General features: G+C 39.6%; 2 protein-coding genes across 2 annotated transcripts; both read right to left on the reverse strand.

The window, feature by feature from the left end:
* Positions 1 to 12,533: 12,533 nt before the first annotated feature.
* LOC145787231 (uncharacterized) lies at positions 12,534 to 13,754 on the reverse strand. The gene has a single exon (XM_082598952.1). It carries the CDS (start codon positions 13,752 to 13,754, stop codon positions 12,534 to 12,536), a length of 1,221 nt encoding a protein of 406 aa, XP_082455078.1.
* A 2,859-nt stretch (positions 13,755 to 16,613) lies between these two features.
* Positions 16,614 to 45,745, reverse strand: LOC145787669 (uncharacterized). The gene is made up of 3 exons (XM_082599464.1): positions 45,320 to 45,745; positions 37,107 to 37,275; positions 16,614 to 18,052 (listed from the first exon to the last, which is right to left on the reverse strand). Exons 1-3 carry the CDS (start codon positions 45,682 to 45,684, stop codon positions 17,030 to 17,032), a joined length of 1,557 nt encoding a protein of 518 aa, XP_082455590.1. The 5' UTR covers positions 45,685 to 45,745; the 3' UTR covers positions 16,614 to 17,029.
* Positions 45,746 to 72,089: the final 26,344 nt, after the last annotated feature.

Raw genomic sequence — 72,089 nt, forward strand, 5'->3', positions numbered from 1 at the left:
CTAGGCCCAAAAACCTTTCACAAATCCAATTGAAAACTTTCTGACAGTCTGCACTAACTTTGCTGTAAATTCTCTTCTGGTGAGCCTAGAATGACCAGTGAAACATCAATGGAATTGGGAGGTAAGACTCTAGCACCATGTGACAAATAAAAGTTCAAAAAAGGAACCGCTAGATGGAGATAGTAAGTTTTGCGGTTGGGGAAATTTTAAGATTGTGCAAGATTTGTTAAACCAGTGATTCTCAACGTGGTCCAGGTGGACTACTTGTGGTCCACCTGGAATTTCGTTTGGTCCACAGAGAGTTCTATAAAGCCTTGATAAAACTTTCTTCAAAATTTTATCATCACTACAGTAAATTATGTAAGCAGTGCTTCTCAACCCCTGGGTCGCGACCCAAAACTGGGTCGCCGTTTCATTTGGCTGGGCCGCTGAAAGATGTGGTGATAAAAGATAATGTCTTTTGAGCAAAGTTAAAACTGCCTACCACTACTTTAGTTTTAGTAAGTTACACTATTCAGACTACGCCACAAGTTTCACCCGACGATTTTGCCGCACGCATTTTGCGGTGAAATGTACACAACAGTAGGCTATACACTAGGCCAGTGGTTCTCAAACTTTTTTTTGTTGCGACGCCTCTGGAAAAATTTTCTGAACTTGCGACGCACCAGCAAATAAAAGTAAATGAAGAAACTTATGATTAAAGTTTTGTTTGTTGATACAGCAACAAAAAGCAATGCATATTATTTAATATGACATGTGCGCTTGTTTGTTTTCACAAAGTTCATTGAATCTTGGGAGAATTTTTGAAATTGCAACCTGCATTTCTCTTTCACTGATTATTCGTGATCGATATTTGCTTTTCATCACCGCCAAGGCAGATAATTTTTCTTCACATAAATACGACGTGGCGGATGGGATAATAATTCGCAGTGCTTTCTTTCACCAAACTTGGATATAATCGTCATTCGTTGAATCCAAAAAATTGCCGGATTTCCTGCCACGAAAGCATCACGCATCCATTTGTAGTTTGAAAATTTTTCAGGAAAGTATTTTGCAAATTTCGACTCGAGCTTGGACAAATGTAAATAAATATGCTTCGCAAATTTGAAGGGAAAAAACCCACTTGCAACCTCAACTCGGCAGCAGTGGCCGGGTGGTTAGCGCGTTGGGCTCGCAGTCGAGAGCCTGCATGTTCGACTCCAGCCACCCGCACTAACTGTTGTTTCTCTGGGCAAGAAACTTTACGATAATTGCCTCTACCCAGTAATCGATTTCGAGTAATGGGTAGTACCAAATTTAAGTCATAAGTAGAGTAGACAACCGGAAACAGACATTGCAGTCGGCTGCAGCGTAGGTCAGGTGTACGTCGGAAGGCGTACACCGATGCATAGCGCTCAAGTCCGCTTTCCCGCTATGCAGGATAAAGATAATAAAACAAAAAAACTCTTCACTGTTTTCAAACTGAAATAACACCAAAAAAATGATTCAAAGTTTCCAAATTTTTAAACATCCAATAGGCTACTACTACGTTAGGGTATCAGCAGTGGCAATTTTTTAGTTAATTGCAGTGTAATCGGCTAAGTGCATGGGACACATGTGTCCCAGCGGTCCTCAAAGGGTTAACTTCATTTTTATAATCTTAAACTGAGCTCAGCCAAGAAACGGAACTATTCTGCGACGCCCTTGGAAAAGTGAAACGACGCACCAGGGCGTCGCGACGCACAGTTTGAGAACTACTGCACTAGGCTATGGAATTATAACAATTAATTGCTTCAAAAACCACCCCAAAACTTGATCTTCGCAAAAGTTATGTGAAGATTTTAATGCAGAATACAGACATTTGTTGTACTTTTCTGATTGATGTGAGATGGTTATCTCGTGGCACAGTACTGGAGAGATACGTAACTCTGCGCAAGGAGGTGAAGGAATTTTTGATAAACAAGAAGCATAGCTTGGCAGAAAAGTTTGCTGATCAAAAGTGGTTTTTGTTTGTGGCGTATTTTTCTGATATATTGTCGCAGCTGAACATCTTGAATAAATCTTTGCAAGGACCAAACATAATGTTGGTCGATGTATCTGAAAAACTGATTGCTTTTACGAAAAGCTGAAGTTGTGGAAGAGGAAGGTCGTTTCCAGAAAAACAGCATCATTTACTGTTTTGAATCAGTTACTGGAAGATACGGAGTTCGCCTTTGACGATGTCCAGCTTGTCATAGAAAGACATTTGGGTTCATTGATACGAGAAGTTGATTTGATTATCCCTAAAAATGCAAAGGATTTAGCATGGGTGCGCAATCCATTTGCTACTCTGCCTGAAAACTACCAAAGCATTTTTGGGTTTCAAGAGGAGTTTATTGACATTCAGTGCGACAGTATATTGAACTGTTTTAAGAAATAAGCCCTTAGTCAGTTTTGGACAAAAGTCATGAATGAAAAGACTGTTGTTAACACGCACGTATTTAAAGCTCTCCTGCCGTTTGTTACTAGGCTACCTGCCTGTGTGAGAGCGGATTTTCTGCGCTTACTCACATCAAAACAAAGGAGAGAAATTGTCTTCAGCCTGAAGATGATATGAGATTGGCACTGAGCAAGATAGCTCCAAATTTTGACAAAGTTGTTGAAACATTACAAAGTCAAGGCTCGCATTAATTAAATTCGATATTTGTTGTTATGTTTAATCGTGTTATATATGAGTGTGGTTCAATTTTTCATGCTTACAAAACGTTGTGAGAAACGAAGTTAAGGAAATAGGGTCGCCAAATCTTCGCTTTTAATTTAACCTTAATATTTGGGTCGCCACAAATAAAGGTTGAGAAGCACTGCTGTAAGGACTGCATACAGGTGTAAGAAAATTATGTAGCATGACATAATAATTATGTTTAACCTACTTCATGATTTTTGATCGATTTTTCTGAAAGTGCTAGATAAGCATAAGCTCAGCAGCTTTTGAACTTATTTTACTAGTTGACAAGTAGGCTATTTAACTGTTCAAGGCATAAGTGAAGTGCTGGCAGACTTAATCAATAAAGCATTATGTTGCTGTAATTGTTGTTAGGGTGGGTCGTTTTTGACTTTTTTTTGAAATTCAAAAACGGCTAGTCATATAAAGGGGCACATGCATAAAAAAATTACGTGTGCAAAATTTCATCAGTTTGGGGGTGCATCTTCTGCCCCCGCAAGGGGGTCAAACTTTCAATTTTTTGAAAAAAAAGGGGAAATTTCAGTTTCCGTTTAAACATAATTTTTTTTTTATAATTTTTCATTTGGCTAGTTATAAATTGTAAGTGGGATGTACCCAGAACTTTCCTATGTAAAGGCATGTTCGAAGCTTAACCCTTTGAAGGTTGGGGGGGGGCTGTCAATTCAACTTTTTTGTATCAACCTTTGTATCTCTAAAACCACTGAGGCTGCGACTATGAGACTTCTTGACTTTTCCTAACTTTTATTCACCTCTATTGAGCTGAAATTTTGAGCGAATAAAGGTTATAAATTGAGAGATATAAGGCATTTCTCAGCACATCCTCTGAAATATTTCATATTCTATTGATCAAAATTTTCCCACCAGCTGGATGAAAGTAATTAATTTGGCCTCGTTAGTCAAATGATTCGTTAATGAAATGATTCAAATTGAGATTATGTAAAAAAAAATTTAATCACAACATTGCAATGCATGTTTTTCATTACTCTACCAAAAAATACCAAATAACCCAAACGTCATAAGTCACCTCAACATTTCAACGTATATGAGCAGTTCTAAAACTCACATAGTTTTAATTTTCGGATATGCTCAGCATGAATAATTTTACAAAGTGAATCCCAAGTTTTGAAACCGTGCTTTAAAAAATAACAGAGATATCACTCCTAAAGCATAAGAAGAATCGACAGCCCCCCCCCAAACTGAGCAAGACTCCAGAGAGCCCAACCTTCTAAGGGTTAAGTCACTTTCATCAAAAATTTGGCCCTATCCCACACGTATGTGATGCAAGAAATAAATCAATGGGGCTGAAACCAGTTGTAAAAGATTTGTGCATCAGTGTGGAAAATCTTGTAAGGCTGCTATTAGTTAATGGCCCCTCTTGTGCGGAAGCAGAAAGAAGCTTCAGCAAATTACGGCGGTTGAAGACATGGATACCAAGCACGATGACTGCTACACGACTAAATTTTATTGCTATTTGTCATAGTCACCAAGACGTTTTGGATGAACTAAATGTGGATCGAATCTGGTCAAGAATTTGGTTTTAATAGTTCTTGTCGTGAAGTTCTGTCCTGTTGCTTAAGACTTTGTGTTGATTGCAGCGGCGCCGCTCACGTGTAAGGTCGCGTCTTCCTTTACACCTTTGTTGAGTTACCATTGACACGTTGCTTGTGTTGAAGTAGGGTGGTGCTAGTATAGTTTTCTGTTGCTGTTGCGTGAAGGTATATTTATGTTCTGGTATGTTTTTCAGACGCAGTGCCTATTTAATTTATTAAAGCCATTAAATGGTGTCATCTACTTTTGTTACTTAATTCTATTCGTTACAATTTAATAAACTAAATAGAAAACGAAGTTAAAAGAGTTGATAGAAAGTGCAAGTCTTGAAAGCAATCGGAGATGGCCAATAATATCTGGAAATGTCTACAACCAGAAAAGCTATCTGTAGATCCAAATTCACCAACAGCAGAAGAGGATTGGAAGTTTTGGTTCAAGACATTTACAAACTTTGTAGAAGCCATGCCTCGTGCTGAAGGAAAGGAACCAGTAAACAAGCTCAACATATTGACAGCTTTTCTTACTGCAAACGCTTACAAAACTGTATCAGAAGCCGACAATTTCAATGATGCAATAACCGCTCTAAAAAACCTGTACGTCAAGCCAAGAAACGAGATCTATTTGCGACATCTGCTTTCGTCCACACTCATAAGAGAGCGCCTTCTAGAAAATCAAACTTTGACTTTCGATCAAGCTTACGCCAAGGCTCGAGCTCTCGAATTGGCTAAAAGCAATTCCGAAACGTATTCTCACCACAACATTTTATGTGCAATGCAAAGTTGTTCAACTGAGCTGCCGACAGTGCGACACGAGTACTCTCAAAGTAAAAGCAAAGGTTCGTCAAGCCATGATCGCACAACCGCAGCAATAAGACAAAATAAAAAGAACATATCGAACAAGTTTACATGTTTTTTTTGTGGTAGTCGTAATTGGCACCGCAGAAATCAATGTCCTGCAAAAGACGAAAAATGTGATTATTGTGGCAAAACTGGCCATTATGCCAAGTGTTGCTTAAGTCGTAAAAGTGTTGTTACAAGCAATTGCATAAAATCACCTCGTCTAGCTTCAATGTCTACACTGCATTTTACATTTTCTAAACATGTTGTAAGTGAAGTGAAAATTAACGATACCTTTGCCAACACTTTAATCGATACCGGAAGTACAAACAGTTATTTAAGCAAGACCTTTGTGGACAAAAACCACATCAAATATACGTCTCTTCGTTTCGTTGCAAACATGGCTAACACTTCATTAAAAACCGAAATTTATGGTATTTGTAATGTTAAACTGAAATTTGCCAATCACTTTTATGAGCAGGCAGAATTTCTTATTGTGCCGGAATTGGTTTCTGACGCAATCATAGGCGATGATTTACTCGAACGCCATAAAAGTGTAACTTTTCAATTTAATGGTAATTTGCCTGAACTTTTTGTGTCATCTGTTATGCCTGCAAGTTTTCAACCTCCACGTGGTGAGCCCTGGATTCGACTGATGACAACAAACCGACAAGTAGTAAAGAGAAGAGAAGAAGAGAAGAGAAGAGAAGAAGATGCCTGCAGCACAAGTCGAATATCCTGAGTTGTTTTCACACTTACTACCTACATGCAAACCAATGGCTGTTAAAACTCGTAAATTCTCATCAGCTGACCAAGAACTAATTCTAATCGAAACGGAACGATTATTACGCGAAGGTCGCATAGAGAAAAGCAATTCCCCACGGCGGCCCAGCCCTTGATCGTCGACAATGGTAATGGAAAGAAAAGGATGTGCATTGATTACAGCCAGACAATCAACTTGTATACCTTGCTGGACGCTTACCCTTTGCCATCCATCGAATCCATAGTAAATGAAGTTGCCAAGTGGAAGTATATATCCACATTAGACTTAAAATCTGCGTACCATCAAATACCAATTTGCCCCAAAGATCGCCATTATACCGCATTTCAGTCGTCGCACGAGCTGTACCAATGGAAATACTTACCATTTGGATTGAAAAACGCGGTACCTGCGTTTAAACGAGTAATTAAAAACTTTATTGCAAAACACAAACTAAAATGCGTGAATGCCTACTTGGATAATATCACCGTGGGAGGAATGACACAACAAGAGTATGATAACAATCTCGCAGCACTACTCAGAGCTGCTAAAGAAGATCACTTTACATTTAATGAAGCAAAAAGTTTGTGCAACCGCACTGAAGTTTGTTTGTTAGGTTACCAAGTTGGAGCTGGAATTATCAAACCAGATCCTCAACGTATCAAAGCATTGCAAGATTTGCCGGTACCAACAACAAAGAAAGAATTGCAGCAAATCATGGGATTGTTCGCCTACTACGCCAAATGGATCTCTAACTTCTCTGCAACAGTTAGGCCACTCGTGCAAACAGAAAAATTGCCTTTAAGTTGTGAGGCTTTGGCTGCCTTGAACAAGCTGAAAACTAAGTTAACCCATGCTTCTTTACAACCAATCGACGAATCCATTCCTTTTATTGTAGAAACAGGTGCTTCAGACTTTGCCATTGCCGCAACATTAAATCAAAACGCCGTCCTGTGGCATTTCACGCGCGAACCCTATCAACTTCGGAGCAAATGCATTCAGCTATTGAAAAGGAAGCCTACGCAATTGTAGAAGCATTGAGAAAGTGGAAGCATTTACTGCTGGAAAGACACTTTAACTTGATTACGGACCAAAGAAGCGTATCCTTTATGTTTGACTTAAAACATCCTTCTAAGGTAAAAAATGATGAAATACAACGTTGGCGTTTGGAACTTTCACCTTATAACTTCTCTACCGTTTACAGACCAGGAAATAAAAACACTGCACCTGACACTTTCTCTAGAGCAACATCTGCATCTGTGACAACAACATTAGAAGCCGCTTTAAAATTGCTACATGAATCACTTTGCCATCCTGGTATTACACGATTGTGGCATTATATAAAAACGAAAAACCTTCCTTATTCTTTGGAAGCCGTGAAAGCCGTCGCAATGCAATGCAAAGACTCCGCCAAAATTAAAGCAGCTTTTTAGAAGCCCAAAGAGCAACAACACCTCATCAAAGCAACCCAACCTTTCGAAAGAATCAATATGGATTTTAAAGGTCCTGTAGCATCTGCCACCAAGAACAGATACTTGTTGGTGATCGTGGACGAATTTTCTAGATTTCCCTTTGTATATCCGTGTGCCGACATGAAGGCATCTACTGTTATCAAAAAATTGTGTGATTTATTTTCCGTGTTTGGATTTCCGTCGTATGTCCACACCGACCAGGGTGCAAATTTTATGTCGAGCGAACTGAAAGAGTGGCTGCATGGAAAGGGTATTCCGACCAGTCGGTCTACTAGATACAACCCTCGAGGCAATAGCCAAGTGGAACGATATAACGGCATAGCGTGGAAAGCTATTCTTTTGGGACTGCGAGTCCAAAAACTACCCGAGACTTTGTGGGAAAACGTGTTATCAGATGTATTACATTCGTTACGTTCACTTTTATGTACTACTACAAACTGCACTCCCCACGAGCGTATGTTTTATCATTCTCGTAAGTGTTCAAATGGCGTATCGATGCCTGCCTGGATAAAACCAGGACCGGTGTATGTAAAACGTCATCTACGTAACAAGAGCGACTTATTTGTTGAAGATGCCGAGCTTATTGAAGCTAACCCCCAATACGCTCACGTACGCCTCAATGATGGACGTGAAACTACTGTATCATTGCGTGACTTAGCACCTAATCTTAAGCAGATTACCACCACTCATGACGACGAAACGCTAACGGAGCCATTAGAAATTGATTTTGGAATGTTGGAATCATCTCAACCTCGCTTGGATCCTGCTCCAATTTTACAAAATATCGAATCGTCAGAAACTGGTCCTACCATTCCTGAACAAAACTCATCCTTAGGTCGCTCCACACAAACACGCCGTCCTGTTGTGCGCTATGGCTTTGATACGTGACTTAGTTTTTGCAATTTATATATTAATTTACTGTGTTTGGCTTGAATCCTTGTACTTGATATAATGCGGTGATGTAATTTATGTAGTGTCGAGTTTTTCATTTAACCGGGGGTGAATGTCGTGAAGTTCTGTTCTGTTGCTTAAGACTTTGTGTTGATTGCAGCGGCGCCGCTCACGTGTAAGGTCGCGTCTTCCTTTACACCTTTGTTGAGTTACCATTGACACGTTGCTTGTGTTGAAGTAGGGTGGTGCTAGTATAGTTTTCTGTTGCTGTTGCGTAAAGATATATTTATGTTCTGGTATGTTTTTCAGACGCAGTGCCTATTTAGTTTATTAAAGCCATTAAACGGTGTCATTTAATTTTGTTACTTAATTCTATTCGTTACAGTTCTCAACGATATAAAATCTTCGGGCGTTTTTCACTGTTGTGAACTTGTGGCAATCATCACTTATTGTACTTCTTGTTATACTACGACATCTACAATACTGTGTATAATGCTTTTTTACTCAGTGTGTTATTGTGTTGTGCATTATTTCTTGTGCAATTGTTAGTGTTCTTTCGTTAAGGTATTTTACAGTCACTACGCAATATGCTGACATCTCGCGTCGCCCTGCTGAGACGTTTGTCAGGCACAACTTGGGGCGCAGGTGCTGACACCTTGCGCACTGCAACCCTGGCTTTGGTTCACTCCACTGCTGAATACTGCGCCCCTGCCTGGTGCCGCAGTGCCCAAACCCGCCTCATCGACAGCCCAATCAACGACGCATTGCGAACTGTGACTGGATGCCTGCGCCCAACTCCAACAGAGTATTTACCAATCCTTGCAGGCATCCAACCTGCTGAGCTTCGCCGAAGGGAAGCCATTATACACCTGGCTCGCCGGGCGGGGATCCTAACCACTTGCTCCATGCAAAACTCAACATCCCACCTCAGGAATCTCCCCGGCAACTGAAGTCAAGACACTCCTTTGTGCCAGCTGCTGTTGAATTACAACAACCATTCAGCGATCATGCCATCAGCGCAGCACACTTCATGGAAGACACTTGGAATGTAGCGTGGTGCGCCACCGACACCAAACTACATGGTTTTATACCCCACCCGGTGGCGCGCCCCCCTGGTATGGACCTGCCTCGGCCGAATTGGGTCAAGCTCAACAGAATCCGAACCGGAGTCGGTCGTTTCCACTCCAACATGCACAAGTGGGGTCTGGTTCCCTCATCGGCCTGCGAATGCGGCGCGGAGGAACAAACTGCTGACCATGTCGTTCTCGAATGTCCCATCTACAAGGCACCAAATGGAACGCATGGTATAGCAACGCTGGACGAAGCTACACTCACCTGGCTCTCCACCACCTGCCCTGAAATTTGATCTAGTCTCAAACGAAAGAAGAAGAAGAAGGTATAGGCCTGCTGTGCAAGTGTAGCCTACTGTGTGTGTTAACCCCTGCTCATGCATTCCATGACTATATTCATTTGCGTGGAAATAGCTCATGTCTTCACTCCACAAAACATTTGTGCTGAATGAGCGATCAAAATGAAGCTGACACTACAATGGGGGGTCTGGTGGGCGTAGCCCCCCAGAAGTTTAAATGACTATGACAATTTTAGCCCTCTGTCCAAAAATCACCCCTCCGAATTCTAAAAGTGGATAGAGCCCCTGTTCACTGCCCATATGTTTTACGATAAAGAGTTACAATTATAAAATGAATAACCTTTTGAAGTCAAAGTTTAGAGGTGAGCCTAAATTTCAGCAAAAATCTGGAGCAAATGAATGAATTTGCAAAGCAAAGATTATTTGGTATCGGTTGTTGTAAGTGTTCCAATTTTCAGCAATGTAGCCTACTTGCCCGCAGGAAAATCGTGTTTCTGTTACAGAACAACAGTTCCTTCTTGATCAAAGAACAACCCGCATAATGGGAATTGATAAACTTGATAAATCGGCCACAAAATCTAATTTTAAACGTTTTCAGAGAAGAGTCGCAAAATCAGAACAATTCCGTTCTTTACCTGAAGACCCAGGAGCAGGCACAAGTAGCGCTTTGGTTAAAACATCTTTAAGTTTTTATTTAAACTCAGAAACTTTGTCATCCAATGAAGAACGCTGCGGAGATTATGATTATCAACCCAGTTTTGCTTCGAAAATCCCCAGAAAAAACAAAGCTACTTCCAGTTTAGTAGTATTTGCTGAATCATGCGACCGTACTAGTATTTCAGATAGGTCTGCAGCACTTATTGCTTCATCCCTTCTACAAGATGCGGGAGTTGTAACGGATAGCCAATCTCAATCTATTATAGATAAAAGCAAATTTAGAAAAGCGACAAAAAAATGAGGTTTACAGCTGAAATGGAAAGTATCATGTGCCTAAATTTGCAAAGCATATATTTTGATGGCCAAAAAGATGAACCATCAAACAAGATGAAATTACTATGACATATAGCAATAAAATTTATTCGTGTAGCAGTCATCGTGCTTCGTATCCATGTCTTCAACCACCGTAAATTGCTGAAGCTTCTTTCTGCTTCCGCAAAAGAGGTACCATTAACTAATAGCAGCCTTACAAGATTTTCCACACTGATGCACAAGTCTTTTACAACTGGTTTCAGCCCCATTGATTTATTTCTTGCATCACATACATGTGTGATAGGGCCAAATTTTTGATGAAAGTGTGACTTAAATCTGGATCCAAAGTTCCGCTATCATCAAAAAAATGGTATCAGCGGAAATATTTTTTTCAAAATTCGATCAATGAAATATCGCAAACCCTTTTCAAAGCCAAATGAGTGGGAGGTGATTTTGCATTGCTCACCCCCCACTTCAATGAGTGGGGAGTGATCACCCTCCTCAACCCCCCCCCCCCCCCCCCCTTGAATAGAGCCCATGGCAGTGAAAGAGTTTAAACAGAAGATAAATGAGCATACTGTGTTAACACCAACTCGCCCTTTTGCGACAAGTTTGTGTAGTGAGCAATGACAAAATTGCATCTCAAATTGATGAAAATTCAACATTTTGGTCGTCAAAGCGGGGGCAGTAAACCTTAAGCTTCGAACATGCCTTTCCATAGGAAAGTTCTGGGTACATCCCACTAACAATTTATAACTAGCCAGAGGAAAAATTATAAAAAAAATTATGTTATAACGGAAAGTGAAACTTCCCCTTTTTTTTCAAAAAATTGAAAGTTTGACCCCCCTGCGGGGCAGAAGATGCACCCCCAAACTGATGAAATTTTACACGCGTAATTTTTTTATGCATGTGCCCCTTTTTATGACTAGCCGTTTTTGAATTTCGAAAAAAATTTATTGTCGGTGCACGAATTAAGATTGCACTTCTTCATGGTAGGCTACAAAGTTTCTTTAGGGAGAGTAGAGCTATTCGCTGCTTCACTGAATGTTAATAAATTATTTGTATGAATGTCACATGTTATATTTTTTCAGACGCTAAATTATGTACTGAATTCCGCAGTGCTTTCAAATTAACAAAATGTCAGAAGCTCCTGTTGCTAAGAAGGCAAAACTGAGACATTACCATTTTAATGAAACAATATGTGAATGACGTTTCGTTAGAATAGAATTTAAACTTAAAATTATGTGTATTCAAGTAGTTAAGCAATTGATTGAGTTTCGCTTTTAGCAGCATGATCGTAGCTTACTTCACAAGGTAGATTTAAACGATCTGTCTTAGCCTGATGCTGCGAGTTTGCTGTGGCAATAGTAAGTTGCGCAAGCTTTCGGAACACAGTTCCCTAGTCATGTGCTATGATGAATGGTGTTGAAGTCAGTGAGTGGTTCTTTAGTGTGGTTCTTTCGTTTAGCTTGAGGCTGCTGGTTGTTGAGTTTCTGTATTGTTAGGCGTTTTATGTTGCAAAATTTGTTTTCAGTTGATTAGTAGATTAGATGACGTAGTTCTTCCCTTTCGGCACGGTTGTTGATTTTAGAATTTTGTCTGCTGATGAATATGGCCTCTTTGAAACGTAATTTTACTGCGTCATTTTCTCGGGCAATTATTGTAAATTCAAAGTCGGTGTGACACTGTTGTTGATGATTAAAGACCGAACTTTTGTCTGAGCTGAGGTGTTCTTTGATGCGGGAGTGGAGTGGTCGAATCGTGCTGCCTATGTAGCTTTCCCTGCATTTCTTGCATGCGATCTTGTAGACACAGTTCTTGGTGGTACATATGTCATCGTTCCGTAGTGGGCAGTTTTGTAGCCGGCAAGGTTCGGGTTTTTTGGGTTTTTGAAGGGCGTTTCTGAGGGTTCGTGAGCGTCGAAAAAGGCGGACTGGCAGATCCAGGTCTTTGAAAACTTTCTTTGCTTTACGGTCCGCGTCGTCGCTCATATATGGAAATTCAAAATGTATTGGGTTATATGGTGTCTGGGGGGTTTGTCTGTTTTGCTGGTGTCGTCGTCGTCTGGGTGGTTGTGAAAGTCTTTGGGGTATCCGTTTTCTTCGATTGTCTTCTCAAATTCCGTCAAGTGTGGTGTTGCTTTATTGGGCAAGGAACATCTATCTTTTCTTCTCTGTGTTGCGTTTAAGAGTATGGTCTTCTTAGTACTTGTGGGTAGGGCCGAATTGAAGTGTGGGAGTAGCTTTGCCTTTGCTTTTTTCTGGTAGAACTCGTGGTGGATTGTACCGTCTTTGTCGATTTTTATGGTGAAGTCCAGTAGTGAGATGGCGTTGTCTGTTGTTGGTAGTTCTATTTCAAAGTTAATAGCTGGGTGCGCTTGGTTGAGAGCATTTTGGATAGCTAGGGCTTCCTTGTTGTTGACTGTCAGCAAGAATGTGTCGTCAACGTATCGTCTGTAGAGGGTGAGGTTTGTCTGGTTCCGTAGTGTCTGTTTTTCTAGGGTGTCCATGAAGAGGATGGCGAGGACTCCAGATACGGCGTTTCCCATTGGTAGACCGCCGACTTGGCTATAGAACTTCTCCTTGAAAGTGAAGACGTTGTTCTGAAGGATAATCTCGAGTAGGGAACCGATCTCTTCAGGGTGGAACGGGCTGCATAGTTGTGTTTTTCTTGTCGACAGTTTTTGGATTACGTTGTTGATCGCTTCCTTAGGAGGGATGGAGGTGTACATTGCTGTCACATCCAGGCTGAAGGGAAAGTTGAATTTTCTCAGGGTATCTCGTGGCATGTCTCTAAGTTGATTGAGTAGTTCTTGACTGTTTGTAAGGTGTGCCGGAACTTCTTTCAATAAGGGGTTGAGTAGGGTGCAGACTAGGTGTGACAGTTTGGCGGCTGGCCTGTTTGTGCTTGAGACGATTGGGCGAATCTTGATGTCAGTTCCTTCTTTGTGAGTCTTGATCAGGTGGTAGAATCGTGGCATACTCGAGTTGTTGGTGATGTAAGATCTGGCCACGTGATGGGGTAGTTGAGCTTTGGTGGCTATAGTCCTCCATGTGCTGTTAAGCTTTCGTTCTATGGTTTGCGCTTTTGTAATCCTTGAAGCTTTGTATACTTTTGGGTTGCTCAGGTGTTGTTGGGCCGCTGCATCGTAGCGTTCTGTTTCGATGATGCAAAATTCACCGCCCTTGTCGCTGGGAAAATAGGTCATGTTCTTGGCTTTTAAGCTTTTGATGGTCGAAAAGTCCTTTTTTGAGAGGTTGCTACGAGTGTTTGTGACGGAAGTTGTTTTCAAAATGTCTTGTATCTTGATTGACGCATTTCGCAGCTTGTGCTCTAGTTCTTCACTCGCTTGCGGTGGTTTGTGAAGGTCATCGTTGCGAGGAAAGCGTGGTACTTTTTATGTCGATGGATTGTCGTCGTTTTTGGTTGATCGGTGCTTATTTTCAGTGTATTCTCTCCACCGGGCTTGGTATGCCAGTTTGCAGAAGGACGATGTGATGTTCAGTATAGTTCGTTCGTCTGGCTGCTTCTTGATGGCAAATTTCGGTCCTTTTATGAGCAGGGTACGTTCTTGGTCGTTGAGGGAATTTGATAGGTCAGTGATGGGAGGAGGTGTCCCTTGATTGTTTGTCGTGGTCATGTTATGCGGCTGGTCCTTCAGTAGTCTCCGGTTTAATCTGTTTTTGTTACGGCTTTTGCTGTCTTTGAATATTGATTTACTGCTTTGAATTATTTGATCCGCGTGGCCGGGTTCTTTGTCCTTGATTGTGTCGTTGGGTGTGTATAACTCCTTTATTTGGTTGGCTGATATGCGGTATAGGTGACGGATCATTTTGGAGATGATAAGGTCTTTTATTTGCCGCCTTGCTGATTGCATCTTGCCGTACGGATGCGCAAACATTTCTGGTAGTTTCAAATTTTCGATTGTCTTTGGATATTGCCTATTGATATTGATATTGATATTGGACTATTGCCACAGCAAACTCGCAGCATCAGGCTAAGACAGATCGTTTAAATCTACCTTGTGAAGCAAGTAGTTAAGGTTGAGTGTGTAAAAGAGGGTTTGCTAAATTTTACGTATTATTTTATCTTCTTCTTTCGTATGAGAGGTTGTTTTTGGACTACATTTCATTGGGGTCAAATGTCAGGGCATTCTTCGAGCAGCCACTTGATTGTAGAGTCCTCCAGCGTTGACGTGTCCAGCGTTGACGTCCAGCGTTGAGTCCTCCAGGTATTATTTTATTAAGGACTAAGATTGAACACGCCCTTGAGTTTACTGACATGTGAATTGTGCAATACAGTTTCGACTAGTGGTGTTCGTGAGGCGTCAACATAGCAAAGTGGTCCATTGGATATTTTTTTTCAAAATATGGTCCATGGGCCAAAAAAGGTTGAAAATCACTGTGTTAAACAACCATGCTTTTGGCATATCGGGTTTGATCAAATAATTTTTTACTTTGAACGGCATGTGTCATTCTCAGTTTAACAGCAACCTTTATATTCATAACATTGTCGATGAAAGGGACCCGAAAATAAATTTGAGCCGGGCCCGTGAAATCTTGTCAACGGCCCTGCAAGCAAGTAGCCTACCGGTATCCTTGAATCAGCATTTTATGCCACTGGAGAGCAACACTTTACAGTAATATTCATACCTAAATTTTTGTTGAACATGCTCTCAGAATGCACCAAATTCAAAGTAATTTTTCAAAATTTTCCGGGAGAGGCCCCCCGCCTCTGGGTGTACTTCGTCCGCCGGCCGTTAAAACCCTCCCCTTTCAAAATACCGAGCTACGCTACTGAACTGGATCATTGTCATTGGGGCCCGCAAAGCATATTTCGCACAAGGCGCAAAATACCCTAAGACCGGAACTGGTCTCATGCAATGTTTTTTTCAAAAAGAAGCCCAATTTGGAAGGAAAACCGCCAATCTGGCAACCCTATAGACTAGCTTGACCATAAAACAATCGGCTGTTGTCAAATATGGATATAAATGATTTATTTAAACAGAACGAAATTACGATATCACTTGACGTTTTTTGTCAACCATCTCTGCAATTCCATATGACCAGATAGAATGGTAAATAAGAGAAGGCCGCCGCCGCCTTTTGACCTGTGTTTACTGCGGCTTCATCGCATCCAATTGCCATTACATTATCGTAGCTAATTGTATTGGATCCAAGATATTCAAGAATCCCGGTAGCTATTGACACACTAGATCCGTTGGCTGCAGTAAAATGACCAATGAAATGAGAACTTGGTTCCTCAAGTAAAGTAATGTGCTCTTCAATTTTCAACGTTTCTTGACGTTGATGAGATAAATTTACGCTGGCGGATAGTAGCCTATTGTTGTTAGGCATCACTGCGTTATCAATTTAACTGAGCGGTAATCTTGTTGCGTTTTTTAACTCTGATTCTTGCTACTATTCATTTCGTCAGTATGTGTTTGTGTTGTGCCATTGTTGCTGAACAGTGAACAGGTTGTGTTTACCTGTTTCAGCCCACTTGATAAAGTCAGTCGTGTTGACTGAAGAAACGTCTGTAATAAAAGCTAGGTATCATCCTTAACATCAAGAGGTAACCTGGTAGCCTTTAGTCACCAGAAGAACGCAAATCACTTTATTTATAAAAGAAGTTCTGGAATAAATATTGTAAATGATCAAAAAAATCTGCTTTTCGTATGATTTATTTCTATGTCACATGGCAATATTAAGCCTAACTAGTCTGCTAGCCTCATAGATTATTATCATAAGTTTACACTGTATTTACAGAACCTGCAGTTCAGCTTTTATTCTGAAGTAAAGTATCTGAACAAACCGACCACTGTATTTTATGAGTTGCGTTTTATAGCTGCAGCTGATCAAACTTACTAGCCTATTGTTGTTCTCTTTTATCTCAGTTTGTAATTACGAATCAATCCAGTCAGCAAAGCTTGTCAGCAAAGCAAAGCAACATGGTCCAACAAGAGTAACGTGGCGACACCAAGTGAACTGATGTACCCATTCGTATCATCCTGCAAAGTTAATTGACAGAACATAAATGAGCGTACCATCTCGCCCTTTTGCGACAAGTTTGTTTATTGAGCAATGACATAATTGCATCTCAAATGTGTGAAAATTCAACATTTTGGCCGTCGAAGCGGGGGCAGTCAACCTTAAGCTTCGAACATGTCTTTCCATAGGAAAGTTCTAGGTACATCCCACTTACAATTTGTAACTAGCCAGAAGAAAAATTATAAAAAAAATTATGTTAAAGCGGAAAGTGAAATTTCCCCTTCTTTTTAGAAAAATTGAAAGTTTGACCCCCCGCAGGGGTGGAAGATGCAACCCCAAACTGATGAAATTTTGCACACGTAACTTTTTTATGCACGTGCCACTTTTTATGACCAGCCGTTTTTGAATTTTGAAAAAAAAGTCAAAAACGACCTACCCTACTAAACAGTTCTGAAAATGTAAAAAAATACTTCAAATTACATATATTTTCATATTAACGATTTGTGGATTTTTTTTCTGGTTTTTCTAACTTTAGTTTAGTTGTTCGCTTCTTCATTGCATCAAATGTAACATCAAAAACAGAAGCAGTGTATTTCATACGAGATAAGCCATTATCAAGTTTTTCGATGCGTTGTGACATTATATTGCTTGACCAAGTTGAAAACCAAGATTGGAAAAACCAAGTACTTTGTATCATTATTTCCATTTCTATCATGGAGAGTATCTCGCTGGGCTGCTTCCAACCTTCTTGTTCCCAACAGGTTTTGTAGTTTTTGTTAATGAAAGATTCTAAACTGTGGGAAGGTTTTTTCAAATGTTCATTAACAGTTTTTAATTCTTTATATGTGCTTTCCTTAAAATCGTTCATTGAAGGTGGCATTGCAATATAAACAACGACGTTTCTTCCAGGTTGTTTTAAAAATTGTTTTTCACTTTTTAAACTATTATTCAATGCATTTGCTAAATCCAAGGGTATAATTTCGATAAAACCTTTGCACATTTTTTCTCTCGCTTTACTCGGGTCTTTATCACAACATTTCCTCCAGTCTGAATCGTATCTCCAGTGCACTCCTATGTATTCTTCATCCTTCAAGATGTGTTTTATGTAAGCTCTTGCAGCTTCAACTATACAAGGAGAATGTTTCACAGCTGCACTTACTGCAGAATAAAGCACATTGTTTGCAATGTTTGAAATGTTGGTTACAGACTTTTCCAAAGGCACTGCTAGCTTGTTATTCAATCCCACTCGAATTGTGCCAAACGTAGAAGCATGAATGGCACAACGAGCGGATGTGCCGTACACTTTTTGAATAATTGAAGTGTCTGATGACAACCACGGCGCATATCCAATCGAATAATTAGCATTAGGAAGGGTTGGAATATTTGATTTTTGCTTGCCGTTTATCTGTAATTCTCGCGCACCTTTGATTTGAGTTAAATTTTTCTTGATATCAAGTATTTCCATTCTAGTATCGCTTTCAAATCTTTGCACATCTGATTCCTTTGACTGCATTGCCTGCAAGTAAAATTTACAAACTTAATAAAACGGCAACATAAAGGGTAACACCAACTAGGGCAACCAAAACTAAATACCTTTTATAATGGCAATACACTATAACTAGAGAACAAAATTTTGTTGCACTTGTACTAATGATTTGACTTGGGGAGCTCGATCAATTCCAATGCGACTTTTGCAAAGTGTGAGAATTTTGCATCATCTGAATATATATAAAAGTAACATAGGCCTAATAATGATTATGGGTAGCGTTTCATTGTCTGCCATTGCGATAACATGTTGCTTATTACACTACAATCACAGATGCATCACACTAGACAACTGGAAGTAGCGAAGGAACATGCAGGGATTGAGACAGTTGCTTCCATTGTTGTGCCATGCCATTAAGTGCTGAGACACAACCGTGTGCTCAGGAATGGTATCAAACCGACGACCTTTTCAGCATCTGGCAGATGTTCTCACCACTCGGCCACTTGTGTTGGACAGTGGACATACTGCGTCAAACGATTATTTTGCTTAACCCATATCATTCTGAAGTCTTATTTTTTTTTCGATATCTTGTTTGCACCTTAGTTTTAGGGTAGCCTAAGTTGAACAGATTCGGCCGAATTTGGGCACACTTTTGTGTTTAACCGGAAATAAGGCCAGTTTTATGTGCGTCAGTTTAAACTGACGCTAGGAAGATATATAGTTGCAAAATTTTACGGATTTTTTTCTGCGTGACACGTTATTCATCAAAATGCAAATGTATTAGAAAGAACATGAAGTCAAAAATTAAATACATTACTGTACACTCGAAGTCAGTGTTAATTTGCAACAAATCTAAGCTATCCAAGCACCAGTTCATGTTCTATGACTATTCAAAATGGTAGGCTTTGAAGCATTGCGGATGAAGAGCAACATTGCAAATTTCACAGTAAAATAAAGATGTTCCAGTGCATCCTCGTTTTGCACAGCGACGCTGTTTCCCCTTCACTATCCAATGGTCACCAGAGCTTTGTTTCACATGCTTTCGAGGAGTTGCTCGTGTTCCAGGACATAGGGTAAGTGGAAGTTCCTTTCTATGAAGATGATAATACGCTTCCACAATTGCTCTTCTAAAGCCAAGTGCATCGATCCGACTCTCTCCACTGTCTAACTTGCGAAGCCGGTATAAGTGAAACGCATTGTTAAGTGCGATATCAACACAAAAACGGAACAGAGGCCACCACCATTTCTTGCTTCGTAAATTAATCATGTAGCATGATATGTTTTGATCCATCCGATCAACTTCACTCATATATCGATTGTAAACCCCAACAACATTTGGCTGGGGAATAGTTATAGTCTTTTTCTCTTTCTGACTGTAGCGTTTTGCTGTATTCAGGAATTCTTTTCCTACAAACTTTGAAAGAACATTCACAACTTTGTTATCTTTCCACCGAACTGCTGCAATATTGGATGACGTTTGAACAGCAACGTCTGATGCACCTCTTTCTAGCTTGTTGATTTCTTGAACAGTTTTTAACGGAGAGTTTCCCATTCGACAGGTTCTTGCAGTCCCTGTTCCAGAAATTGAATTTTCTTTGAGGTGACGTAGTAGTCCTGGAGATGTGAAAAAATTATCCATTACAATATGATAATTTGTTCCAGACTGAGGAGGCAAAGACTGTGATATGTGGGCAACCACTGCAGCACCAAGACCTAAGCCGATGTCTGCATATTCATTCAGCTGCGAATCTTTTCCTGAATGGGTTGAAATTGGATGCAGTAGCCCAAAGGATTGGCAAGGACCCATAGCTTGTATCCAAATTTAATTGGTTTTCCATGAATATACTGCTTGGCTCCATGTCTGCCGAAGTATGGGACCATGGATTCATCCACACTGACATGTTGTGAGGGCTTGTAGTTTGCTTGGCTTTCTTTATTAATCGCATCAAATAATGGCCGGACTGTAATGTGTAGCCTACTGTACTTCACATCTACCAATAGGCCTACCTGTTGAGTTCCAGATGTTTGAGGTTCATCATTCTCTGGTGGTAGTGTTACATCCACAAGCTCCAGCTCAGCATCTGCTAATAGTTGTGTTCTGCTAAGATGATATGAAATGCAAACAATGTCTTCTACACCATCATCTTCATTTGCATCAGAGTCATCATCGGGAGGAAATAACACCAATTTTGCTCCATATAGAGAACCATGATTTTCTGTAGTATCAGGGTTACAAATTTCTTCTAATGCTTCAAACACACTAAATTTCTTCTTCAGACAGACATCAGAATTTTACAGTATAACTGTGTATGCACAACAATGATGATAGGGTATGAGTGATCTTTCCAGGCTAGACTGGAGGGCAGGAAATCTTCAGCCACTCAGCAGTCTCATCGTCCAGGACCCTCAGACCATGCGCACCGTGTGGAGGCCGGTGGGTTAGGCAGTGGTGGATGACATGGTCTGCAGTCTGTTCAGTGGCACCACACTCGCATTCTGATGAAGGAGCCAGGCCCCACTTGTGCATGTCCGAACGAAAGCGACCGACGCCAGTTTGCAGGCGGTTAAGCCTGACCCACGCAAGCCTTGCAAGGGACATCCCTGGTGGACGGGGATCGGCGTCGGGTATGAAGTCACGGAGCGTGGAGGTGTGATTTTGCCACTCCGTGTTCTACATATGGTTCGTCCAGTGTGCCGCACTTAAACCAAGTTCTTCTGCGTTCTTAAGTAGTTGTTGTGCGGCAGGCACAAAGGGGCGTCTTGATTTCAGCCGCTGCTTTATAGGTGGTGGTCTCTTGAATGTTGCATGGAGGAGATGGTCGGGGTCCAAAGCGCGGCGAGCGAGAGAAATCGTGGCTCTTTTACGGCGTAGCTCAGCGGGTTGGATGCCTGCTAGGATGGATAAGCAGTCCGTTGGAGTGGGACGCAGGCATCCAGTCACAGTGCGCAGTGCGTCGTTGATAGCGGTATCAATCTGGTGGGTGTGAGAACTACGACACCAGACCGGCGCGCAGTACTCAGCGGTGGAATGAACAAGGGCTAGGGTGGCTGTACGAAGAGTTTTAGCATCAGCTCCCCAGCCGGAACCCGCCAATCGCCTCAAAAGTGCGACGCGTGTAGATAGTTTTTTGCGCAGTGACTTCAAGTGCCGGCGGTACGTGAGTGACCTGTCCAGGGTTATGCCGAGGTATGTAGGTTCGGCACAGTAGGGCAGGCGTTCCCCATCAATGTTGATGTTTATCTCACGCTGTGCCTCCCGGTTGTTAAGGTGGAAGGCCGCCGACACTGTCTTTGACTTGCTGAGCTGTAACTTCCATTTCTGGAGGTATGCTGATAGTGTTTGCATGTCTTGGCTGAGGTTCCTCTCCACTGACTGCCAGTTTCCTGCTGAGTGCAGGAGTGCCAGATCGTCTGCGTAAGCATATTTCCTGGAGATGTTGAGGGGCAAGTCGTAGGTGTATATGTTGAACAGGAGAGGAGCCAAGACTGAGCCCTGTGGGACGCCGTTTTTAAGTCGACGTAGTCTGCTTTGACGACCGCTACCGGTTGTGAGGGTAAAACTGCGGTTTTGCACAAGTTCCATCATCATATGGACCATATGTCTGTCAGGGAGCAGACGGAGTAACTTGCAGGTAAGGCCGCTATGCCATACGGTATCATAGGCAGACGTGAGATCAACAAACACGGCGCCAGCCTTCTTCTTAGCCGAGAAGCTGACCTCAATGTCTTGGGTCATAAGTGTGACCTGATCTACGGTTCATCGTCCGTGTCGGAAACCAGCTTGTGCACGGGGAGCTGCGGATCTATTATTGGTTCGACACGGGCGTAGATGAGTCTCTCGAGGATCTTGAAGGGGATGCAGAGCAGTGAGATTGGACGGTAGCTCTTCGGGTCCCCTGGGGGCTTATTCGGCTTAGGAACTGCAACCACAAGGGCTCTTCTCCAGATTCTGGGAATTCTCAGGTGGCGCAAACAGCAGGAAAGGAAGTCTTTTAACCAGGACTTTAAGGAGGCAGCAGCATGGAGTATCAGCTCCGGGCAAAGGTGGTCAGGGCCCGGGGCTTTACCTGGCTTTATGTGCTGGAGGGCGGCTGAAAATTCTTCCGGGGTGAACTCACCCGAGATGTTGTCCCCGTCTGGGGTTGTTACCCTCCAGAGGTCCGTCATTTCTTGCAAGACGGATCTATCTGATTCACGGTCTCTCGATTTGTATTTCCCGTTCTCCACAAGTTATGAGGCGATGGAATTTGCTGAAACGGGACATTGTTGACGAGAGGCACGTGATCTGCCAGTTGGGTTGTTCAGTGTACTCCATGCTATGCGGCTGGAGTGCGTGAAGTCGATGGATTCAACGGCTTCTGTCCAGCGCTCCTTCCTCTTTGAGTCCAGCCTTGCCAGCAGAGCTGTGGCTGAGCTGTTGGTTTCATTGCCCTGAGGGGCGTGGAGGAAGTCGGAGTAGAGGCTTTCGCACTCATTATCCCAGCACGGTATGTAGGTCTTTCGTCGGCCGCGGGGGATGGATTGTTTTGCCGCTGATGTTATTGCATCACAAACTGGTAGGCTTTTTCCACGTTGTTGGTGTGAGGGGATGGGAGGTACTGTGTGGCTTCATTTGTGAGAAGGCTATAGTACTCCCAGTTAGCCATTCTGAAGTTCCATCGCTTAACAGGCTTGCTCGGGACAGGCATTATGAGCGTTGGAGCCGTGATAATCGAGGGTCGATGTTGGGACCTGGGGAACTTCTCTAGCACACGTCTGTCCGGTTGGCAATTATCGGGGTCATCACTTGCGAAAGCCAGATCGGGGTTTGTACCAGTGTTCCAGCGTCCGGAGAAGAAGCTCGCTGCACCCTTGGGATCGTGCAGTAGGGTGAGGTTATTATTGGCTGACCATGAGGCCAGGCTTTCTCCGTCGGTGTTGGTGGTGTTGTAGCCCCAGTCAACGTGGTGGAAATTAAAATCGCCAGCATAGAGGCTGGGTTGGGGGAACACTGGGATGGCTGTTGGTGTTAAGCGTGAGGGCGGTGGCTTATAGACATTGATGATGTGATAGCCTGATATGTCTATGCATAACCACTTTATCTCCGATTGGGCACTGGACTGGTCTATTGGTGTCCAGCTCAGTTGCTTATGGACAAACGTGGCGAGGCCGTGTTTCCTGCTGATGGTTGCGCCTGCGAGTGTAAAGTTGGGTAATACCAACTTATCCACAGATGTGCAGTGGGTCTCCTGGAGGAGAATGCCGAGGGCCTGATGTTTTGTGGCCAGATACTCGATGATGCTGAGCTTGCTGGCCGTAATGCCCTCGGTGTTCAGCTGCAGTACGGTGGGTCGTCGGTAATTTTCGACAGAGGAGCTGCCGCGCCCTGAGAAGGGCGTTTCCTTATCCACCCTGCGCTGAACCTGGGCCTGGTTTGCTCGAGTATGACAAGCTTCGCTTCGCATATCTTTTTTTCTTGAAGATATGGTACTGACGGGAGGGACCACGAGAAGGTGCTTGTTTTTCCCCCAACAATGATTTTATGTAATAAAAACCTACAAGCAATACACTGGTAATAAGCATGATAGGCCTATATGCAGTCACTTGTGGGATGAACCAGCAGTTTACAGAACTGCCAGTAGAAGTACCGGTAGGCCTACTGTTCAATTGGTTATAATAATGTTAGCTTGCCAGGCCTATAAACTGGCAAGAACAAATAGCATAGTGGTATTGGAAACCTACACATAGAATAACCAGGGCATGTCTGTCATTATCAGGCCTATCTGACAGCTGATCAGTTTGTTTTGGCACAGGTGTTACTACCAGTATCACATTCAATACCAGCAAGACTAGATCATACCTAGCCTGCTAATTACTTACTGAAGTCATTATAGTTTGTTACTTCATGCTCATAATTAGCTTAAATCTGATACTGAATAGGTGTAGGGTCATTTAAAAACACAACTGAACTAATTTAAAACCGACAGTTTAAAGAACTCCAGGTTTACTTCAACAGCACAAAACTGCTATTTACATTGAAAAAAGCATTCATATCTTCCTAGCGTCAGTTTAAACTGACGGAAGCAGATCGGATGTCAGGAGTCAGTCAAACAACCATTTTCTGCAAATGTAACTTATTTTGACTGCCGAAGAACCAATTTACCGCGGAAACGATTTTGAAAATTTTTGATTGTCAAATGCGTCCACTAGTGGAAAATATATTTAAAAAAAAAGAAAAAAGGATTTTTTAGTTATTTTTATTAATAAAATTATATTATGCAATGTCAAAAACATTTCAAAGCGTTTTTTATGTAGATAGTTCTCTCTTGAGCAGCTGGAAATGGTATTTTGACCTATATGATGTTTTATGTATGAGTGACGTTATTTTTTCTAGCGTCAGTTTAAACTGACGCTAGGAAGATATGGGTTAAGGCTACAGTTCAAAAACCGGCCTCAGACCAAACCTTTAAACTTTTTTGCAATACCAATTCCAATACATATTGAAGACCTGAGTTTAAAAACTCCTCATTTTGTAGGAATTGATTTATCATCAAAAATGTGTTGTATAATTGTCAAAGTAGCCTATGTCCCCGCGCAAAATTTGATTTAAAAACAGCTTAATTTCACTTTAACAAACGCTAGTGTTTGCTTAGAAATAAAAGATTTGGCAAATTATAAAATTTAAATGTGCTTTTTCTCAAAAGGTGTATTTTGTGACTTAAGTAGTTTTTTTTATCAGATCTTTAATTGTGTGTACAATGTACATCTTCATTTGAACGTTTCTTTTTCGCAATTTCAAGGGGCGAGGGGTTCTTTCTTTTATCACCCTTTAGAAGTGGCGGTGCCTCTGGCTATATATTTGGGCAGGTGTCGAGCAACCACTAAATTGATTCGTAATCCAGTTCTCGCAGACCATGCACACCATTTGGGCAAATAGATGGCGCAACTGCAGCCGTTGTGGTCTGCTCCTCCTGCAGCCAACGTATGTTCCTCCTTGCCGCACCCACACATCGCGGTAGGTGTCGTCGCCATTTCTGCATGTTTAAGCGGAATAGTCCAACCCTGGTGCATAAGCAGATGAACTGCAGTCAGGCCTTTCTTAGTAGCAGCATTCCAGTTGAGTGGGGGCTAGTGTCAGAGATGAAGTTTTGTGGAGTTTTTTTCCACTCCAAGCTTCAGTAGTCGCCCAGCTACCAGCATTGATAGATTGGTCTTTAGAGGTTTTCATCAAGAGGGATGTCACAATCAATGTGCAAGGCCTCACGACCGGCTGCTTTGTATCTTGACCGAACGTCCTGTTGTGATTGTGGAATTCTTGTGCAATATGTTATTATCGGTTACTGTCCTGTAGTGACCTCTGATTGCGAAATCTTTATTACGTGACGTATTTCTAGAACATTCTGCCCTGCGTGCAAATCTGGAAGCTTCTTTAACTTTGTTTTTTACGTGTAGTGCAACTTGACAGAACAATGAGTTCTTATGATGTAACATTACGTAACTTTCTCGAAGTTACTTGACCAAACAACCTGTTATAAATAGTGGTGTAATTTGCATGATTATTATGAGAGATTGTTGTTGTTGTAGTAGTAGTTGGTAATGGGTGCAGAGATTATTGTTCATTAAGAGTTGAAGTAATTGAATACGAGTAGATGAGAGTTAGTGCTGATATAAATTGTGATCGAAATTAGAGTTACATGAGGAGCTGTGTTGAGCCGTTCGTTAAAATCCTTCAAGAATTTTCTTTATTATTTCGGTAGTAGAACTATCCGACCATTTAATTGACTGCTTTTCTGTAATATCCCATTAAACTACGTCATTGAACCTTTCCAAGTCTCTTTCCTGGAAAGAGATAGAAAGAAATCGTGACATTTTGGGGGCTCGTCCGGGATAAAAAGAACAATAAATCAACAACAAGCTGTCAAAATGAAGGATACCGTCGGAAATGAAATAATCGAAAACTTACGGAGCGCGGCTGCACGAATGGGGCTGAGTGGCAATGAGAGGTCTCAGTTTGTGACGGAAAAGTATCACAAGATAATGGACCAAAAAGCTCAGCAAGAAGCTGACGAAAGAGAAGAACGAAGAGCTGCTCGTGAAATAAGGAAAGCGGAACTTGAAGCAGAAGCTGAAGAGAAGGGATCAGAACGTGAAGCTGAAGAGAAACGGGCACAAGTTGAAGAGAAGAGAGCAGAACCTGAAGCTGAAAAGAAACGGGCACAACTTGAGGCTGAAGAGAAACGAGCACAACGCGAAGCAGAAGCTGAAGAAAGAAGATCGCAATACGAATTGGAAAAGTTAAGTCTTGATTTAGAAAGACAAAAACTGGACGTTGGTGAGCGATCTAATTCTACTAACGATAATGTTCGAGATGTTATTGTGGCGCAAGTTAGACGTCCAGATTTTCCATCCTTCCTCATTTGAGGAAAAAGGTGAGTTAGATAGTTATTTGTTAAGATTTGAAAGATATGCTGCAATAGCCAAATTGGAGAAGTCGACGTGGGCTACCCAATTAAGCATGTTGTTATCGGGACAAGCTCTTGATGTATATTCAAGACTTTCCCAAAAAGATGTCATGGACTACGACAGATTGAAGTTAGCTTTGTTAAAGCGATACAATTTTACAGAGTATGGATACCGTCAAAGATTCCGTGAGGCAAAGCCTGAACGACACAAAATCCCAGGTCAATTTATTGAACGTTTAAGAAACCTTTTGTTAAAATGGTTTGAATTTTCGGGGGCTGAACAATTATTGGACGGGTTGGCAAACCTTATAGTTAAGGAGCAATTTACAGAATCAAGTTCAAAGGATCTTTTTGTTTATTTAATGGAAAGAAGTCCAAAGACTCTAGAAAATATAGCCAGTGTGGCGGAACAGTATTTACTTGCCCATGATGAAAAGTTGTCGACCGAAGAGACGTTGTCATGCAAAAATGACGAGGAGCAAACAAATAATTTTAAAGGAGGTGCTGTTCCAAAATAAATACGTTGTTTAAATTGTAATGGCTTAGATCATAAGGCTGTTAACTGCCGGAGTAAGACTAACAGAAATCATCAAGATGCAAGGAAGTGGTGCAATCGTTGCAGTAGACAAGGACATGAAGCGAAGGAATGCAAGGACAAGTCGTTTTCCCTATCCAATCAGTCTGGGAAGAACGGGAAAAACACGGACGTTTATTGTGGCGGGTGTGCGATAATGATTCATGAACCACCGCTTGAAGAGGAGAGATCGGATGAAAATGATCAATTGGAGAAGAAAACTGAAAAGAAGCCAAAAAAATATGCTTGCGAAAAAATAATACCTGAAGATTACCTGCCACTAGTGACTGGGACAGTTGGAAACAAAAAGTTAAAAGTTTTACGTGATTCTGGTTCTACCGGTATAATGGTGAGGAGAGATTTGGTTAAAGAAAGTCAGTTAACGGGAGAAAATGCCCATGTGGTGTCGATAAACAATACTTTAATCCAAGGACCGTTAGCGATGATATATATCGAAAATCCGTATCGTAGTGGGACTTTGAAAACCTTATGTTTACAAAACCCTTTAGTTGATCTTATAATCGGAAATGTTACTGAGAGAGATTCTGAAGTTACTTTTTATTCTTGTAGCAAGAATAATTACTTTCCTCGAGATTGTTCTGCATATGATCAGCGACGATCTCACGATTACGGCTACTACGAACGCGAAGAACCGAGGAGAGGAGGTAGGCGACGACCATTTGGAGTTTGCTATAGATGCGGTAGACGCGGACACTTCACTAGGGAGTGCGTTGCTGATGGCGGGCATTCGGAAAACAGGCGTTGGCGTGACAACCATTGATACCGATGTGGAGAGATTTGACACATAGCCAGGAGCTGCGCTTTTGATGAAAAGGTTTGCTACAACTGTCACAAAGAAGTTTAGCTGGCCAAGGATTGTCCGGAGAGGAAGTGTTTCCGATGTAAGAAGATGGGACATCTTGCTCGCCGGTGCACTGAAGACATTGAGGACGGTGGAAACTTTCGCAGTAAACGTGATAATTATTGTTTTGAGAAACGCTGTCGTTGGTAGATCATGCAACGATGGACTAATGAGAACTGTTTGATTGAGTAATTAATTGTTTTTGTAATGTGATTTGTATTGATTGTGTTGTAATATTGTTTGATGCAATATTCTAAGGGGACGTATGTCACAATCAATGTGCAAGGCCTCGCGACGAGCTGAGTTGTATCTTGACCGAACGTGCTGTTTTGATTGTGGAATTCTTGAGAGATATGTTATTATCGGGTACTATCCTGTAGTGACCTCTGATTGCGAAATCTTTATTATGTGACGTATTTCTAGAACATTTTACTTTACGTGCAAATCTGGCTTCTTCTCTTGCTTGTTTACGTGTAGTGCAACTTGACAGAACAATGAGTTCTTATGATGTAACATTACGTGCCTTCTCGAAGTTACTACACCAAACAACCTGTTATAAATAGTGGTGTAATTTGGATGATTATTATGAGATACAAACTCAAGAAAGAATAACCAACAGATGGCAAGAATATGTGTCAGAACTATATGATGATGAACGAGACAATATAGAAATTTTACCAGCAAAATCTGAAGTTACAAAAATAATGGAAAATGAAGTTAGAGATGTCATAGAAAGACTCCCAGATAGAAAATCAAGTGGGAAAGATGAAATTCCTGCGGAACTTCTGAAACAACTAGGAGAAACCGGATTGCAGAAGATGACGAAACTAATAAACAAGATGTACAATAGTGGTGAAATTCCGGATGACTTCACTAAGAGTATCTTGATCCCAATACCAAAAATAACAAAAACAATGAGATGTGAAGAACACAGGACTATAAGTCTGATTTCACACGCCAGCAAAATTCTGCTACACATTATCAAAAAAAGGATAACCCCAATAATACAACAACAAATTGAGGAAAATCAAGTGGGTATAAAAAGGATCCGGAACAAGAAATGCAATTTTCCTTCTAAGAGCAATTGGCGAACGGAGAATAGAAAAAGGACAACACACACATTGCATACATAGATTACAGCAAAGCATTTGACAGGATAAAACATACCAAATTACTGCAATTGCTAGAAAAATTTAATGTCCCGTTCTTAGAAAGAAGACTTATAAAAAACATATATTTTAAACAAACAGCAGCAGTTCGAAGTGGTAGCAGTCTCACAGAATTTTTCCCGATATTCAAAGGAGTTCGGCAGGGATGCATACTCTCACCAATATTATTCAATTTGTACAGCGAAGCAATAATCAAGGAAATATTCACAATACTAAACAAAAACGGAGTAAAATTCAATGGTCAAATAGTAAGCAACATACGATAAGCAGATGACACTGTTATACTCGCCGACACAGAAGAAAAACTACAAGAAAGCATGGACAAAATCAATGAAATCAGTAAAAAATACGGAATGAAACTCAATTTGAAGAAAACAAAGACAATGCTCATCGAAAAAAGCAATGGAAATAATAAAATAAAAATTAAGCTGGAAGGAGAACAATTGGATCAGGTCACCACGCACACATACCTAGGGTCCCTCATTACACAAGATGGAAGATGCACCAATGATGTAAAAAGAAGAATCGGTCAAGCAAAAGCGTCATTTTAGAAATGCAAGAAATTTTTAAGAGGAGAAATAAATTTACAATTAAAACTGAGACTTCTATCTTGTTACATCAAACCAGTCATGTCATATGGAAGTGAAAATTGGACCTACAGCAAAAAAATTCACAAAAAAAATTAATGCTTTTCAACTCTGGTGCTACAGAAGAATATTAAAAATATTATATAAAAAACACATTACAAACGAAGCAATTAGGAAAAGAATTGGAGTGCAAGATAGATGGGCAAGCGACTTGGCAAAACAAAAGATGAAATTCGCGAGACATATTTTGAGAGGATCGGCAGGACAGTTACATCAATTGGTTATTGAAGGTATGGTGGAAGGAAAGAGGTGCAGGGGAAGAAGGAGACGAACATGGGGAGATGACGTGATACAGTGGGCTGATTTGTCAAGCATCGGAGAAACAAAAAGAGTAGCGGAAGAACGTGACTTGTGGAAGAAAGTGACAGCCAACCTCCGGATCGGAGACGGCACGTGATGATGATGATGATTATGAGAAATTGTTGTTGTTGTAGTAGTTGGTAATAAGTGAATAAGTGCAGAGATTATTGTTGATTGAAAGTAATTGAATACGAGTAGTTGAGAGTTAGTGCTGATATAAATTGTGTTCGAAATTAGAGTTACATGAGAAGCTGTGTTGAGCCGTTCGTTAAAGTCTTTCAAGAATTTTCATTCTCATTTTGTTAGTAGAACTATCCGACCATTTAATCGACTTCTTCTTCTTCAATTGCCTTGCCTGAACCAAGCATCGACGGCTTCAGATGAACAATTATACCAAATATTCCTATTGTATGTTGCATGGATGATTGGTTCTGCCATATGAGAAGCTGTGTTGAGCCGTTCGTTAAAGTCCTTCAATAATTTTCATTATCATTTCGTTAGTAGAACTATCCGACCATTTAATTGACTGCTTTTCGGTAATATCCCATTAAACTACGTCATTGAACCTTTCCAAGTCTCTTTCCTGGTAAGAGATAAAAAGAAATCTTGACATTCTGGGGATACTGCCCCTTTTAGTAGTGGGTGTCTCAATGTTAGGCGCCAGGGTTGCTTGCTTGGAGACTTGTAGGGCTTTAAATGGAGTGAGTGATTGAGGTTCAATGCACAACCAAACAAAGACAAGATGGCTTCCTCGAAACGAAGCTCAGCTGGTTGGATGCCTGCAAGGACAGGAAGATTGCACGATGGTGTAGGTCGCAGGCATCCAGTCACGACACGCAAGACGTCGTTTTTGGCAGTGGCAACTTGATAACAGTGAACACTTCTACTCCAGACAGTTGCACAATAGCCTATTCTTTGGAAGCGCAGACTAGCGCAATGGTAGCAATGCGCAATGTGTCATGGCGCCTCAGCCACAATCAACCAATCACCTTTGCAAAGATGTGCTTGAGATCTTTTGACGTAGTGATTTCAAATGCTGTCGATAAATGAGCCACCTGTCCAAAACTACCCGCAGATACTTCGTGTATGGGCAGAAAGAGAAAGTTTTTCTATTGATGCTGATCTTCACTCTTCAACTTTGGAGGTATCCCGAAAGTGTCGACATTTTAACGGGTGTAGAATGGCCAAATCACTGGCATCGGCATACTTTGCAGATACCGTGTTTGGCAGATCGTGTATGTAGATGTTAAACAGGAAGAATTTGGGTAGAGAGGTAACTCTTTTAAACCATAAACAGACATAACTAAGCAACAACACTACATTTAACATTATAAAAACAAAAAACAACAAGCGAACGTTTTCGGCTAGTCATATAGCCCTTTTCAAGCCTATAAGAAAAAATACATTATTAAAAGAAATGCTAAAGAATCATATAGTATCACAGCAAAAATATGGTCAAATCTAAACATTTGAGAAACTGCCTCGCTCAAAAGGACTTGAAAAGGGCTATATGACTAGCCGAAAACGTTCGCTTGTTGTTTTTTGTTTTTATATAATGTTAAATGTAGTGTTGTTGCTTAGTTATGTCTGTTTATGGTTTAAAACAGGAAGAAAGCAAGGACATATTACTAAGAACCGCCATTTGTAAGGATTTGTAACCGTCTTAGAAGACCACTTCTTGGGGGTGAGGGTAAAACTTCTATTGTAAACGAGCTCGATGACCATGCGGATCATGTGCCCATCCGGGAGTAGGAGGAGAAATTTGCAGGTGAGGTCTTGGTGCCATGCAGTGTTGTAGTAGGCGGCTGTGAGATCCAGAAACACAGCACTACCAGCCTTCTTTGCTAGCGATCTTTGATGTCTTGAGCGAAAGGAGTCCCTTGGTCTACATTAGATCTTCCACGTCGAAAGCTAGCCATCTTGCCACTGCATAGGCTGCTGCATATCATTCATCCAAAGGAGGTATCGGAAATAAAGTATAAACGCTAATAAATATTCAAAAAGTATTTGTTTGTTCGTTTGCCATTGAACGTAATTTCGAACACAATTTATATCAGCACCAACTCTCATCTACTTGTATTCAATTACTTCAACTCTCAATCAACAATAATCTCTGCATCTATTACCCACTACCACAACAACAACAATCTGCAACTCATAACACAACTCTCATAATAATACAATTCTCAAATTACATCACTATTTATAGCAGGTTGTTTGGTCTAGTAACTTCGAGAAGGTTACGTAATGTTACACCATAAGAACTCATTGTTTCGTCAGGTTGCACTATATGTAAACAAGCAAGTTAAAGAAGCTTCCAGATTTGCACGTAGCAGTAGAATGATCTAGAAATACGTCACACAATAAATATTTCGCAATCAGAGGTTACTACCGGACAGTAACCGATAATAACACATTGCTCAAGAATTCCACAATCAAAACAGCACGTTCGGTCAAGATACAAAGCAGCTCGTCGTGAGGCCTTCCACTTTGATTGTGACATACGCCCCCTTAGAATGTTGTTGCAAACAATATAACAACACAATCAATACAAAACACACTACAAAACAATTAATTACTCAATCAAACAGTTCTCATAAGTTATCTCCAACGACTCATTTGTCCATCGTTGCATGATCTACCAACGACAGCGTTTCTCAAAACAATAATTATCACGTTTACTGCGAAAGTTTCCACCGTCCTCAACGACTTCAGTGCATCGGCGAGCAAGATGTCCCATCTTCTTACATCGGAAACACTTCCTTTCCGGACAGTCCTTGACCAGATGACCTTTTCTGTGACAGTTGTAGCAAGCCTTTTCATCAAAAGGGCAGCTCCTGGCTATGTGACCAATCTTCCCACATCGATCGCAGTGGTTTTCACGGCAACGTTTGTTTTCTGAATGTCCATCGTCAGCAACGCACTCCCTGGCGAAGTGTCCGCGTCTACCGCATCTATAGCAAACTCCAAATGGTCGTCGCCTGCCTCCTCTCCTCGGTTCTTCGCGCTCGTAGTATCCGTGATCATGAGATCGTCGCTGATTATCTGCAGAACAAACTCTAGCAAAGTGACCATTCTTGCTACAAGAATAACGAGTAACTTCAAAATCTCTCTCAGTAACATTTCCGATTATAAGATCAACTAAAGGGTTTTGTAAACATAATGCTTTCACAGTCCCACTACGTTACGGAGTTTTGAAGTATATCTTCGCTAACGGACCTTGGATTAAAGTGTTATTAATGGACACCACATGGCCATTTTCTCCCGTTAACTGACTTTCTTTAACCAAATCTCTCCTCACCATTATACCGGTAGAACCAGAATCACGTAAAACTTTTAACTTTTTGTTTCCAACTGTCCCAGTCACTAGTGGCAGGTAATCTTCAGGTATTATTTTTTCGCAAGCATATTTTTTGTCTTCTTTCCCGTTTTCTTCTCCAACTGATCATCTTCATCCGGTCTCTCTTCCTCAAGTGATGGTTCAGGAATGATTACCGCACACCCGCCACAATAAACGTCCGTGTTTTTCCCGTTCTTCCCAGACTGATTGGATAGGGAAAACGACTTGTTCTTGCACTCCTTTGCTTCGTGTCCTTGCCTACTGCAACGATTGCACCACTTCCTTGCATCTTGATAATTTCTGTTAGTCTTACTCCGGTAGTTAACAGCCTTATGACCTAAGCCATTACAGTTAAGACAACGTACTTCTCTTGGAACAGCACCTCCTTTAAAATTATTTGTTTGCTCCTCGTCATTATCGCATAACAACGTCTCTTCGATCGTCAACTCCTCATCATGAGTAACCAAATGTTTTTTGGCCATACTTGTTATATCTTCTAAAGTCTTTGGACTTCTTTCCATTAAATAAACTGAAAGATCTTTTAAACATGACTTTGTGAATTGTTCCTTAACAATAAGGTTTACCAATCCATCTAGCGATTGTTCAGTAGGGTAGATTGAAAAAACCATTTTATAAAATTTTTATTAGCTTGGGGTTGGAAAACTTGCCAATTACTACTAAAACTAATTATGCAAAATTAGAATGTAATCTGACGAGAGCTTGATCTGCCACCAGCCACTTGAAAATTTACCATTGGGCCATTCCGTGTCAATTCACACAGTCAAGAAATTCAACCTCTTCAATTTATCTTAAATTTTACACACCATTTCACTATCTTATATGATGAACACCTGCAAAATTTCAGTGAAATTGATAGAGAAACACGAGAGGTATAAAGCATTTAGTTTGAGGGGGTCTGCCGAGGGGCACAATTTTTTTTTAGTTTTGGCTATATTTGAGGTCCTATTACTGCTTAAGTAAATTAGGTAAGAACCCAATTTTTTTACAGGTGATAGTACTGCTGACAAGTATTGAAAATACAACACCATTCACATTGTCAGCTTAAAAGATCAAAGGTCAACGACATCCAAATGTGGCCGTTTCCAGCTCTCGGTTAAAATTTTCCAAAATTTTAAAACCTTGGCAAGACCCTATTTTTGATTGGTTTTGGCTGACATTTAGTAGAAATGTTGTTTACAGGATTTTCTATGAACTTTGAATTTCAGTACAAAATATTAAAGGGGTTGGGAGGTATTTAATGTAAAACATGTGTCAAAATGACAAAAAGCAAAAAAGTGGTACTTCTAATATTCCGGTTACCTATGACCCCAATAAAAATTTACTCTGCAATTTCATAGAGAATCCTGTAAAAAATATTTCTACGAAATTTTAGCTAAAACCAATCAAAAATAGGGTCTTGCCAAGTTAAAATTTTGGAAAATTTTAACCGAGAGCTGGAAACGGCCACATTTGGATGTCTATGACCTTTGACCTTTTAAAGTGACAATATGAACGATGTTGGATATTCAATAGTTGGCGGAAGTACTATCACCTGTAAAAAAATTGGGTTCTTACCTAAATTACTTAAGCAGTAATAGGACCTCAAACACAGACAAAAATAATAAATTTGTGCCCCCTCGGCAGACCCCCTCAAACTAAATGCTTTATAACTCTCGTGTTTGTCAATAAATTTCACTGAAATTTTGCAGGTGTTCATCATATAAGATAGTGAAAAGGTGTGTAAAATTTAAAAAAAATTGAAGAGGTTGAATTTCTTGACTGTGTGAATTGACACGGAATGGCCCAATGGTAAATTTTCAAGTGGCTGGTGGTAGATCAAGCTCTCGTCAGATTACATTCTAATTTTGCACAATTAGTTTTAGTAGTAATTGGCAGGTTGTCCAACCCCAAGCTAATAAAAATTTATAAAAGGTTTTTTCAATCCACCCTATTGTTCAGCCCCCGAAAATTCAAACCATTATAACAAAAGGTTTCTTAAACGTTCAATGAATTGACCTGGGATTTCGTGTCGTTCAGGCTTTGTCTCACGGAATCTTTGACGGTATCCATGCTCGATAAAATTGTATCGCTTTAACAAAGCTAACTTCAATCTGTCGTAGTCCATGACATCTTTTTGGGAAAGTCTTGAATATACATCAAGAGCTTGTCCCGATAACAACATGCTTAATTGGGTAGCCCACGTCGACTTCTCCAATTTGGCTATTGCAGCATATCTTTCAAATCTTAACAAATAACTATCTAACTCACCTTTTTCCTCAAATGAGAAAGGATGGAAAATCTGGACGTCTAACTTGCGCCACAATAACATCTCGAACATTATCGTTAGTAGAATTAGATCGCTCACCAACGTCCAGTTTTTGTCTTTCTAAATCAAGCCTTAACTTTTCCAATTCATTTGCGCTCTTCTTTCTTCAGCTTCAGCTTCACGCTGCGCCCGTTTCTCTTCAGCTTCTGTTTCGCCTTGTGCCCGTTTTTCTTCAGCTTCTGCTTCGTGTTGTGCCCGTTTCTCTTCAGCTTCACGTTCTGCTTTTCTTATTTCACGAGCAGCTCTTCTTTCTTCTCTTTCGTCAGCTTCTTGCTGAGCTTTTTGGTCCATTATCTTGTGATACTCTTCAATCACAAACTGAGACCTTTCATTTCCACTCAGCCCCATTCGTTCAGCCGCGCTCCGTAAGTTTTCGATCATCTCATTTTTGACGGTATCCGCCATTTTGACAGCTTGTTGTTGATTTATTGTTCTTTCGGTATCCCGGACGAGCCCCCAGAACGTCACGATTTCTTTCTATCTCTTTCCAGGAAAGAGACTTGGAAAGGTTCAATGACGTAGTTTAATGGGATATTACCGAAAGACAGTCAATTAAATGTCGAATAGTTCTACTGGTAAAATGATATTGAAAATTCTTGAAGGATTTTAACGAACGACTTCTCAAATAACTCTAGTTTCGAACACAATTGATATCAGCACCAACTCTCATCTACTTGTATTCAATTACTTCAACTTTCAATCAACAATAACCTTTGCATCTGTTACCCACTACCACAGCAACAACAATCTGCAACTCGTAACACTCATAACACTCCCGCATAGTTTATGACAGATTGTTTCCACCTTTTGTGCATGTTCGTCAGTTGTTTCTTGTACGCAGGTCAGTGCAGTTTTATTTATTTTCAGTCATTTATTATTAACATTTCTCGAATATTTGTTTTTGTTTAGATGAATTAAGGTTTTTTCCTGACGAGGTCATAAAGTTTTGCCAAAAACGTTTGAAGTTATGTAGCTACTGTATTTTATTTTATGTATTATTTTTTGAATTATGCAATTCAATCTTATAAAGCTGTTATCGATTATCTGTCTGTGGTATTCATAACACAACTCTCATAATAATGCAATTCTCAAATTACATCACTGTTTATAGCAGGTTGTTTGGTCTAGTAACTTCGAGAAGGTTACGTAATGTTACACCATAAGAACTCATTGTTTTGTCAGGTTGCACTATATTTAAACAAACAAGTTAAAGAAGCTTCCAGATTTGCACGTAGCAATAGAATGATCTAGAAATACGTCACACAATAAATATTTCGCAATCAGAGGTTACTACCGGACAGTAACCGATAATAACACATCGCTCAAGAATTCCACAACCAAAACAGCACGTTCGGTCAAGATACAAAGCAGCCCGTCGCGAGGCCTTCCACCTTGATTGTGACACTTGTCGTAATGTTCACTTACTTGTAAAGCGACGTCGAAGGCACCGTTGCACTTTCTCCTCATCGTTGATATCGAAACACACGAAACGAACCGACGCAAACGATCAACGTCGATGACCTGAAACGGTGACATTTTTCTGTCCGGTTGTCTGCTACTGTAATGAGCCATGAAGACTGGAAGCACTAAAGTTCTGAAAAGCAATGCAAATAAAGCGATGTGAATAAATAAGTTGATTGATTGAGTCGTTTTTTGTGTGAATGTAGATCAAATTCTTGCTACATACAAAGCAAACTTGCACCCCAGATTCCATTAGACGCATTGAGTAATTATTCAGAACAAAGTATTGCTGTAAAAAATACTTTACAGTGAAACATATTGAACAAAATTACTGAACGCATACAATAACTTTTTATTGTTGATCCTAGATTGATGATGGTTAAGTAGGATACAAAATTTTAAAGATACAATATCACGTTTGCAAGCTATGCCCTAATACTTTAGCTTTATAGCCTAGTATCGTTTTTTTTTCTGTTCCTACAAACTGGAAACTGGCAACCCAGCCTGCTAACAGTTACGAGTGGCAGGTACGAGTAATGCTACCTCCAGTAGGCTACTCAGCTGGTTGCCGGGTCCAAGACCGGACGATAGGGAGAGTTGGCGGCAGAAAGGGTATTCTGCCATAAAATATAAGTCAAAACCCAAATGGAAACGGAAAATAAAAATGGACAGTTGAACGTAATTCGATTGGCCTGGCAAATAAATAAACACTCCAAAAATGTCTATCAAGAAAGGTGGTAAAGGAAGAACGAACAAGTGCTTAGAAAGGATCAAGATCAATTTAATCCTATTTATTGTTCCATTCAGCAGGTGTATAAAAATAAATTACTGACCATAAAGGAAATGGAAGTGCAATTTTCACTTCTCTTAACCATCTCAGCAGCTTAGTGGTCATCGCCTACAGTTCTGATGCTAGTAGGACTGGGTTCAATTTCAGGTCGGGTTATACCAATGACTTTAGAAACGGTAGCCTACCGGTTGTGATCTTTCTTGCATAACGCAGCGAAGCTAAGTTCGGTTATAATGTGTCGCTAAAAGACCTTAGCAGTTGTAGAGCGACAATAAATAAACCATGTTCCACCCATTGTTACCTTCACTTCTCGGTTTGAGACAAAGTGGTGACTGCACAGATGATTTAGTTTCTGACTCTGGTTATGTAGGGCAAAAATAGCAGAGTTATTTAGATAGGCTCTTATTAAGCTCAACAAGAAAGCAGCTCGGATGCAGCTCCTCCGCGAAATTGTAGAAAAGTTAGTCCCAAATGATGTACACATTCTACTGTTTACAATTTTTAAGACAGGTTTCCCTTTTAAACGTCCGTAAATTTACATATTGTTGCCACAAAAACTTCAATATTTGCAAAAAAGTACGTTATGCCAATTTGTGCATTTTTGCTATGAAAATGAGTTCAAGAATTACAAAAATAAAAGAAAAAAATATGTATACATTTTTTTACCCCCCGTCTTAATAGTAGAAGACATAAATTTTTTTGAGGCCCATGCTTGGCCCTTGATTTCGTGATTACGTCACTGTGATTTAGACGAGTTCTTTTGCGGCACTTTTTGCAGATACCCAAAAGGAAAAAATAATAACATTTATTTTATTGCCCCCTGGCAATCCCCTGACTTGTCGGTTGCGTGGCCGTGTGGTGAGAACGTCTGCGCGACGTTCGAAAGGACGTGGGTTCGACACCTCTCCAGAGCACGCAGCTGTGTCTCGGTAAAAGCAGTTAATGGCATGCCAGAATGCGGGCAGCAGCTGACTCGAAGACTAATAGGTCTCTTTGCTGTTTCAAGTTGGTTGTTGTATCGCATCTGTGATCGCAGTGTGCTGTATGTTGTCACAATGGGCGCAAAATAAAACATTATTATTATTGACATTTCTCCAACGGCAGGTTATACAAGAATAACCATGAACACAATGCTTCATTTGAAACCTTAAAAAAATAGAATTACAGTGTGGATGATAGCAAAAGAAAACAGCTCATGCAAAGCACATTTGGAACTAAGAAGCTGCAAAGGTGACTGCTTTTTTACGCCGATAACGCACAACGTTCAAAAACTCTGAAAAACGTCCGAACGAAATACATAAGTAACATGGGCTATAACAATGACGTGGAAAGAAAGTTGTTTTCAATTTCTGGTTAAGATCAAAATTTTCAATTTCTGGTAAATCAAGCGTGAAGCGCAACGGTCATTGCTAGACATGCAGGTCCTGGCAGTGAGATTGACATAATAACCTTTTTACTGGTTTATCATCTCTAAGTTACTAAACTCACTAGATGCCGCTGAACAAAAAGGTACCCTTGAAATGTGTTGCTCAGGATCACACCAAGTAAAAATTATTTCCACAAGGTCATTTCAATCAAAAGTCACAAACTATTGAAGATAACTTCAATAGCAGATGCTATTGAAGATAACTGGGCAGGGGTGACTTACAATATCGACCAAAACTTTCTGCATCAGAGATTGTTCACGTTTCTAGCACTAGTTGCAACGTTCATCTGATGAAATTGAAACCAGCAACAAACAGGTTGATTTACTACTTCACTGACGTTTCGCGCACCATGACAATGCGCATCCTCAGAGCGAATAACATACAAAATGAAATTTACAAAGTTATATAATGCAGTGCGGTTGAAGGCAAGAAAAAATGAAACACATTATCACGCCAAAAAATGTGTGAGTGGTTTACGTCACACTTCTTTTGGCCAACCTTTAAAATAATGTGTGTTCCATTTTTTTTTGCCTTCAACCGCACTGCAGTATACAACTTTGTAAATTTCGTTTTGTATGTTATTCGCTCTGAGGATGCGTATTGTCATGGTGCGCGAAACGTCAGTGAAGTAATAAATCAACCTGTTTGTTGCTGCGTTAACTATTATCAGATGAACGTTGCAACTAGTGCTAGAACCGATAACTGTCCTGGTGAGCACCCAAACTTTTCAGCATTCAGACATTGTTCAAACGTATAATTCTTCCATTAACTAAAATTTATTATGGTAATAAAATTTTGTTGTGTTTTTGTTTTCTGTAATGCTGTTGTAATTAAATTTACTAATTGTTCTTTTGATGTTTGTGTAAGAGTTTTACGTCGTCTTTTGTTGGCACCTTTTTCCTTCGAGAAGATGATTACGTAAGAAAAGGCAACTCCTGCTTTCAACTTGCACCTGATCTGTGATCAGTGGCCGAGAGGTTATCGAGTAATAATGTGTTGACATAGTAAATATGATACAAAATTTAAAATGAACATTGTCGCTATACAAGACCTTAGCAGTTTTAGAGTGACAAAAAATGAAACCATAACATTAATATCGTACTTGCATAACACGTTGAGTGTAAGTCGGGTAATGTAAATACGATACAAGAAAACCGTACTCTCGCTGAAAGACCATAGCTATTGTAGAGTGACAGTGTATAAATCATAGCACTATTCTTATCAGTTTGCTTTCTGCTATATTCGATGCAAGATGCGCCCGGCACTCTTTAAATTCGTTGACCTGAAAGTTTAGGTAAAGTCTATTTTCAGTTTCAGTGTAGTGAACTTCTATGCAAAGTACAAGCAACGCTTTAATAAAAAATGGTTTGATTTTAAATCTTTATCTTCGGACTGACAAAGTCTTGATAGGTTATTCCTAGTAGTTTCGCATACTTGTAGAGGCTCTTGACACAGGGCCGGTTACCGAGATTGACAGAGTGAAGTTTCCAATTGTTGTTGCCGGAAAATTATTCCATCCATTAGGTGCCGCTGAATAGAGAGCAGTCCTTAGAATGTGTTGTTCAAGCGCACAGCCCGAGAGTCGTACCAGCGCCGCTTGATCTTGAAGCTTCTTTGTTCGCAAATCTACGAGTTAACCAACTGAGCTATCCGGGTGGATCAATCAATGTGATACGACGTTTACCAGAAACAGATCAGGAAACGTAGTTGCAAGCTCCCTAAAAATAGTAGTCTATTTTATATTGCACAGTATTGCACAATTTGCCTCGTTATGTCAGTGCCGTGAATATCAAGGAATGAATAATATAACAACGTTTGATGCTTTATTGAGAAAAAACATGTTTTTGTTTATCAACCGTTGCATACACTCCTCAACCGCTTTATATCAGACGTAATGTCATCTGATTGTTTTTATCGTTTTGAATACTTTCAACTCTTCCAACGCTCATTGTAAGTAAATTTGTAACAGAAGATATTTAGTAAACTCTTAAACTGACGACATTCAAAGTGGCTCTCAGTGAACTTTGTGCATTTGCGGTTTGTGTATTATTGTCGTTCTTTTGTTTCGGATATGGACAGCTTTGTCTGACGCAAATAAATACTAATAATTTAGTCTCAAAATTAAACTGTTCGTCTATATGGGATGCTCCAACTGTACCGAACAGATACACCAAAATTCAATTCGGCAATGCGTAGCAAAAATATATCATCATAAAACAAAACAATAGCTAATTAAAAATGGTTGTGATGAATGTCATTTGCTCGAAATTTTTACAACAAAATTGCATCTTTTTTATGGTTTCTACGTTGATGATATCCTGAAAAGGTTTAATTTTTTGTTTTTTGTCTTAGGCGTTCAAATCTATTTCATCTTTGAGGCAGTTTTGAGCAGTAGAATCAAAATTTTGTAAATCTTTTTAAACGTCCATCCAAGTTTGTTTTTTTATACATTTCTGGGTAAAATTGAAGTAGTTGAAGTAGTTTGAATATATTTTATTGGTAACTACTTACTTTTTGCAAATTTAAAGTTTTCACTTCAGATTTCGCCATTGAACCTTAGCCTACTTACTTAACGGTTCAAGCACCACAGTAGTTTCATGTTGACAACTTAAACATGTACGCGGTTACAAAAATTCTTTTTTATACACTTTGGCGATGTGACTAATGGTGCGTAATGTAATAAAATATCCAAAAAATGTTACTCTCTATATTGTGATTATCTGTACTATGATTTGTTAAAAGCGTTTTGTTTTTCCACCCATTCTTACGAGGCATCAATTTATGCAACATCTCTCAACTGCTGCAACCAGTGCAGTGTCTCAGTGTTGAGGTCAATTAGGTTTACATGTGCTGTAGGCCGGAAAATTGAACAATAATGTATAATGTGCTGTGCTGTTTAAGATTCATCACAAGCGCAGGATGGTGTCACACAATCCACAGTGAAACATATTGTGCTTGAATGCGACCACCACCAATACGGAGGCGATTTAAAGCTGCCCATTCTTTTCTTGACTTGTCCGAGCCATGTGGTAGGGTAGCCTACTTTAGTGGTGTCTGGTGTAACTTGAAAATGATCGGCCGTGAGATGTTTTTTCAGCAGTCTCTTCATGACATTACAATCAACTTAAGTTGATTGTTTAATTATGTTATGTATTTTTTTGTAATAAAACATGTTGAACCCGCTAAAGTTACTCTGCTTTGTTTGTCTATGGTTCAACAAAGCAAACTCGCTACCAAAGCTTTATCAAATTATAACCAATACACACAGTTGATTAATCGTTAGATTGCGAATTCTTGCAGTATTTATTTCTAAAATACTGCTCTTTTTTTCTTTTCTGAATTGATAATGTCTTTTCCACAGCAGAAGTGCAACCCTATGTTTCCACTTTTACAATCTTCTGCTATAAACAGAAAACGGGGAATATGAAAAGTGAAACAACTGCTGCAGTGTTCTTGTACAGTTCCACTTTTGAGTCTGTAGATGTTGATTCAACAGTCAATAACAAACTTACATAAAAAATGTTGTAACTTTAGATGTACGTCCACATCACCACTTAAAAAATATGGTTTAAAAACATGTAAAACAAAAGCAGCACGATGTCTTACAAAGTCGCGCTTTTCAATAATGTAATCACATAAGTGGAAATTGTCTTACAAAATGCTGAATACCTACATCTTGTATCTGCTATTTTGAATCTGTTTTACAACCAAACATTTAACAACTATGATCCAAATCATAAATGGAAAGAATGTTGAACAAAAAATTGACTATGGTGAAAACATTATATTGTTATCGACGATCCAGCGCTACCGCTCTCTGGTATTTCAACATGCACCAGAAAGGAATGGATCAGTTACAAAAGAATGTTATTCCGTCATTCCCGAACTGCTACCACTCTCCATTGATGGGGCTATCAAAACACACCAATTTGTCCAAATTGCAAAAAAAAGCAGGAAAATTGTCGATCATTTGATTTTAGACTGTCCATGGACTACACTACTCTGCAGTTTCAACACAGTTTACCAATGAGGAAACATATTTAAAAATTGGCTAAAAGACAACGAGCTTCAAGTGTGAAAATGTTAAAACGAAGCTACGACTACATAGGAGATGTCTCATCTAAACATTCACAGTATAATGAAAAGCTAAAAGGTGTTTTAGTACTAGTGGCGTCAAGAAGTCAACTCTACAAAAATTATCTTTCTTGTTTTAATTTAAAGTAAAAGTAAACCATACGATTAAGTAATATACCACGGGGTTAAATTTCTAAATACTGTAAAGTATATCCTTATGCCAATTTTTGAAGTATGTTGTCACCGTATGATTTCATACTACAGCACTACTTTTTGAATCTTTTGTTTTTGTATCAGATTTAAATTGTTATTGCATTATTACCCGGCCTACCTTCACGGCGTTATGCAAAAAAGAACACAATCCGTACAGTGGGGTAGCGAGAAAAAAAATTTGAGGGGGCCAAATATTTGATGAATTGAAGAGAACGACAAAGTGTTTGATTTAAGACATCGCCACCTGATGTGCAGTGGCGTATCCTGGTGAGTTAAGCAAGGGAAGCGATAAAGCTGATGGGGGATTAGAGCGTGCCAAAGCCACGCGTATTCTAGGGGGGTGCGGGGGCATGCTCCCCCGGAAATTTTTTGCCAAATTACACTCAAAAAATGGATTATAGCACTTTCTGGAAACACTTTCAGGGTAATATTTGTATGAAGTTGATTAGCAGATAAACAGCTATTAACTTGTTAAAGGTAGCTGTTACACACAAACGGGCAAAAACTGTGGCTAAAATTAGAGAACACATAAACTCAGCTACACAAAAACACAACAGAGTAAGCGATTCTGAAATTGCTTTAACAGATTAGTTAAAAGAAACGTAAATCACGTAAACTTTGTGCGATTTACGATTTGCAAAATTGATTGGTGTATTTCTGTGTGTCTAAAACAAGTCCTGGGGGGTGTTAATAGCCAAATGTCTTGAAAAACGATATAAATTTATACAAATTATATTATATTTTCAACAAAGGGTTTAACTTCGGAATCCAAACTTTGAAAACTTGGGAGACCATGGCCCCTTTCGCCCCCCTGGCTACGTCTACGAATCCGTACCGTTTTTAAAGTTTTTAATTTGACTCGACCTGGAGTCGACTTTAGATCTCCCAGCACGAGCTGAGGGCCAAACCACTCGGTCATTGAGCTGGCAGTAGACTCACGAAAAGTGATATTAAACGCCATGCGATTTATTACTGAGAAAAGAATGTAAGAATGTAATTGAGGTGAGTACAAAGCGTAGATTTGATTGGAGCGCCATGTATGTAATCAAATTAGACGTTTGTACCCTATAGACTAAACTGTTATGTTTAATAAACGAAAGACCAGAACGACAATAATTCTTGTTTTCTTGTTCGCTTCTGGTGCTGTTAGATCTGAGATCGATTCCAGGTCGGGTCAAACCGAAGACTTTAAAAACGGTACCAATAGTGTTTTTTCTTGCATAACGCAGTGAGAATAAATCAGGTAATAATGTGATAACATCGTAAACCTGATATAAAAAATTAAAACATGAGTCCTCTCGCTAAAAGACCTTAGCTGTTGTAGAGTGACAATAAATAAAACCTTTACATTATTATTATTTTTTTTTGTAGCGAGTGAGTACCGAGTGAAGTAAATCAGAGTTGAATTTAAAGCAATTTTATGAACTTGACTACACGCTTTTAAAGCACAAACCCTTACATTGTTACACCGTTGACAGGGAAAACAAATAGCTGGAAACTAGCTATGGTTAGTTTGTGCAAATGAAATTTTTGCGAAATAAAAAGCGGGAGCAGTTCTTTTAAAAGTGGAAAAGGATCGTATTGCAGGGTATCTACAATGCATCGTCGATTGTGAAAAGCAATGACAACACTTGTAGAAATAAAAAAAACACAAGCATAAAAAGACTCCTTACCTGTTCAGCTTTATGGCCAGGTATATTGATTGTTTAAAGCCAACAACCATATTGTTCGGTCCGAAAATCAATCCAGGATAAAGAAACCTGTCAGGATCTAAAGAAATCTGAGGTTTTACTGAGTTATTCCATTCCTGGTGAATTTTCCAACCGGAACAGTTTATTTTGAAGTCTTCTTCTAACGAACGAGCAAGTGTTGGGGTTGTTTGATTTGAAGAATTATTTGATTGTAAAACATCATCCATCTTTCCAACATTGTTGTAAAATTGCACCCATTCAAATTTGTTTGTCAAAAAATATTGCAAACAAAACAGAATCAGTGTCAAAAAAAAACTTACTACATAACATGATTTGGAGGTTTGCATGTTAAGTCTACAATAATGTTTTTAACTTCTGTAGCATCCACACTTATGGTGAAAAATGAAATACTGTGCATTTGGATAACCTGGAATTTAACACAAGTATGAGAAACTGGTTTTATATGACTTTATTTGAAAGAACAACCACAAACTTTGTTTTATAAAATAAGTTAAATAACCCAGAAAAGAAATAAAAAGTTTGAAAGTACGAGATGTAGCCTACATGGACAGTGATATAAAGCAGAAGGAAGTTGGACGCAATATTGTCTCACCACCTGCAGTAAGTACCAATTTAATTTGATATAAGATGATTGGAGATTCAAAATCGGAAATATATCAATTTTAAAATGTATAGTATCGCAGGCTAACTTATCAGTCAGAAGCGAGTGCGTTTTTGTTTTCACGACAGTTCAAAGTCACAAAACATTGTTTCTTTGTTTGCTTTCTTGTCAACCGCGAAATTGCCTTAGAAACCCAATCTTGCGATTCTTTGCCAAATGTCTTCAAACTTTTGACTTCGACTATTGTTACGAGTTTGACTCTCTGTTTCAGCGATAAACACCGTGTTTATTTCACAGTTTGACTTCTCACACACAATGCAGCTTATACGGTTTGCTTTCAAATAAAGCTATCCTTTGAGCCAATTACAGCAATTTGAGTCGATTCACACTGGTGCACACACATTTTGGTGCCCAGAAAGTTTTAACGGTTTTGGGGTATTTTGATGCCGCTGAATCCAAAAATGACTTTGGCTTTTACGAATTGGCTTTAATTTTTGAGATATTCCATGGTTTTACTCTAAAAAAGTGCTAAAAATATGCAAATATTGACATAGGTATTTTCTTTATGTTATAACTTTAATGAGAAAACTTGTCTGTCTTTTACAAGCATGTCCAAGTCCATACCTTATTCTTATATTTTGAATGCGATTCTGTGAAATATGACAATTTTTATTGCAGAGAGCCTTTTATAGGCAAATCATGTTTTATGTGAAAATCAAGCAAAAATTCAAAAAATTAAATAATAGTAGCAGTAAACAACAGATTTTCGTTTGAAAAAACAGGTGGCGTCAAAGTACAAACACTACTTTTAGTAACAATCGACGTAGCTTACATTTCGTAAATTGTAACAGCACATTCATCAAGCATAATAATGCGAAAAAATTAGTCGATGTTTACAAATTTTCTTTTGTTTACAAATGATGTTTACAAATTTACACATTACTGATGTTTACATATCTGATGTTTACAAATTTACACATTACTGATGTTTACATATCTGATGTTTACAAATTTACACATTACAAGACTTTCTGTAATGTGATGTGGCCAAACAGTCACGTTGGAGACTCCAACAGCAGTCAGTGATTATGTGGGCATCCCACATGCCCTGGTACTGCTCTTCTATGACCTTAATATCCTGATAAAACTTTTCTCCGTGCTCTTCACTTAGGTCACCAAGGTTTGCAGAAAAACAATCTAAGTGGCTGATGAGATAGTGAACAATAGTGACACTCATCTTCACTCCTAAATCTTTGAACTTGGAAAGCATATCTTCCACCAATTCTTAGTAATTTTCAGCTTTTTGTTTCCAAGGAATTTCTGTGTGACTAAAACAAACGATTGCCATGCAACAGACTCCTTGTCTGTCATAGACTGCAAAAACGTGCATCTTTTATGAGTTTGCGGCTTTGAGGGCTATCAAAAATGCCTGCTTTCAGCTTTTTGATGGGCAAAGCAAGAAATGCTCTGCAAATATTACGTGCCCGGCTCAAGACCATGCGGCACTGGTTCGACACTCGGGATGTGCGCTTGAGCAACACATTCTAAGGACTGCTCTCCATTCAAAGGCACCTAATGGATGAAATAATTCTCCGGCAACAAGACTTCTACAATAATGGAAAACTTCACTCTGCCAATCTCGGTAACTGGCCCAGCGTCAAGAGCCTCTACATTCTACAAGTATGCGATCCTATTAGGAATAATCTATCAAGGCTTTATCAGTCCAAGGATAAATATTCAAAACCAACCAAACCAAATATAATTAAAGCAGTCGCCAGTCGTAGGCAAGCCTTTCACAAATTGCTTAATCAAACCAAGTTTGATGTGTAGTGGTGGAATGATGATTTTCTCTCTGGCAACTAAAGGTTCATTGATGATGTTAGCTTCACCAACTGTCATGGAATCTGTAGGTGGCCACCATTTTTTCACCCAGTGATTATTACGAGCTCGGCTGTCCCACAAGCAGATGAAACATGGATATTTTATACAGCCGCTTTGCTGGCCAGGCAAAAAATTACCATTTTCAAATCTACACAAATTAATCATTGGTGAGAGTCGTAATCCAGTTTCTGTGATGTCATTTTAATGTCATTATACTCTTCTTTTAGTTTTGTTAAAAGGCCAATTGGGAGAGATGCATATCTGTTACTGTTATGTAACAATACACATTTTAAACTTCTTTTAACCCTTTGCGGTCGTCTACAAATTTCCATATGTGCGTTTGTTAAGTCGTTTTCGAAATAACTAGCAAATAACTCGATTATTGCATATTTGAAGGACAAAAGTACATAATGACTGTAAGCAAATGATATGAGCCAGGTTCGGAAACTTGTGTAATTTATTGATCAAGTTTTTACCACAATAAAAACAGCTTCTTCAGTTTCTTATTCAAATAGAATTCAAATAACCCAATTATTGCATATTTGAAGTAGCCTATATACAAAAGTACATAATGACTGTAAGCAAATGATATGAGCCAGGTTCGATAACTTGTGTAATTTATTGATCAAGATTTCACCACAATAAAAACGGTTTCTTCAGTTTCTTATTCAAATACAATTTATTAGTTTCAAAGAGAGTCATTTGTATTTTTTTCTGTGTGATATTTTTTGAAGCATTTTTCTGGATGTAACCCAGGTTGTCTCGAACATGTTTCACAGTGGTAGCCGGTCTGAATTCGTTTCGTCTTTCTATCACTGCACAATCCTTTTGCTCTTCCATTGGGAATTTTTGCAATAAAATGCCGCCCAGAAAGTCGTTCAGTTTTCTGCTCGTCGCAATGCTTTCCGTGTCTTCTTGAATTTTTGTTTCGGACACTTCCTACTAGCCGTGTAACAAGGTTTTTACGAAAAGTCTTGTGTCTTGCAGCATTCAAACCTTGCTGTTCCTTGTTGATGTTGTACAATAAAAAGCCATTGGCAATACCCACTTCAAGTAACCAAAAAAACATCTTACGCCACCACTTAACCGATTTCCTCAAAAACCCATAAACTTCCACAGTAGTGATCGGCTCTGTCTACTCCACCCATATATTTTGTGTACTGTGATATTACCACCGGTTTTGAAATTGTTGTTGAATTTTCATTGCCCTTTCGTTGCACATTCTGTATTATATACGGATGATAACATTGTCATGGTGCGCGAAACGTCGGTGAAGCAATAAACCATGCTGTTTGGTGTTCCTTTTACTTTCAATTTTATCAGATGAACGTTGCAACTAGTGCTAGAAACGAAACGTAATTCAATGAGTATTCCAAGTTGTGCTAAAGCTACAACGACCGTCTTCAGCCTGAACAAGTAGCCACAATATGTTTGTGAAAGCTTGCAGCAGCCTACCCCAGGCCCAGATTTAGGGGGAGCAGGTGCCCCGCCCCCCCCCCCGACTTTTGAAGGCCCCTCTACGTGGAAAAAATATGATTTTGTGTTATTTTTTCTTCCTTTCAGCCTTTGAAGTTTCTGCAAAATGCTGTGCATTGTGCAGAGGTGGGTTTTCTCGCCGTAGGCGCAAACATTTTTTTTGCAGGGGGGCCTCCAATCTAAAAGTGCCCCGGGCCCCCCATCAGCTAAATCCGGCCCTGGCCTACCCTACGGTATGCCACTGCCAACTAAGGCACACGTGGTTTCCACTTTATTCGGTTTCGCAGCCTAACAATGCCTTGTTATCACGTGGTATTACGCAACGTGAAATTCTGCACAGTTCACTTTCAACACAACTAGGCTTTCTGACAACTAGATTTGCTTGGTTGACCAACCACAACTACTTTTATTTCGCATGCTTTGATCCTCTAAGAGAAGTAATAGCAACATATTTTCATAGCAAGTATGCTTGTTTGCCGAAAATTTACGTTTGGCAAGATCGCCTTACGACTAAATCGGCAATTTTGAAAAGGCGAGCCAGACTGCCAGACTCGCCTGTTACTGTCTATGATCAAGCGCCACTCTTGAGCTCTATATTGTGGTAGCCTACTCTCATTTACAGCAAAAGCTCTGCGATGTCTTTGCAGTAAACAAATTCATCTTACTGCCAAAAACATGGAAGCAATTATTTTTCTCTCGCACAATAAAATATTATGAATGCTCCGCCATTGCTCCGGTTCCAAGACAGTTTTTGTATGTGTCGGGATGCCAAAATTTCTGCTGCTTATTAGCACACTAATAGCACAGGTCGTCGAGCAGATTCTAAATCTGGGTAAAACCAAGTAGTGCTTTTCTTGTGACGATTGAACCCCTGTAGGTGTACCAAACAGAATTAGCAGTCATTGAAATGGCTTTTTGGTTCTCTCCAAACCATTGTACACCAAAATTAAGATTTTTACGTGTACCTTTAGTCCACTTTCTCAGGCTTTTTACACGTGCTTTGCAGACAGTATGACGTGCCTATGGCTTATCATGGTCATCTAGGCAAAATTTGAAAATATCGATATCTCAAACACAAGAGCCAATTCGAAGAAACCGATGTTATTTTCGGATTCAGTGGCCCAAAATTGCCCATAAACCGTTAAAATATCTTCGGCACTCGAAAAAAAGTTTTTTTGTTGGCCAGTGATGTATTGTACACTTGTACAGTAGGCTATGTTCAATCATACAACATCGCGTTTCGAGCAATGTGCTCATTGTGCATTTCTACGTGACAAGAATTTGACTTCCTAACACACAACAAGGCTGTCACATGGCACCACGACAAAACACGATCGTATGTGTCTACAAAGTTTCTGAATTTTTAAACAGGCCCTTACAACGATAGCAATGACCCATTAGCTGTTCAACAATTATGACGCTATTTTCTCGTTTCTTTACTCTTCCTCTTAATATGTCATCAAATACGAAGTTTTTCTTTTGCATTATTTTCAGCCCAGTGTGATGGTTTTATAAAACCACACCCAAAGATATCATGCATTTGAAGCGCCATAACGGTTGGAGATAAATTTTACAATCAGCACAGCGGAATTTTTGGAACAGCACTGTTGATGGCGTGTGTCGCTTGTAGAAGAATAGCCATTATTTGGTTGGCCTTCACTAGTTGTTCTAAGATGTCGATTTTAGACTTGGTCAGGCCTTTCACATTCAACTGCAGCAAGGTGATGCCTTCCTGTACGACAACCGAAGTTGTCCGCCCTGAACAGCTATTAGACATGAAGGGCGCATGCTCTGGGTCTTCATCACTCTGTACACTCATGTACCGTACAGGATGGAGTTGCATAGAGCTCTGTGAGCTACAATTGCTGTCTCACACAGCTGCTGTCTCGTTATGCTGTCTCGCTCAGCACAGCTGATTTATTATTACGCATATAAAATTGGAAAACATATTGCCCCACAGACAGTAGGCTATACACAACATAGTATCTACTAAAATGCGTACTTTGATTTACTTCTAACATCAGGAAACAACAGTAAATATGAAAAAGTGGGAAAAATATAGGCCAAAAATATTTAAAAGAGCTTTTTTACTATGTTAATTGCGATGGCCTAATCTTTTAACGGGTAACTTTCATTCGTGTGAAGATCATTTTTTCTGAGTTTTTATGAAACATGAGTTTAAATTCTGAATCTGCAAACACTTTGCTGTATCACTCGTGTATCACTCTCGACATTTCGTATCCTGTCCTAAATACCCTCTGGACTCTTACAGACATTTCTGACTATAAAATTCAGACATACGCTATCATGCGAACATAATCAAGTAACGAATATTTGGTATTTTTTATTGTGTTTCTAATGCATCAATTCAACTTTCGTATCCAATTTAATATGTTTGTAACTGCTGCAAACTGGAGACTGACTTAATAATTTCTCTAGTCTACAGGCATGCAACAATATGTCAGTTTTGAGATGCCCATCCATAGCCTACCCTAACTTTCTTTGGCCTCACCGCAATCGCATCTATTTGTCGTTTGCGAACATCCTCAGAAAGCATTGAACAGATTACTGCCGCCTTGGCAATACTGAGGACAAGTTTACCATGTATTTTTGTTTCACTTGAAGTGATGTTCTGACAGCAAAATTTATCACTTTTTACATTGATTCAATGCAGATTCAATGTCTGCAGGCGTTGAATCAATGTAAAAATGACTGATTTTGCTGTCCAGGTTGTAAACTAAGTATGACCAACACTTGTAGAAATGTAACACTAGTTCAGCATAGCCGAAGAATACATCTAAAAACTTGTTGGTATGATTTATTAGTCTATTTATACTTGAAAGCTTCTAATTGGTAACTATGTTCTGAAATATCTTTTTAATCACCAAAACTATACAAAGCTGGGCTAATATAAAACTTAGTAACAACCGCTCAATGTGGCAAAGTAAAATCTAAAATTTAAAATAGAAACGTAACTTCTATGTTTCTTGAAACTGCTTCTCATCTAATGTTTGTGCCAAAACCAGCCCAGTAAAGCAACCTTGTCGCTGAAGCTTCGTTTCAATAAAGTTCAAAGCAACGGTTTGCTCGAAAGCGTCGTCGCCGAACAAAAGCGTGAATAGCATGGCATTGTGGTAGAGGTGATCGCGGTACAAGCGGTAAAAGACTCTCTTCTAATGGAATCGCAACTTAATAGCCTATTTTCTACCAATCTATTCCACAACATTAGGAAGTCATTCGGTCAAAATAACACTGCAAAAATGATTTTCAATTAACAGTTTTAATTCTGTGTTTTCGTTAGGATCAGTCAAACATGATGAAGTGTCGGATTGTTGATGTCCTTCTATTGCAAAAATAAAATGAAAAACAAAATTTTCCTATTTGTCAAGACAAACGATTTTCAATTAATAGTTTTAAATCTGTGTTTTCGTAAGGATCAGTCAAACAGGATGAAGTGTCGGATTGTTGATGTAGCCTACTTCTATTGCAGTCAGACGAACAATTGCAACTTGCAGCTGGCAGAGCTGTTCGAAAAATAAAATGAAAATCGAAATTCGGAACAATTTGTTTTGTTTCGATTTAAAAAAAAGCCTGCCTTGGTTTTGCTTACAAACAAAATCGATTTCTTTTTGTGAACAATTCGAAACCAAAGCAATTTTCGAATTACTGTATGTACGATAATGTACCCTATGCACCTAAATACACAAAAATGGCCACACCGAGATATGTAGTATACCCATAGGCGCCGACTTTTCAAAAAACCTTGGGGGGCGAGAAAGGTGATGACGTCATAACCATAATGCTATTTTACTGGATTAAAATAATCTTTGATTAAGCTTACCGAGTTACCGTCTTGTTTATATTGACACCTAGGTCGCAAACCGAATTTATTAGAACCGCTGCTTGAAACGATTAGTTTTACGCATACAGTACGCCTAGTCGTAATAATTTTGATATTATTAGCTCATAATTGGAACAGTTGGAAAACAAGCCGATTCATTTCCTTTTCGTGCGAGTGAATAACAACGACCAAGACAGTGAAGTTATCGAAATAAAACGCAAAAAATCATGATCTCAAGCAGAGTGGAAACCCGCTATCAGTTTTATTAACCTCGTATCGCACGTTTTGCTAATTACTTACCTTCAAAGCGTTAACAACGGCGAAGTGTTTTCTCTTATGCTTTTAATCGAAAGTCAGTCTTTTATCGAATACCGTATATCGCAAGTGATTTTCACCTCAAAAAGACAGGTTCAACTTATACACGGGACAAGCTGTTGTCCCCAGCTCGGCAGTTTTCAAAATTAACGCATTTTTGCTGCGGCAAAATCATTGCCGACGTAGATTACGAAGTGTGAAATGGCGTCGGCCGAAGTAAAAGTTTTGAATACGTTTATTTGCAAAGATTCAAACTTAATTTTCAAATTTAATGATTCCTTGTCAATTCTAAACTTTATTCACTTGTTGAGCAATATACAAAGCTCACGAGACAAAACAGCAAAAAGAGCTGTTCTAGAGATCAATTTTTTTATTTTTGCGTGTAGGATATAATCGTTCTTATTACGTAACATTCCATGATCGTTGAAGTCGATGTCAAACCTTAGCGGCCGCATAAAACAATGATGTAAGGTTGGCTAGGTGATAATAGAGGTAAGAGACGTCGTTAATGCAAGCAATATCTGCGACCAAGACCATTAAACACCCTTTCTTTTATCGGTTTTCGATATAATTCTCACACATTGCGAACAAAACAATGCGTTCTGTTGAATCATAATTGATCTCACAGCGGGAAGACCTCGTTGAAAATAGCTCGTCTAATTTAGCTGGTTTACGTAATACTGCAGTGAACAGTTACGTGACTATTCCAGCAGCGTAAGTTACTCTACGCTCTACTTTGAAATTTCCATACGGTATGATTTCCAATCTGTATTCACGTAATTGTTCGGTGTGTCGTAGTTGCAACTCAATAAAGTTTGCTAAAATCGATTTCATGTTTGAAGTCACAAAAAATCTAACGGACGTTTGGATATCTCTTGAAATGAGACTAATTATTCAACCTCGCATTCGCTTTTTCGCTACCACGCGTTTTGACTTTGAAGCTGCTCCTCACGCGCGGGAAGATAAGCAGTGTGTGACTGTGAGCGTGCGTGCGGTGTGCATGTCAGTAGTAATTCACGTTCCAGAGAAAGCCATGTGATCAGCTGCTGTTTTGCGGGCAATAGCGTCGCTTTCGGCATTCTCTAAGTCCGTTTAAATGATCTAAATCTCTCGTGAAGTATTTTATCTTTGAAACACCACTTGTAATAGCCATTTTTGTTGCCCCTCAACCATAAATTTACGGGGGGCGCCGCCCCTCGGCCCCCCCGGGAGTCGGCGCGTATGAGTATACCCTCGTAGTATACCCTCGAGTATTCCAAGAGTATCTACTGCACTGATAAAGCAGCAAAGCCGTAACACAATGCAAATATTAACGACCAGTTTTACCCTGATGCTGTGAGTTTGCTGTGGTAATAACAAATTGCACTAGCTTTCGGAACAATGTTCATTAGTCATGTGCTGCCTCGCCATATATTTATGGGTGTCCGACGTTTTCTTCGTAAACAGTTCTTCGTAAAACAATTCTTCGTAAGCAATTCTTCGTAAACAATTCTTCGTAAGCAATTCTTCGTAAAATTAATTCTTTGAAAACAATTCTTCCCAAAGCATTTCTTCGTGTATGCAATTGAGATTTGATGTATATGAAGACATGCTTTACAAAGAATTGTTTTACGGATTTCGTTTCACCAACAACTGTTTACGAACAATTGTTTTAGGAACAAAACTGTTTACGAAGAATTGTTTTACGAACAACTGTTTACGAACAATTTGCCTATAACCACATTTATGTACCCTACGTATTTTAATTACTTCTGTGTAATCAACAATTTTTGCAGGTCTAGATTAAAGTGCAACTGCACGATGACTTTTACCGTACTTTATCTAAAAGAACATGTTTCAATCTAAAGGTACCAACCTCGCCGTTACATTTTAAGGCTATGTTTATCTCAATAAAAATTATCAAAACCATGGTTCTCCAGGCGCTTGTATTTTTGACCACGTTGCTGCAATGGCGGATTGTGTTACACAACACACCCGATTTTGACGTCATTCGAGACAGACCTCGAAGCGACAATCGCTTCTACAAGTCTTTTCGTTATTTTTTCGTTGATGCTAAGCTTATCTTGGCTAGTTTGGTCTCCACTCAGTTCGCCTTGAACTGACATCATATCACCAGATGGCGTTGACGAGTTTGCCACTTCCAGGTAGCGTGAGAGAAAAGCGCTAGAGAGCGTGGGAAAAAGGTCGGTTTCTTGGCTGTGGGCCTCAGTTGTAAGGAAGTGATTTTTTCAACCGGTACCGGATGTCTTGGGAACGGATTCTAGCCAATGTTAATTCGATTGTGCTGTTGCACTTAAAGATTTCAGTTGTTTTCGTAAAGTCAGTAATTAAAAGATTTGACAGCGTGATTGCATAAAAAAGGTTTCACACAATTCTCTGTAGTAAAATATCCAATTGCCTTTATGTAACCTACTCGTTACGCTGTCCAAAACAAATTTGTATCTAACAACCTGAAGAGTCTTTAATGGTTAATATCGGGAGCTGAGTTCAACCCTGCAATTACATTGTTTCTATCAAGTCTACTTGTTGAGATGTTGAATATATGATGAAATCTGGCACAACGCATTCTCAATAGTGTGTTCAACATGTAAGTGCAACATCCTAAAAAGTTACTAACAATAGCTGCTGTTACAAATAACAATATTCATGGAAGTATCAAAGCAATCTCTATAAAGTTTTGGTAGAGAGTTTGCATTTTTGAACCATAGACAACTTGTTGAGATGTTGAATATATGATGAAATCTGGCACAACGCATTCTCAATAGTGTGTTCAACATGTAAGTGCAACATCCTAAAAAGTTACTAACAATAGCTGCTGTTACAAATAACAATATTCATGGAAGTATCAAAGCAATCTCTATAAAGTTTTGGTAGAGAGTTTGCATTTTTGAACCATAGACAAGCAAAACAAAGTAACCTTAGCGGTTTAACATAATGTATTGCACACAAAACAAAATATATAAAATAATGATTCAAACGTTGTCGACACGTAGGCTACGTGTGTCCTTATCAGGAATTAAATCTGCAATATACATAAAGTGTAAAATCGTAAGGTAAATTTGACTTTGCACTGTAACTGTAACGACACTCTGGACTGAAAAGCATGAACTGAATAAATGATCACGAGTAAATTATACGGTGGGAAACAGATCACAACAAGTATAAACCACAGGCATTGGACAAACAATTAGAACACACACAACATGAACGATGATTTTGTGTGTGTTCTAATTGTTTGTTCAATGCCTGTAGTTTACACCTCATGTGATCTGTTTCCCACCGTATAATTTACTCGTAATCATTCTTATATCATTTGTTGGTGGCATAGTTAATAAATTAATAATATTTAATAATTAAGTTTTTACTAAGCGGTGAGATAATATTATACTAAAATATTATGTAATAAGATAAAAGACTTAATTAATCAATAACACTGTAGGGAGTGGTTCTTAACCTTTTTCCTTGTTGGAACCACTTGAAATCACTAAAAAAAGTTCTCGCACCCCCTTCTAGAATTACTTAAAAGTAATGTTGTTCTCATGGGTAAACAACAAAACGATTGTGTTTCTTTAATCCTTATTCATATAATTGATACTAAAATATCACAATATGATGCTCCCCATAGGCCTACGGGGGATCTGAAAATTGCGTTTTTTATGTTTTGTGTCTCTATCCGTCTCTACGATTTAACGTCTCCTGTTCCCCGTATTGCGAAGGTTGGGGGCCAACAATGTTCTATTCTGTAATGAAATTCTCCATTCCCCGAGGGTCGACCGAGACGAGATCTGCGGTTTTGCCAAGAACCGTAGATCTTCTCCAATGTAGTCTAATCAACGCTTCTTAGGACACTCACAAGGGTTATTTCCATAGACGTAGAACTAAACGTTCTTTGGCCTCGCGTCTTATTCTATGCGTTGCACGTGTCGGTACCAACGCAGCCTTCTCCATCTTACAACATCTCAAGCTGGTGGATGCCAAACCTGGATCTCAGCTCTTCCATAGTCATCCGGTCAGAAAGGCACTTGGAATAGATCAGTGATTCTTAATCTTTTTTGTATGTTTTACCCTTTTAACAAAGATGAATGTCAGATTTACTCCCAATAGATAAAATGGTATTCATATATTAAAAAACGAAAGTAACAAATTTCATGTTATATTCAATGCGACGGCTGCCGACTGACCGACTTTTTGGCAACGAGTTGTTCAATGTCTGGTGAAGTAGGAGATATTGCACAAAAAATATCGGATTCAACATGAAATTGGTTTCGTGCTTTAGATTTGATAGTAAGCAATGCAGAGAAGCCGCATTCGAATAGGTAAGTTGAAGAAAACGTGACCAGAACATTCAGAGCTTGAATACCTATCCTTGGATAGCAATATTATATTTTAACCAAAAACTTTTCTAGGTTGCAAGAATGAAACTAATCTTTTGCAAAAGAATCGTTTGTTATTCTATAAATTTTTCTTGGATTGCTTCAGGAACATTTTTCACTTTACATACAAAAGGATTTCTCGCTACTTTCATCAAAATGCTGCCAGTATTTATCTTGGGAAAATATCGTTCAAACTCTTCCTGCAAGTTTTGAAGATAGCTGATGACGTCATCATTCAAGTTTTGATTGAGATCATCTCCAGTTGTCTCCGTCAAGCGGTGAAATGATATATACAATACCAATACCTACAGTTGGCACAATTTTTCTGTCCCGTCAACTGATGTGGATATTTTGATTGATAGCTCATTTTCCCCCCAAAACGAGAAAATTTACCCCCAGGGGTAGATTTACCTCAGTTTAAGAAATGCTGGAATAGATCCATCGTTCTATGGAAATTATTGCAACATGGCCGATTTCGCCTTTTAAGAGTGGTAGATCAGGTCTCACGTGCATGCAGTAGAACATTCCTTACATACCGGTACATATTATGCATGTGACCTTGACCACCAAAGGAAATATCTTTGTCCATAAGAATAGGGATGAGCTCACGGAAACTCTTCCAACCCAATTGCACCCTCACTGCCATGGCATACTTACAGCCTCCCGACTGCCCAATCATGTCACTAAGATAGCAAAAAACAGGAACGACGTCGAATTCTGTCTTACCAATTGTCAGCAGTTGGCTCTAAAACTGCCTTTATTTTGTTAATTATGTAAAAAATGCAAAATAGTTTCTCCGTAGTGGTGATTAAGCAACAAGGTCAGCGACGTTTTCGCTGTTGTTTCCTGTTGATGAATATCCTGATTCCCTAATAATTCTTTATATCCAACCCTAATCATTCAGCATTTCTGCACCTCCTTATAGAAACAGCGGTTAAGAACCCCTGCTGTAGGTCGACTACATTCGAAACTTTTTTCTAAAAGTATAGGGATGTTTTAATTATTTCTGAATCAAGTTTTGCGCTGATTTCAAAAATTCAATCAGATTTTTGAATCTGGTCAAGTTTTTTTTCATCACCATTTTAATTATGCTATGTTTGATCGTTAGTATGCACAAAGTTGGCTAACTAATTTCTGTGGTAGCTTAATTGGTCAAGTATGTTGCCAATTTTTTTTAAGATGGTATTTTTATTTGCATGCAATGACAGGCATTTCAAATACTACAAAATTATAACGACATAGTTGAACTAAAGGCACTTACTACTAATAATAATGTTATGGTTTTATTTATTGTCGCTCTACAACAGCTAAGGTCTTTTAGCGAAAGGGCTCATTTTTCATTTATATCAGGTTTACGATGTTTTCACATTATTACCCGATTCATTCTCACTGCGCTATGCAGGATAGAACACAATCGGTACTGTTTTTAAAGTCTTCGGTTTGACCCGACCTGAAATCAATCTCAGATCTACCAGCACCAGAGCCGAAGGCGAAACCACTCGGCCACTGAGCTGGTCGGCACTTACCACTAACCAAGAAAGCTTCTTAACACACAATCTAAATACAATGACAATACGAATGATCTATGCCAGCGGTTCTCAACTATAGTGGGTGTGTGCAAACCTTAGCCCGCGGGCTGAATCTGGCCCACGAGCTTAAGCTTTTCGGCCAGCAGAAAAGTCAGGATTTGAAATGATTTGTGGCTGGCTAGACGATTTTCATTTGTGTCTAAAGTTTGCAACGTTTAGTAAATGTTATTTTTTTGTTTAGCAACACGACAAGTTCATCCAGTGTGGAATTAGGCTAGCTATCAGAGATGAACAGGATCGGGATTTTCGGTGTAACCGGAGCCGGAGTCCGGCTGTTTTCTACCGGAGCCGAAGCCTGAATTTTCGTCCGTAAACCTGAGCCGGAGCGGATGAGAAGGCGAAGTTTATTATTATTGTAACTGTCTCCGCCGCCAGTGTAGCCAAATCGTTTGGCATCCGCTGGCTTCGATCAGTCTTTCAACAAGGTAGATAGGATCTCCATTCTGTTTTGTCCATTGCGATGTTTTGCAATCGATGGAGATGTGGTGTGCTGAGCAGGGATCCCAGGCCAGCTTTTCTGATGTCAGATCTCAGCAGTGGTAATAAATTGGTAGGGTGACGTCCGGTTCGGCCTTGGTACTTTTTACTGCCAATTATTGCAAATTCAAGGGCTTTCTGGGGAGGTGAGTCCTGGTGAAGTCTCAGAATGTGACAGAAAGAAGGCGAAGTTTAGTGTTAAATAATTTGTTTTTTTAAATAGACAATAAATTTGTAACCTCTGTAAGTTAAAAATTTTCATAAAAATTTTCATACTATGCCTTAGGCTACCAAACGAAAGAATCCCAAGTTTCGGATTGATATCTCAAAGGGTTTGTCCATGGCGGCCATTTGAATTTCGTGTACTACCCTCGTTTTTGACTTGTGGAGGTAGCGTATAGCCATTTTTGCCATTTTCAGGGTTCCATAACTTCTATTTTAAATGTAATGGAAAACTAAAATTTGATATTATAGCTCATTTAAAACTGTAGGCTACTACATAATTTAAAAATAAAAAACAACATTTGTTGATACATGGGTATCAGGTGGGTAACCAAAATCTTAATATTTTGCCCCGTAAAAGTGTTTTGTTTTTTCAATTTTTGAATGCTTCTGACATCCAAACCAATCAGAATATTTGTATAAAACATGATATTATTTGTAATACTTGGAAACTTTGTTTCTGTCAAATCCAGTTTGAGAGTTGTGATGTCATTAGCAAAAGTGAGAGTCTGAAAACCTTATCAGGCAGAAATGGCCTTTTTAGAGCTCTAAATGACCATGTGGGCATTTTATGGCCTCATGGTTGTCCAACTGCATGTTGTAAAGTAATCAAAGATTAAAGTATTTTATTCATTGCTAGACGATCATGGGCACTTTCATCCTTGTCACGCACCATTACAAGGAGCACATTGACATAATGATTGATGAGCAAGATATGCATTTCTTTGCAAAACCTTAGCCTGATAGCAACCTCCCGAACATTATTATTTGAAAACAGAAGTGGGCAGTAGCGCGCTACTTTTTTGGTAAAAGTAGCGGTAGCGGCGCTACTTTTTAGTTGGAGTAGCAGCTGCAGTAGCGTCGCTATGTTTTTCCAAAGTAGCGGTAGCGAGAGAGGCGCTACTTTATTTCAGTCGCACTCCCGCTACGCGGTACTTTTTAATTTAAAGTGAAAAAAATACTCGTTTTTTTCACAACACTGGCGTGGTCAAGCAGCTATATTATATGGTAAGCACTTTAACAAGCAGATTTCTAATAAACCACGAACCAATCAGAAACTACGCTGTTCATGACGTTATCAAGGTTGCGTTTGGGAAGAATAAAGGAAAAGCGCAAAGTCTAGCTAAATCAAATCATCGCTTTGCCGTCGGTTGACTTGGCGCATTGGGTTAGGGCGGTGGTAGTCATTACATTGACGTAGGTTGGATTCCTACCTCTGCTAAAGCTCTTTTTTCTTCTGTAAGTACCAAACAAAGTTCAAAATAATTATTAATTCTCTAGCTGAATGCTGAAATGGTCACAATTGGACAGATAACGTATAGCATCTGATTGGTTCTTGGATGGATTGGACAGAAGTCCATGGATTGGATATCTGCATGTTAAAGTGCCTTCCATATTATATAGCCTATATAATGGGTTTGGTTGCAAACTTTCGGTCTTTTGGGAATCTCGTTTTCTGGTGTGGAGCTGCGAACCTGCGATCAAGGTATGAAATCGATAATGTTAATTTTTATTTTAATAATATCCGAAAGTAAAGTTGTAGGCCTATATGGTTGATATAATATAGACTACATGCAGTGAGCATTACCCCATCACTCATCAGTCATCACCTATATGCTAAGATGTTCAAAAATAAGGTTTTTATCGTATTAGTTAAAGTAAAACTGTCGACAAATGGTTAGCTAAGATATTTGTTGCTGATAAAATTTTCTTACACAATGGTTTTTATTAAAAAAAATCATTACAGAGCAATTTTGTGTGTTTTGTTTTTCTTACAACTTAGAAGTTGCAACATAGTTTATCTTATTTCTAAAAAGCTCATTTATTTCTAGCTGACGTCAACTTCTTCGGCGAATATCTCCGTGTGATGAAGCCTATCTGCTAGGCTTTAAACGTTCTCCAGGGCGAGTCCAAGGCGTATTACGGAGTCTTGCTTTCAACCATTACAACTTGCGCGAAGAAGTTGACCGAGATCAGTGATCTCAATTGTGACCTGTGAGGAGTTGAGAGTAAAGGTTTTTGAAGGGGTGAAGAAACGATTCAACAAGTGCTTCAACGACATGAAATGCGTTATGGCATCATGTCTTCATCCCTCCTTCAAGATGTCGGCTACAATTTCTACACTACGTCAATCAGTGATCAGTGATCACATCAGTGATCAGTGATCAGTGATCACAATTGTGACCTGTGAGGAGTTGAGAGTAAAGGTTTTTGAAGGGGTGAAGAAACGATTCAACAAGTGCTTCAACGACATGAAATGCGTTATGGCATCATGTCTTCATCTCTCCTTCAAGACGTCGGCTACAATTTCTACACTACGTTTCTACGGATAATGCTGACGCACTGCGAGAAAAAGTAAAGACAGATGTAATTCGACTGTTGCGGGAATCATCAAGCCAGGTTGATACCGAGAAGAGTCACACCAACAGCAGTCATGACTCCGAGGATGTATTTTTTGGAGTGTTGGCGCCATCCCGTGAAACTTCGGTGCAGAAGGAAACAGAAAATGTGGACGCCTTTTTTTCGGACAAGAGCAAGTCCTTGAGCTTTTCGAATACCGAGTTAAAACACCTGTTCATTAAATACAACACCCCCATTCCTTCCAGTGCTGCGGTGGAGAGACTTTTCTCTGTTGGAAAAGATGTGCTTAAGCCAAAGCGGGCAGGACTTAGTGACTCTAATTTTGAAATGCTCGTGTTTTTGAAAGATGCGTAACAATAAATTTCCTTAGAATGTGTTTTCTATAACGACGTTAAAATGACAGTGCAAAGGAATGATAACATTTGTTTTCAAGGTCATTTTTGCGTCACTAGGGACTTGAAGAGTGTTTCCTAGTGTCATTTAGACAAAAGTAGCGGAAGAAGTAGCGGTAGTGCGCACTACTTTGGTCCGAGTAGCGGTAGCGAGTAGCGCGCTACTTTTGTAAATTGGTAGCGGGTAGCGGTAGCGCACGCTATTTTGGTCCAAGTAGCGGTAGCGGGTAGCAAGCTACTTTAAGTAGCGGGTGCCCACCTCTGCTTGAAAACCTCTTTGCTCGTTCAACAGTATTAAAAAAAAGTTTGTTGATCCATCTGTGGACCTGATTTAAATATTATTAATTTATTAACCATGCCATGAACAAATGATGCCAGGAATGACTACGAGTAAATTATACGGTGGGAAACAGATCACATGAGGTGCAAACTACAGGCATTGGACAAACAATTAGAACACACACAAAATCATCGTTTCTTTTGTGTATGTTCCAATTGTTTGTTTTAGTAATAAAATGACATTTTTGTGTAGTAGGCTATAGTTTTTTACTTATCAGCAGTTTTTGACACCCTAATCCCGAAATTATCTGCAAAACTAGTAAAAAATTATTCAGCGTGAAATTGAAAAGGGATTAACTCCACCGCTGGATTTTGCGTCAGCAGTTGTCGGAAGAAAATAGGTCATGACGTCAAACCTTCGCTTTGCTTGATATCAGATGTGTTGCAAGCAACGTATTGTCCAGAAAAATCAGTGAACCATGGGCTGCAGAAATCGCAGGCACAACCTGCAGCAGGAAACAATGCCTCGCCACGTTTGTCCATGACCGGCTGAACTGGTCCTTGGTTGATCAATCCCAAGCTCAATCGGAAATCGAGTGGCTTTGTGTAGATGTAGCAAGCTTCAACATCGTCAATGTCTACAAGCCCCCACCTTTGCGGATAACATCAACAGCCATCCCAGTGTTTCATCAGTCCAGCCTCTACGCTGGCGATTTTAACTGCCACCACACTGACTGGGGCTACAACTCCATCAACAACGACGGAGAAAGTCTGGCCGCTTGGGCAACCAACAACAACCTCGCCCTCTTATGCGATCCTAGGGCGCACCGAGCTTTCTCTCTGGTCGTTGGAACATTGGCACGAACCCAGACCTGGCTTTCGCAAGTGATGACCCCGATGATCGCCAGCCTAACAGACGTGTGCTAGAGAAGTTCCCAAGGTCTCAACATCGACCCTCGCTTATCACGTCCCCTTTGCTCGCCACACCTATTCCGAGCAAGCCCGCCAAGCGATAGAACTGCAGAGAGGCTGATTGGAAACATTACAGCTTCCTCACCATCGAAGTTACGCAGTACCTCTCATCCCCACACACCATCAAAGTGGACGAAGCCTACCAGGACTTCAATGATGCAATCATATCTGCGGCAAAAGACTCCATCCGCGAGGTCGACGATAAAACTACATACCTTGCTGGGATGTGGAGTGCGACAGGCTCTACCACGACTTCCTCCGTTCACCCCAGGGCACCGCCACCACCAACTCAGCAACAGCCCTGCTGACAAGATTGAATTCAAAGAGGAAGGAGCGCTGGACAGAAGCTATCGACTCAATCGATTTCACGCACTCCAGCCGCACAGCATAGAGTTCACTCAACAACCTGACTGGCAGATCACGTGCCTCTCGTCGCCAAGGTCCTATTTCAGCAAATGCCATCGCCTCACAACTTGTGAAAAATGGAGTGCACAGAACGAGAGACCGTGAATCAGACAAGTCCGTCCTCAAGGAAATGGCAGACCTCTGGAAGGTCTCAACATCTGTCGAGGGCAACATCTCTGGTGAGTTTACTCCAGAGGAATTTGAATCCGCCCTCCAGCACCTAAATCCAGGCAAATCCCCGGGCCTTGACCACCTATGCCCAAAATTGATACCCCAAGCTGCCCCCACTATGAGGTTCTGGTTAAAAGACTTCCTTTCCTGCTGCTTGCGTCACCTGGGCATCCCAAGAATATGGAGAAGAGCCTTAGTGGTTGCAGTCCCAAAGCCGAAGAAGCTTCCAGGGGATCCGAAGAGCTACCGCCCCATCTCTCTGTATCCTCTTTAAAATACTCCATAGACTTATCTACGCCCGTGTCGAACCGATAATAGACCCTCAGCTCCCTCGGGAACAAGCTGGCTTTCGCCACGGAAGATCAACCGTAGACCAGGTCACTCTGATGACTCAAGACATCGAGGACAGCTTCTCGGCAAAAAATATGGCTGGCGCCGTGTTTGTCGATCTCACGGCTGCCTACGACACTGTATGGCACAGCGGCCTTACATGCAAACTACTCCGTCTCCTTCCTGACAGGCACATGGTCAATATGATTATGGAAGTTGTGCAAAACCGCAGTTTTACCCTTTCCATCGGTAGCGGCCGACGTAGTAGACTATGTAGTTGAATGAGTTTCGCTTTTAGCAGCATGATCGTTGCTTACTTCACAGTGTAGATTCAAACGATCTGTTATAGCCTGATGCTGCGGGTTCTTTTTGGCAATATCAAGTTACACTAGCTTTCGGAACACATTTCCCTAGCCATGTGCTATGACGAATAGGGTGGGCCGTTTTTGACTTTTTTTCGAAATTCAAAAACGGCTAGTCATAAAAAGTGGCACATGCATGAAAAAATCACGTGTGCAAAATTTCATCAGTTTGGGGGTGCATCTTCTGCCCCCGCAGGAGGGTCAAACTTTCAATTTTTTGAAAAAAAAGGGGAAATTTCACTTTCCGTTAACATAATTTTTTTTATAATTTTTCTACTGGCTAGTTATAAATTGTAAGTGGGATGTACCCAGAACTTTCCTATGTAAAGGCATGTTCGAAGCTTAAGGTTTACTGCCCCCTCATCGACGACCAAAATGCTGAATTTTCACCAATTTGAAATGCTGTTTTGTCATTGCTCAATAAACAAACTTGTCGCAAAAGGGCGAGATGGTGTTAACGCTGTACGCTCATTTATGTTCTGTCCACTAACTTTGCAGGATGATACGAGCTTACAAACTATAAGACGTAATCTTGCTTAAATTAAAAGCAATAGTAGCCTACGTTTGATCAGTTGCAGCTATAAAACGCAACCTATAATTTACTTCAGAATAAAAGCAATATGATCTGCAGGTTCCGTAAATGGAATGTACTGTACAGTTCCACGTGAATTGTTATCATGATTTTGTTTACACATATTTGTCATTTACAAACCATTAAACGTTCGCTTGATAGGCTACTACAGAACCACATACAAGAGTAAACTTTGTTTGACAGCAATGTAACGATAAAAAGAACTTGTGTTAACAAAAAAAAACAAAAAAAACGAAATTGTGTCAAAAATACAACAAACAACAAGGTGTTTTAGCCAGTTCCCCAGATTATTGCTCAAATTTAGTTCTGGCTGAAGTCTAATGAATCATAAAATCTTGTTTCGACTGGAACCTAGGAATTTTTTTCCTTGATTGTAATATTTCCTTGATTGTAATATGTAGGCTACCTATCTTACAACGTTGTCCACCACATGTGATGAGCATCTGTTGTGTGTGGCAGAGAAAACGTAGAAAACAACTGTTGTGAAGGCATCTTTGTTTTGATGTGCTCTTTTATCACATTTCTGTCAACACCACGCATCGCTGGGGGTTTCGTAACTGGAATATTTTGCCAGTCTATCATCTCAAAGTAACGTTTGGAACTGAACTGCAATATTGACAGGGTGAATTTTTGCTGACGAGTGCTGTGAGATGATAATATTCTTGAATTGAAAATTCTTTTCCATCCTAGTTCCCTTACATATACTCTTTGGTATAACATATGATTGCGATCAAAATGTTTTCAGGATGGGCATAAAACGCATTCCTCTATATTACTTTGTTGAGGATATTGCGAGCTTTATTCGAAAGCTTCTGAGCAGAGTGTAGAATTTTAAAGAAATGTTTTTGGCCATTAGTGAAATTGCTTTCCTTTATAATGGCAAACCATATTGGAATATAAACATTCATAATATAGTCCACACGTTCCACCAATACAGCTGACGCGTTAGATGCAACATATAAACGTAGAATTCTATTGGCTGTGTTCAACCATCTTGAGTGGTTCATCATACCTGGACTCCTACATGCGAAATGAATTGATATATCTCCACTTTTCACTGCTCTGTGCATGTGTAGAAGATATTTTTGGTAAGTGCTGAGGTCATTTTCATCAATTTCAATCTCTGGTGCCGAAACTGCTTTATATTTTACAACATCTAGTTGTGTAACAGTGGCTAGCTGCTTTATAAAGGGCCCAGTGAAGCTATATCAGGTCTGCTAGTATTGCCATAGCTTTCATAAGATGCCTAAGAGGCAATTCATTACTATGGAGTAGGCATATTAACCATTGAAAGTGGCTTTTGGAAATGATCTTCCAGGAGCTTTATCACTACGCCTTTTTGACCTGTGTTTATTGCGGTTCCATCGCATCCAATTGCCATTACATTATCGTAGATAATTGTATTGGATCCAAGATATTCAAGAACCCCGGTAGCTATTGACACATTAGATCAGTTGGCTGCAGTAAAATGACCAATGAAATGATGACTTGGCTCCTCAAGTAAAGTAATGTGTTCTTCAACTGCGAAATGTTTTCGAAGTCGCCCAGCAATTTCATTTTGTTTGATGGTTTAATCTTTTCGGCCATCAAAATATATGCTTTGCAAATTTATGCACATGATAGGCCTAGCCTACTTTCCATTTGAGTTGTAAACCTCATCTTTTTTCTCGCTCTTCTCACTTTGCTTTTATCTATGACTGATTGAGATTCGCTATCCGTTACAACTCCCGCATCTTGTAGAAATGATGAAGCAATAAGTGCTGCAGACCTATCTGAAATACCAGTACGATAGCATGATTCAGCAAATACAAAAGGAAGTAACCTTGCTTTTTCTGGGGTTTTCCGAGGCAAAACTGGGTTGATAATCAAAATCTTTGCAGCGTTTTTCATTGGATGACAAAGTTTCTGAGCTTGAATAAGAAGTTAAAGGTGTTTTAACCAAAGCGCTACTTGTGCTTGCTCCTGGGTTTTCACGTAAAGAACGGAATTGTTCTGATCTCCTCGAAAAAACGTTTAAAATTAGATTTTGTGGCCGATTTATCATGTTTATCAATCACCATTATGCGAGTTGTTTTTTGATCAAGAAGGAACTGTTGTTCTGTAACAGGGACACGATTTTCCTGCGGGCAAGTACATTGCAGAAAATTGGAACACTTAGGCTACAACAACCGATTTCCAATATTTTTGCTTTGCAGATTCTTTCATTTGGTCCAAATTTTGCTGAAATTTAGGCCCACCTCTAGAATTTGACTTCAAAAGGTTATTCATTTTTTTTGTAACTCTTTATCATAACTATGTACTGATGTTCGTACCTTATTCGTATCATCCTGCAAAGTTAATGGAAAGAACATAAATGAGCGTACAGCGTTAACACCATTTCGCCCTTTTGCGACAAGTTTGTTAATTGAACAGTGACAAAATAGCATCTCAAATTGGTGAAAATTCAGCATTTTGGTCGTCGATGCGGGGGCAGTAAACCTTAAGCTTCGAACATGCCTTTACATAGGAAAGTTCTGGGTACATCCCACTTACAATTTAAAACTAGCCAATAGAAAAATTATAAAAAAAATTATGTTAAAACGGAAAGTGAAATTTTCCCTTTTTTTTCAAAAAATTGAAAGTTTAACCCCCCTGCGGGGGCAGAAGATGCACCCCAAAACTGATGAAATTTTGCACACGTAATTTTTTCATGCATGTGCCACTTTTTATGACCAGCCGTTTTTGAATTTCAAAAAAAAGTCAAAAACGGCCCACCCTAATGACGAATGGTGTTGAAGTCAGTGAGTGGTTTTTTAAAATGGCTCTTTGTTTTAGCTTGAGGCTGCCGGCTGTTGAGTTTCTGTGCTGTTAGGCGTTATTGATGTGAGGTTTTGTTGGATCAGTTGATTAGTAGATTAGGTGACGTAGTTCTTCCCTTTCGGCGCGGTTGTTGATTTTAAGATTTTGTTTGCTAATGAATATGGCCTCTTTGAAACGTAATTGTACCGCGTCATTTTCTCTTCCAATAATTTTAAATTCAAAGTCTGCTTGGCATTGTTGTTGGTGATCAAATACCGAACTTTTATCCGAGCTGAGATGTTCTTTGATGCGGGAATGGAGTGGGCGAATCGTGCTGCCTATGTAGCCTGTGGGCGAATCGTGGCAAATGTAGCTACATAGGCAGCACGATTCGCCCACTCCATTCCCGCCTCAAAGAACATCTCAGCTCGGATAAAAGTTCGGTATTTGATCACCAACAACAATGCCAAGCAGACTTTGAATTTAAAATTATTGGAAAAGAAAATGACGCGGTACAATTACGTTTCAAAGAGGCCATATTCATTAGCAAACAAAATCCTAAAATCAACAACCGCGCCGAAAGGGAAGAACTACGTCACCTAATCTACTAATCAACTGATCCAACAAAACCTCACATCAATAACGCCTAACAGCACAGAAACTCAACAGCCGGCAGCCTCAAGCTAAAACAAAGAGCCATTTTAAAAAACCACTCACTGACTTCAACACCATTCGTCATAGCACATGACTAGGGAACTGTGTTCCGAAAGCTAGTGTAATTTGATTTTGCCAAAAAGAACCCGCAGCATCAGGCTATAACAGATCGTTTGAATCTACACTGTGAAGTAGTAGACTATGTCGACTCAGGAACGGCGTCCCACAGGGCTCTGTCCTGGCTCCCCTCCTTTTTAACACTTACATCTATGACCTGCCTGACACTATCTTCAGGAAGTATGTTTACGCAAGCGATCTGGCTCTCCTACATCCAGCCGGAGATTGGCAGTTAATGGAGAGGAACCTAAGCCAGGACTTGTCAAAATGGAATGGCAAAACAACACCTCCCGACTCCCTGATTTCTTACCCGACGTCGATCCCCACCCTCCGGGAATGTCTCTCGCAAGACTTGCGTGGGTCCGGCTTAACCGCCTACGAACCGGCGTTGGTCGCTTTCGCTCAGACATTTGCAGATGGGGCCTGGCCGCTCTCTCACCGGGTTGCGAGTGTGGTACCACAGACCAGACAGTAGACCATATCGTCCATGACTGCTCAATCCATCAACCACCACATGAAATGCTTGGATTGAAGGCCCTGGATGACGAGACTGTCGAGTGGCTGATGACTTCATGCCCAAACATAGTACGGAAGAAGACAGCTCATACGACGAAGAAGTGAACCATAACAAGTGGACTGGCAAACACATGCAGTTGATCTCGTGGGAATTATGTTTTTGCAAACAAAAGTCCATGAACTTTAGAACTCAACTTTGTCACAATTTTGTAATCGGCTTCTAGCAACAATTTCCCTATGTAAAAATTTAGGCTACGGAACTAATACAACCCTTCAAATTTTATGATTAATAAAATGGTTGATAAATAATATAAAACTGTAAAAAATAATAACGTTGGGAGAATAATTATATAAATACAAAGATTAAATGTAACCATAATTTTACTGCATATTTTAAATTTATTTTTATGGCTTTACGAAGGTCAAAAAAGAAGACTTTTATGTCATGTAAAACTGGTCATTTTTGACTTATCTTCAAGTATGCTCTGTACATTTTAGTTTACACAAAAAAGGAAAAATTTAGTTTCATTAGCTGTTGGAGCTTCGTTCACCAAAAATGACAGAGGTTGAAACTTCATTAGAAGTTTTGAGCTAATATCATCTCTAAACTAGTATCAGCTTTATGTTCAAAAACCAATGCAATTGCTTTGGCTGCGAAAGTTTTGGTTTATTTGAGATCACAATTTGTTACGAAATTTTTTGTTGTTGCTAAATCAATCTCACCATAAATTTCCAAACGTTAACGTAGGCCTATACACTGTAGCCAATAGGCCTATATACAATTATGAAAAGCGCGATTGGAACACCCCAATGAAAAAGTTTTAGGAATAATGATTGACTGCAGACTTTTACACTGATCAGTCAACTAAAACATCATCAGGGAGAGATTACTTTTATTTCCAAAGCAGATTGGCTACATTTAGCAACGTCGTATAAACTATCAAATGAAAAACATTCTTGCATAGCAATAGATAGAGTTTCATTTTTAGCAGCATGATCGTTGATTTGTTCTTTACAAACGCAAATACCTTTGTGAAGAGGAGTTCTTGCATAGATTACTCTAAAATAAATTTGGTTCGAACAAAAGATGATTTTTGTTCATTTGCGTTTTGTAGTTGCCAATACATCACTACGTGTTTTCATTTGTTATATTTGCTGATATACCATGTATACAGTGGTGTATGGTAGCCTACTACTCAACACACAACTTTTAAAATGTGCGATAAACCAGTTTTCGACATTGTTTTGTTCGATAATCTACAATGGGACAGTGCACATTACTAGGTTTAGAAGTAGGCTATGCAGCCTATTTGTTTTGAACTTTTGCAAAGAACAAAGTTGCACGTCTACTGATTAATTATAGTAGAGACGAAGCTGATGCACAAAAAAAAATTGGATTGTAAAACTGAGTTGCAAAACATATAAAGCAACTAACGGTATAAACAGTTTTGCACAATTATTTAAAAAAAAGGTCCACACGCCCATGCATCTTTGAAGAGCAAATATTTGAAATAACAATGACATCTGCGATGTTATTTCTAGAATTTTCAACATTCAGATAAATTTGAAGTTTTTTGTAGCGGAATAACATTTAGCAACGCTGAATCAACATGAAATAAACTTTTTAGCAAATACGTTTATTTTTATTTTGCCATTTAGTAATGACGCAGTAAATGATTAAAAATATGGATGCAAAACTAAACAAGTTTGCATCGATGGAACCAATTTCTTTTTGACTAATCTTTTTGCTAAAGTAGCGTTGTTGTACGTTGAAAGACCGTCTCAAACTGTTGTCGTACTGATTGCTTCAGGCTGTGGAAAGTTTACTAATTCATTCATCACTAATTGCTTAATTTAATTTTATGCTGTTGTTACCACACAAATCTATACTTCAAATTTGAAGTAAGTTTCATTGTGAAGCATGGATTGAACTAAACTGCTCGAAAAGTGCTTTGAATGATTTTAGACTGCACCCTTTCACAGTACCGTATTCAGTGAATGGAAACACCCTTATTGTTTTCATGTGC

Source organism: Aplidium turbinatum, chromosome 18 (genome assembly GCF_918807975.1).
Source record: "Aplidium turbinatum chromosome 18, kaAplTurb1.1, whole genome shotgun sequence".
Classification (NCBI taxonomy): Eukaryota; Metazoa; Chordata; class Ascidiacea; order Aplousobranchia; family Polyclinidae; genus Aplidium; species Aplidium turbinatum.

What these genes read in the sequence shown, in the direction of transcription:
- LOC145787669 (XM_082599464.1), bottom strand. Translation starts at nt 45,684, where the DNA reads ATGCAAACCTCCAAATCATGTTATGTAGTAAGTTTTTTTTTGACACTG. An exon ending in CTGGCCATAAAGCTGAACAG is followed by an intron (nt 37,276 to 45,319) that starts GTAAGGAGTCTT and finishes ATTGCTTTTCAG; the next exon opens with AACTTTAGTGCTTCCAGTCT. An exon ending in CCTTCGACGTCGCTTTACAA is followed by an intron (nt 18,053 to 37,106) that starts GTAAGTGAACAT and finishes TTTTACTTGCAG; the next exon opens with GCAATGCAGTCAAAGGAATC.
- LOC145787231 (XM_082598952.1), bottom strand. Translation starts at nt 13,754, where the DNA reads ATGACCTATTTTCCCAGCGACAAGGGCGGTGAATTTTGCATCATCGAA.